Source organism: Manis javanica, chromosome 6 (assembly GCF_040802235.1).
Source record: "Manis javanica isolate MJ-LG chromosome 6, MJ_LKY, whole genome shotgun sequence".
Taxonomy (NCBI): Eukaryota; Metazoa; Chordata; class Mammalia; order Pholidota; family Manidae; genus Manis; species Manis javanica.
The window spans coordinates 94,885,567-94,957,655 of NC_133161.1; the positions used below are offsets into that span (position 1 = coordinate 94,885,567).

General features: G+C 40.9%; 1 protein-coding gene and 1 long non-coding RNA gene across 2 annotated transcripts in view; both read left to right on the plus strand.

The window, feature by feature from the left end:
• The window catches only part of SUGCT (succinyl-CoA:glutarate-CoA transferase), a 777,770-nt gene extending 774,466 nt beyond the window's left edge, over positions 1-3,304 (plus strand). Inside the window, exon 14 of the mRNA XM_073239072.1 lies at positions 3,258-3,304. Within this exon, the coding sequence (XP_073095173.1) occupies positions 3,258-3,289 (32 nt within the window). The 3' untranslated portion in view covers positions 3,290-3,304. The remainder of the gene's footprint in view (positions 1-3,257) is intronic.
• An 18,590-nt stretch (positions 3,305-21,894) lies between these two features.
• On the plus strand, positions 21,895-26,414 carry LOC140850099 (uncharacterized). Its single transcript, XR_012132851.1, has 3 exons — positions 21,895-22,015; positions 24,922-24,976; positions 25,842-26,414. It is a non-coding gene; the product is annotated as an uncharacterized lncRNA (long non-coding RNA).
• The last annotated feature ends 45,675 nt before the right edge of the window (positions 26,415-72,089 follow it).

The window sequence follows — 72,089 nt, forward strand, 5'->3', positions numbered from 1 at the left end:
TAAGAATCTGTTTTCCTTCCAACTAATAGAGACCATGAGACAAGGGGTCAGGCCAAGATTTCCTGTGAATCCAGTCATAATAGACAAACATGGTCAAAACGGTATATGTATGTTTAATAAACTTTTCCTTTATCAGAGAGATGAAACCACAGAAAACTAATAAAAGAGCAGTGTTTATAAAGTCATCTCCTTGTACTTTTTTAAAGAATAATTTAATTTTGACAAAATCTCAATTTAAAAGATATTCTCAGGTTGATTTCCAGGATGGGTGTGTGTCTCTCTTTATCTCTATAAGTTTAAGCAAGGATCCGACTGAAAGAAAGTTGCTCCTTCTCTGGTTCTACTCCGGCCTCAGCTTTCTGCAAGGGTAGAGAACCAGTGGTCCCAAGAAATATTCTATAGCTCAAAAATCAAAACTGTTAGAGCTGGAAAAGACTTCAGAAAGCTCAGAAAGCTTAATCCCCTCATGTTACAGAGGAGCATGCAAGCCCAGAAAGATAAAATTTTTTCCCTAAGTTCAGATCTCCCGAACTCAAGTCAAGGTCCTTTCTGTCATTCTGGAGCCTTGAGTGCCTGCAATGCCAGGGTGGGGCAGCAGTGGAGCTCGCTTCCTCTGAAGGGCTGCATAACTGAATCGAGGGGCTGAAGTAGATCTAAGGGACCACAGCCAGAACAAGTGTCACCTGAGGAATGGCTCTTAATACAGAGGGGGCAGGGGGCCCTGCGACACCATAGCTTTGCTCAGACTCCTGTCTGTTGAGCCAGAGGTTCAATCCCAGAACTTCCTTGGACACCTTTGGAAGCCCCTACAGCAAAACATAGGCCTCTTGATCCCAGGTTGCTTCTGATTCTGCAGGGTCCACCTTTTGCTTATATTGCCCCCAGTCTCAGAATGAATAAAAATGACCTCTTTCTTAGTTGGGTAATCCTTCCTCTAGCAATTCCTGGAGAAAGAAGAAGAGTTCTTTTGTCACACTCAAGGTGAGGGGTGGTACACTAGACTTTCAATGAGAACTGTTTTTAGCATCAAATGGCTTCTGTCTCTGCCTTCATTTCCAAATGTTGCCCCACATCGTTCTGCCAAAAGGAATGATCACTGTTGTGAAGGGACTCGAGGGTGTCACATGGCACCTCTGTATCCCCAATAAGGCTGGGATTGATGTGAGTCGTTTGGTGATCAGCCACAACGCTGTCAGCACTTGACGTATCTGGACAATGAAGATCATCTCAGGAAGGATGAACCTCTCCCCGGGCAATACCAGGTGGCCATAGCCCAAGCTTTGCTCAGCATATATAGTGCATACCATCCTTTGTGGCCAGCCAAACCATCCTTGGCCTCTCCGACAGTGGTGTGCCAGCAATCATTATGGCTTTATTATAGCTCCTTTCAGCAAGTCATGAATTTTTACAGCCAAATTACAAGTCTGTTTACAGTTAAGTGGCAGAAAGTACTTTTAAAGCAAGTACTGTAGATATTTTTACGACTGAGCTTGCACCATCAGAAACACACAGAGTATATGGGCAGGACCCAGAACGCCGGGGAGACTGTTCAGACTCCCACTAAATAGGGTAGATAAAGGGGCTTTGTATTTGTCTGATGGAGGCAGGACCCCATCAGGCCAAGGTTTGGATTCCATTGGGAAACCATGAAGTCTTTGTACATACACCAATGAGGGGCTGATCTTATAGTTTAAGGGGCATAATTGACTTGATTAACTATACTAATTAGGATAATTGCATTGCAATTTAAAAATATTATTTGCTGGTGTATGATTCTACTTACATGAAGTGCATAGAATAGTCAAATTCGTAGAGACAAAAAGTAGGATGGTGGTTGCCAGGGGCTGGGGCAAAGGGTAAATGGGGAGTTACTGCTTAAGGGGTACAGAGTTTTGGTTTGGGAAGATGAAAAGGTCTGGAGATAGATGATGGGGATGGCTGAATCAGAGTGCAAATGCCCAAAGCAATACACTTAAAAATGGTTTAAACGATAAATTTTATGCTATGTAAATTTTGCCACGATAAAAACATTATTTGGAAGCTGAAGACATGTTACTGTTTTCAGGTACAGGATGAAGATCTAGGGTGGGAGAAATCAGTATCTACATATATGGCAACCCCTTTCTTGAAGGACATATTTAACCTCATTTCTTATTCTTTGATCACACCCTGGATCCTATTCTTTGATAACACCAACATCCAGGGTTGGTATAAGATGATTAAAACATTTTACCTTTAACATGTTAGCTAGGTTTGCCTAAATAACAGTGGATGGTGGTATTTTTCATTTTACTAATTTTTATCTTACTTTTATGTCTTCAATCATTATTATTAAACCAAAACAGTAACCATAATTAAACTTGAACTTAAATTCTGTAATTTGTAATTAAACAAATGTAGTTAGAGTAGAATTGAGCCATGCTAAATGATATAGGGATAGAGATACAAATAGATAATAATAAAATCTAAGTAGACATATTTTTTAATAAAAAGAGAATGAATGTGGAATCATTGAATGTAAGCTTTTATGATTCTATGATATATATTTATTTTTTCAGCAGGCCTAATCCAAAAAACACAGGGTAAAACAAAAATATACAAATTAAAAAATATAAACAATTTAAAATTTAAGAAAACATGCAATATACATTATTCTGGAAACTAATTTGAAAACTACCAAAATTAAAATTGTAGACATATATATATATATATATATATATATTCTTACACACACACCCCAAAATGTTGAAAATTAAACAGAAAACAAATACAGAAAAATGTTAAGACCTTCAAAGCCGAGCATCCTTCCATATCTAACACTGACGCTGATACCTCCAGTGTAACTCTTCACGGGTGTCCCCCTGCTTGACACCTCCTTTTAGTGACTCACTGACATTCTGAATATAACGTGCTGCAAACTGAACTCTAGATTACTACCCTGCAAACCTGTTTCTCTGCTAGTCTGAGGTGTTTTTTCAGAGATACTTATACCCATCTATGGTAGCCTGAATAATGGCCTCCCAAAGATGTCCACATTCTTTTCCATGGAAGCGGTGGATGTGATCTTACATGGCAAAGGGGACCTGACAGATATTTCCTGGGCATGTGAGAAAACAGAGGGGAAATGGAGGGAGTTCAGTGACAGGTGAAGGACAAGAGCCAGAGAAAAAAAGAAAGACAAGGAGAAGGGGATAAATGAGCATCCGACTGGACTTCTTAGTTATATAACCTGATGCTTTCTTATTTTGCTTCTGCAGGTTTGAAATGGACTTCCCTGGTGGGACTCTAAAATAGAGAGGCAAGTATAAAGCAGGTACTGGGATACGGGGAGTTGAAAGTCACAGCCTGATCAGAGATACGATTAATGCAAGTGACAATAATACCACCCGCAGGTAGGAATTGTTAATCTTTTACATGTAGTAGTCAAGACCCAGATAAATTGTCATGTATTTCATTTTAGGATTTAGGCCGGTTATTTAACTATTGTGGTTCATTAGCTGTTTTTTTTCTGGCTTCCAACAAGAAAGAGTCCTAAGTTTCAGGCCAAGTTTTCTCATCTGAAAGCAAAAATGAGCCTATAAACTTTTTAAAGGGGTTCTTCTTGTCTGTGAAGTGCTATCTTATGAACAGCTATACAGTTTCAAAATAAAATAAATGAGTAAGAACTCCTACCATGTACTAACATTAAAGCTCAGCATAACAGGGAGGGATAACAAAGGGTAGAAAGAAGCTTTAAATCTTTATCAGTTAGCACTTTTTGTTTTTTTCCTAGCTTTATTGACATATAACTGACATATAACATTGCATACGTTTAAGGTGTGCAATGTATAGATTCAGTGCATGTACAATAATTACCACAATAAGGTTAGTTAACTCATCCATTACCTCATGCAATTACAATTCGTGCATGTGTGTGATGAGAACATTTAAGATCTACTCTCTGCAACTTTCAAGTGTATAATACAGTATTAACTCTAGTCACCAGTAGATTGCCAACTTACTCATCTTACAACTGGAAGGTCTTGCCTTTTGACCAACATTGCCCTACTTGCCCACCCCAGCACCTGGCAAAGAAAATTCCACTCTCTTTTTCTTTGAGTTGGGCTTTTTTTTTTTTTTAAGATTCCACATAGAAGTGAGATCATACAGCATTTGTTTTTCTCTTTCTGACCTATTTCACTTAGAAAAATGCCCTCAAAGTCCTGGATGATGGTATTTTTTTGTGTGATAAATTGTTTCATCATTTTCGATTAAAGACTTCAAGAAATGACAAATTCACAGTGTGAGAAGTTCTGGTGTTAAGAAACTTCCAACAGAATAGTCATTAACAAACATTTTCTGCGATGAAATCACTCAGAGATAGATGTTTGAGAACCTTGATAAACATGTACACCAAAAACATACACAATTAATAGGGAGTAAACATCTATGGAAATTCTGATGTCCTGTTCAGTTTGAGAACCAGGGTCTTCATCATGCCAGAACATCTACCACTCACTTGATTTGGTTAAAAATAAATCACTTTGCCTGTAGTAGGATATTAACAGATGCCTAAATCTGAATTTCTATAAACATTCTCCAAACACATATATAAATTTAAAAGGAATACAAATAAAATCATCCATAGCCCACACTTAACAGTACCCTATGAAGCTGAGATTACTACAGACTTCAAGTTGTATGTAAGAGGCAAAGAAGCACCCCAAAGTAGAGTGCTGGCTCTGGAGCCCACACTGTACCACATGCCATCAGAGAGGCCTCTGGAACAAACCTGATGAGCCATGCCTACCTACACAGGATGTTTATTATTGCTGTAGGGAACACAAACATTTCAAAATGAATAGAAAATGACAGGGAACACTTGAACACAGCTATGGTAAGAAGCAAACCTAAAAAGAAACCAAAAATTTCAGCTCTTGAGAAGTTTCTGCTCAAAATAAAATCACAAATCAGAAGAAAACTGTAATACCCCAACCTGACTTAAACATCTGTAAACGAGCATTTGTAGATATGAAGAAAAAACTCGTTGAAACAGACATTCAGAAACACAGAACAAGAAGAGACAAAATCAGGATGATGTGAAATGAGCAGGAACCAAGCTCAGGAAAGAAACTGAAGAAAAAGATAATATCAACTCAGAAAGAAAATTGAAATTATAAGGCACCCCAGAGAGAACAGATTCAACTGAAAATATAATTTAGTAAATCAAGCAAAGGAAGGAAAAGAGCCAGGGAAATGAAAATACAATAAAATAAAAAGAAAGAGATGTGACAAATACAGAACACAAGTAAAGAAGAGCTAGCAGTACATAGTCGAAGTTTCTGAAAAAGAAGAAGACATCATGGATGTGAACAAATAACAAAATTAGAATTCAAGAAAACTCTCCAGAAATAAAGGCCTGAATCTACAGGTGGAAAAAGCCTACCACATGTCTAAGAAATTATGGAATAGTCAACTCTGAGACATACACCAATAGAAACATTACACTGTAAAGATATATTAAAACATCCTCTGGGTCTTCAGGTAATTAAAAAATAAAGAAAATTAGATTTTGCATCAAACTCCTCAGCCATAAACAAGGCCATAGGGGAGAGCATCTTCAAGAAACTCAAGAATATGATCCAAGGATTATACCCAGCCAAGCTAACTTTCAGCAAGACTGAACATGCAAAAGACTGGGGAAACTGACTGCTGTGAACGTGGATATATCTAACTGTAGATGTAAGACTAAAATAAATGTGAGGACAAGGGTGGAAAAAGAGGACAATTTTTTATTATTCTGACCAAGTATAATAGCACAAATATAAAACTGGGAGAAAGAAAGGAGGAAAAGTTAAGCAAGTTGATTGCTGCAGAGACAATAAGTGGGAAACAGATTTTTATAAAAGGTATACAATTTACAGTTGGCAAATTAAATAACAAAATATTCCCAGAGAGGAAGCAATTCCTTCAAGCATTAGTGGTCTCGCAGAGATGCAGTATGATTCTCTTTAAGATAACGTATAATGTTGGACAGGATATGAGAAAGAAAGACATTGCTAAAACTAATTTTAAGAGTCTTCTCCATCATGAAGGTGCTGTTACCAGGAACCATGGACTTAGCTGGATGTTTCTTTTCCCATCATAGGATGGGTTTAAGTTCAGGCTGGGAAATTGGAAGTAAGGATCTATTTCTTAGAAGAATATTTTTCCTAAGTATATGTGTGTGTATGTGAGAGTGTGTGTGAGTGTGAGTGTGTGTATAGATTAGTGAGAGAAGGGACTTGGCTTTCTGACTTGTGATAGTGAGTTTGCCTTCCTTCCTGATTATACTGTGATTGAATAAATACTTTCTCAGCTCAGACATGTAGTATCTGCATACCTACTTACTGAAGAATGTGTTGCATTGCCAGACAGAAATAGCCCTCACTATAAGGGTTCATTGTTAATCTAGCTTTTACCTCCATGGGTTCTAAAATCCTTATTCTACTAATGAAACAGGGCCCATGAAGAACAGGTGTAATCATAGTGGTTTAATATGGCCCACACTTACTAAGTTATCATCCTGTGTCAGGGGTTAGGCTTGTAAAGCAGTGCCTAAATGTAGTTAACATGTAGCTCTTTTTGTTTTTATATGTGTTGCCTCATCTAATGCTCACAAAAAGACCCTATAAAGTAGGCTTTATTATTCTCCCATTTCACAGCTGAAAAAACTGAAACTGAGATTATGTATATTATATTGCTCAATGCCACATTGGCTGTTAGGTCTCAGAAAGAACTTCAATCCACATTTGCTTGACATCAAAGCCCGTTCTCTTAACCACAGTGTTATTTCTAGAAGGAATCTTTGACTCAACTGCATGATGATGAGTAGAGTGCATTGACAATGCCTGAGACACACTCATTTTACAGCTATATGCTGAGGCACAAATCTGACATCATCCTCACCAAAACTGAAATACAGAAAAACTAGAAGTTTGTTAAATTTTTTATCATATGAAGGAGAGTCAATCTTTACTTTTTAATTCTTAGTGCAAGTTGATAGGGGGTCTAATTTCATTACTTTATATTTTCAAAATATTCAAAAGTAAGTATTTTTTGGTAAAATATCACAAAGGTATCTTACTTATATGTCAGTAAGAAAAGAACACACTCAACCTCAACCTAATAGAAAAATAGGAAAGTTATCTCTAGAAAAGTCATCTAAAGAATATGGACCATAAATATATGAAAAAGTTTACTAGTAATCAAATAAATTCAAATTAAAATATTAATAAAATGCATTTTTTTCTCTCAATCTAATTTAGAGAGCATTTTGGACAATTATATCAAAAGCCTTAAACCCTTTTTACCCTTTGACACAGAATTTTTTCTTTGTCTAAGAAAGCATATTAGAACATAATGAAGAAATATACAAAATATTTGGAGAAGGATACATAGCTACCAGAATTTTCATAGTCATGTCTAGTAAGGGAATTGGTTAAGTAAATTTTGGGAAATCTCTACAATTAAATATCAAGTAGCTGTTAAAACACAATGGACTATTTGTAGTTATAGAAAACCACAATGAATTAATAGAGAAAGAAGGATTTACAACGAAATAAGGATTTAATGAGTTGTACACATACATGTGTACTTTTCTCTATATATGTTATATTTACTTTTTAAAAATTGCTATGGATGTATGGTTCCATTTTCTAAGACTATACATGGAAACATCCTACAGAGAAGAAAATCTTTCAGATGGCTTACCCTCAAACACCCACAGAATTATTCCTGGGTGATCATTTATTTGTTTTTTCCTTTACTCTTGAGTCTTTTTCTGAAAGGAACATACACTGCAAGCACAGTAAGAAAGTGTTAAGTAAAAGAAAGTGAGACCCCAACATGTGTCGTGGCAGAAATACAGCCCCAGCCGTTTCTGAAGTCAGCAGGTCCTGGCTGGGCCCCCTGGGCCCGAGCCCCGCGGAGGGCATGCCAAGGTCCAGGGAGGAGTGGGTCATTCGGGAGGAACACTGCCGCCTCTGGTCGGGTTTCCGAGTGTGACAGGTGCAAACAGCGCGTCCCCCTGCCTCTTTGACTTGCTGTGCTGCAGGGCGGCTGCGTGTGACCCCGGGCTCACTCAGCTCCTGCTCACGGCCGTGGGCCAGGGCTCCTTTGCTGAGTGTTGTATTTTATGACAGTAGGAGCTGGTCACCAGATGCGAGGAAACCAAGACGCCCAGCGTGCGCGCTGCTGATCTGACTGTGACCTTCGGGGAGGGGAGTCGCCAGAGGGAAAGCCGTCCTTAGCCATCATGGGGCTCTTCACTAACACCTTTGCTAGGCTCTTCTTTCTGGATAGCTCCATCTGGAATTCTGTTTTCTCATTGTTACCTGCGTCCAGATAGTTCAGTTTTGGCAAGGCCACTCATCTGGTTATTCTGGCACCTTCCAGACAGGCCGGCTCCAAGGTTGTGAGGCAGTCTGGGCTCCTGTGGCGGCTTTATCAGGGAGGTTTCAGAAGAGTGAATTCGCCTGTCCGGAATTTCTACAGAGGGGCGGCTTTTCGGGCCAATGTGTCTGAGTCTAAAAACAGCAGCTTGGTTTGACGGGGGTCCACCCAAGGGCATCTTCCAGGGATGTGCTCACATTACCCGCTAACTCCCTGACTTGGGATTCAGAAGGCTAACTCGCTGCTCACTGCCCCCTTTGGAAGCTGGTGAAAAGAGCGAGAACACAGAATTGGAAAAATTCAACCCAATTCACTGGCTTCTGCATTAACCTGAATGCAGGGCTTTGTTTTTGTTTGTGGGGTTCTCTATTTCTTTCTTTCTTTTTTTTGTTTGTTGTTCAACATGGAAAGTACTTTTCTCTGTAAAGAGCCCTTTGAATAGACAGAGCATCTTAGACAGGACGCTATCATAGGCTTAACCAGAAATGTATGTCAAGCTGTGGACAGAAGATTAAGACCACTGATGATGGATGTCAGGTCAGAATATGAGAAAGATGGCAAAATGCCCAGTCTGAGAAGATTAACTTTTAATGGAGGGTGGTAAGAATTATAAACATAGGTTGGTATTTACTATCAGCAGAACATAGTTAACTTAGCATGTGTAGCGTTTAGGAGACACTGAGATGCCTGCAAAATTATGGACCATTTTTATAATGAGAGATAACTTGACAGTTGATTTACGAACTGCTGTTGGAATGCAAACTGAGAGGGGACAGAATGGCATTTGGAAGTGATGGGAAGTAAGAATAGCTCTCTGAGCCACGTTTTGATGAAGGGAACTAGTGGCCTGACTGATGCTGTTGTCTGGTGAGTCAGCCGTTGCTGAATGTGGCTTCCTATGTGGCTTGCTGATCAGTGCTTACTGTTTATGGGAACCCCATGTTTTCCTCCCCAGAAAGCAGAAGGCATAATTTAATCTCTCCGTCCAATACCTGGTATAGCCCATGGCACCCAATAGTTCCCACCCACTCTTATGAATGTGACATCTTATTAGTGGCTAACTGCCACGTGGAAACCATGGCAGGTCCTGGGGACAGTCACAGTGACTTCACGGAGACATGTGCAGGATTGTGTTTGGTTGGCGGGCTTTTGGTTTTTGTTGTTGATGTTGTTTTGTAACAAAGGCTATGCTGACCCCAGATTGTGATTTAGGGAAAGAAGGAGGAGAGTCTGCTGATCAGGTGCTAAAAGGAAGCCTGGCTTTATCCATATGTATCACTGTGCCTCCTCGGGGCTCCAGCCCTTCCCCTGGGACCCGGCCAGCAGCATGACTTCCCTTTCTTCCTGAGCACCTCCTTCCAAGTAGTCCCCTGAAATCTTTTGCCTTAGGCAAAGGCCAGGAGGCAGAGGGGATAAACAACAAAGTAAAACATGGCACCATAACCCAACAAGCAATACAACCCACTGAAAATGTCCATGAGGTCTTAGGCTTCTTAAGGGTCATGATCACTTGTTTGAAAATAATCTTCAAAATTGAGGACCCTGAAAGTCAGCACTATTATTTTAAAATCCACTTGTGAGCAACTATAAAAATAATTGTAAGTGACTGTTAATAATACTTTTAAGTCCTTTATCTACCACTAATACAATAAGTTGAATACAAGAAGCGTTTATTGATAGCAATTACTAAGCAATAAATATTAGCCAAATCTCTGCCTACAGATTTCCTGGAAGACAGCAAATAAAAGGAAAGAATGCTCACCGAAATCAAGCAGACCTGACCTTGCACCAGCTACTCCTTTTAGCCCCTCTCTCCTTTCTTTCTTCCTCTTTCCATCCTTTATTCTTTTATTTAATAGATAATCATTAAAATCCCTAAAGGTGCCAGGCACTGGGCTGAAATCATGGTGAGGAACAAAATAGTTTCCTGCTTTCTTTGCAGGTTATCTACATTGGGCTGCTGACGAGGGACACTTCCTGTTGAGCACTAAGATAGATGACCAAAAATTACCCAACTAAGTTGAATGGCTGAATCCACATCTTTTTGTCTACAATACAAATCTTTGTGTAAATCAAGGTGTCTCAACTTTGGCATCATTGACATTTATGGCTAGATAGTTCTTCGCTGTAGGGGGCTGCCCTGTGTATGATAGGATGTTTGGCAGCATCCCTGGCCTCTTCTAGCTACATGCCAGGGGCATCACCCATTTTTAACAACCAAAAATGGCTCCACATATTGTCAGATGTCAAGAAAGATCATGGCTAGTTTAAGAACCGCTGGTATAAAGAACCATGAAATGACATTTTCTTAGAGTTGCTTCTCACATTTCTGTGTTCAGAGATGGACACTGTAGAAATCATGCTAGAACTCATTCATGTAGGAAGGAGGGTGTGGGTGTATGTGTAGATGTATATGTGTGTGCACACAGGTGCCAGCTAATTATATGTGGAGACAGATGGAAATGTCAACAATTTAACTTTAAGGTCTATTGATGTTTTGCCCTGAATACTCTTCCTCAAGGTCTTGTATTTCAAGAAACTATATTGGCTTTTATTTGACTTATTTACAGCAGTAGAATTTATTGAAGAATAAAGAATACATCAGTTTAATTTACTGTAACAACTTGCTTTTCTTTCCTTGAAGACTTAGGCCACATACATTGTTCTACAAAAGACTTAATTCAATGTTTACAATAGCTATCTTTCTTTTAGTTTTAGATTGGCCAAATTTATGATATGTTAGGCCTATATTTTATGTCTTATTTGCAAATTCTTGCCCCTTATGGGACCAGACTCATAATTTTACTAATTCAGATGATTTTGGAGGTTTATGATTGTAGTATCTCGCTTTCATGACATTTTGTTGGTTATATCTATGATTTATTTACTGCTGAGTCCTTGGTTAGGAACACAACTCCCAATTACCCAACCAATTATAACATTTGTTCTGTGGGAAAACTTCAGCAGCTGAAACTGTTGACTAATCAAAAAGAGCAGCTTAATATGAGACAAACTAAAACTAAAATTTTGTTTTGGTTGACAACTTCTAACATTCACAAGGCAAGAGCTAAGTAGCTCCATCTATCATGGGTTTATATTGTGCAGTTTCCCATGCTGAATGGAGCCATGCTTGTAATTTTTTTTTACTGTCCAGATGACCAATTGGTAATAATGGTTCTGAACAATGTCCAAATTAAAAAGAATTACTTTTTTACTACATGATACAGTAATCTGGGTTTTGAAACACTACACATTCAGGCAATTAGGCGTATCCAGAAAAAGCTGACTTCACCATACTGCAATGTGGAGTTCACAATTTAGTTTTCACAACAGAATGCTACTTAACTTGTATTCCATCAATATGTAATAATGCTACTCAGACAGTTACTGAACTGGTCATAGAGCACACCTCTGATCTGTTCCAGTCCTGCCAACCCCTACCATGTTCCTGACTGTCTAATGGTTAGAATTCAGGATGCACTGAATCTACCTATAAAGCACACACTACTGAGGGTGGGGCTGAATATGGAGAAACTCATCATCTGTCATGAGACCACAGGCACATTGATTTTATAACACACCCTGGTACAGAAATATTAGAGTGGAAAAAACAGTACATCTTAGAACTAAGCATGTCACACCAATCCCTATATCTCTATTAGTCCACCCAAAGAAAACATACAATCTAAATAAAAACAATGTCCTTGCTCTGTAAATACAACTTCAAGATAAGTTCCCTTGTTCCATATACTAACCAAATTTCTGTATTTAGAAAGAAGTTCTGGAGCATCTATTGCAAAAATGTCTTAATGAGCTATTTCCAAAATAATGCTGCATATCAGTCTCAAAGTTTAGTAACATGAGCATTTGTTACCTCACTCAGAGTTCCCCAGGCTCACTGCAGCTGATCTGCAATGGGTTCAATTAGGTGACTTTGCTTAAGGCTGTGGGTTGGGTTCAGGTCTGCTGCTATATGTGTGTTCATTCTGGAACCCAGGCAGAACAGGCAGCTCTGTCTGCAGCATGCTCTCCTCATGGTAGATATATACCAAAGCACAAGAGCCAACTCAGAATGTACAAACTCACTTAAGACCATATCATGTCACGTCCACTAACATTCCATTGACTGTAGAAAGTCATGTGGCTAAGCTGGGCATCCATGGGTGGGGAAAACAATTTCGCCCACACAGGAAAGGGAAATAAATACATATTTGCTTAGTAATAATCCAAACAATCACAAAAATTTACAGCATTTGAAAAAGAGACTAAAAGAGCTGTTAAATGGATGTTTTTTCAGTTCTATTTTTAGCTCATTCTTGAGTTAACCGAGGCAATATTGCTTCTTCTACATAACTAGTCTTTGCCTAGGGATTGTCCCTGCCCCCTCTTTCAGTCCCAACTGTCTGGGTAGGGTTCCATCCTTACGCCAAGAGTGCAGTGTATGACCTAAAGAGCAGGAAGCATCCCCTTTGTCACAGTGGTTAATGTATGTTGAACAAGGCTATTACTGCTGGAACAAGGACTCTCGCTTTTTTTAAAAAGTCACATGCAAAGTCATATCTACTTCTGGCCTCTCAAATTTTGTGAGCTAATTAATTTACATGCTCAATCCCTCTTATTTAGGGAACTTAAACACAGAAAGGATGTTGACTGACACATACATCATTCTTGTGCTTGTGGGGGTGTAGTAGTAGACTCTAAATTATGATAATACTAAACTGAGGAAGCAGAGTGAAAGGCCCTGAGAACTCTTTATTCACAGCTTCAAAGCTGGTGAGCCAAGTTATTCAGTAGGATAGCTGTATCCCAAACCTCACACCATGTGCTTGCTGATGCTGCTGCATTATAGAATTTGATAGGATCAATTTGGTAGCATATTGGAACATGAGAACCACTTTTGTGAACTTTTAAAAGCAATAATAAAGTTCCCACCAGTATTAGATAAGCATATGTTGAAGCTGGCTCTTCACTGAAATTGGAGAAGGAAAGTACAATTTTGGTGGAAGATACCCTTTTGTGTGAAACCTGTAGAGTAAGAAGTTCAGAACTGGATGATCTGGATCTTTACACAGCTGGAAAACCTTCTTCATTGTCAATTAAAAGTTAGTACAAACCAAAAAGGAAGGTCAGAACCAGGTCAGGAGATATGAGAATATGAGGCAAAAGTTTTTACATAATCATCGCCAACCACCTCCTGTTACACATTTCTTACATGGTGAAGGGGATGATTACCCATTTTGTTAAGGCACATGTGGTTGCTGCCTGAGTTCCAGATGAGGTTTTCTTATCCCAACCATTATTTCAAATTGCTCTCGGGTAGTGCAAAGGTGAAGGTTACTAAAGCAAGAACTTCAGGGATGTGTAGACCACCTGTCTTATTACTGAGAAGCAAGAATTCTCAGGCAGGATTCCAATTTAAAGGATCATGACACAAGATCCCTGCCTTTGGATACCAGCCTACAGTATACCAGCCTATGGCATCCAAAGGCAGATTTGGGACTAGATAAAGCCTAAAACATTTTTTAAGGGGCTGACCGAACAATGGTCTATGAATGTGCAGTCTCTAAGAAAGCCCTCTAACCCAAAGAGTGTTGTCTTTGGCTTGCTCATAAAAAAATGAGCTAAAAGTGGGATCATTTTCCACACAAGAGTACAGATCAGGAAGATTCTACCCAAGAGCAGAAAAGCTGGCCACAAAGGCAAAGGACAGGAATCATTCTCAGAGAGAAAAAGCAACTGAGAGAGGACTCATTCTGCTGTTAGGACAGAAATTCCTTTCGATTTCCTGCCCAGCTGTGTATTCATTCATTCAGCAAATACTAGGCACCTACTATGCCCCAGACAATGTTATAGAAATATGTTAGTGAATGAAACAGAAGTGTTCATGTGCAAAAAAGCAGCAACTTCTTGTGTTTCCCATCCCACCTGGGTTTTTCTGTTGTTTCTCTGCCATTGTGTATGAGAAACCTACTTGTAAAGATTGCACATCATTTTGTAATCCTAAACCTGATGGGTGCAGCCATCAAATGAGATTTTACTTTCTCTTTCTGGGGATTGAGAAAGTATGTTATATCTGGATGTAGACATTAAGTAAAGTAAAAACCCCATGTCTATATAGTAGTCCTAAGATTTCATAAGCATGTTGGACAGTTAAGAAGCATGTTGGTAAGGTGTCTAAACTTGCTTCAGTGGCAAAGCTGGGCCCAATCAGGAGTAGTATCAGCAGGTACCCTTTGCATTTTCCAGTCAGCATCTGCTGCACAGGCACCTGCTGGTTCCAGAGCTATAAGCTTCTGGGAGTGCTGATTGTATCTTTCCTGCCTCACAGAGGTCCCAGCAGCAAGGTGCAGTGCTTTGAGAGATTCTGTGTGTGTGTTTATCATGAGAAGGAAGGCTCTAGAATGGAGAAAAGGACAATCTCACAATATGAGATGGCAACCCCAGCCACTTATTTAGAACATTAAATTAAAATATTAGCATCTTTTTTACTCCAACCTAGAGAAATTATATATAATACTAATATTAATACAAATCATATTAGAGTCAGTTAATTTACAGATTCAAAGGAGACTCAAGGTATACCTATATTAGTTCAGATATATTGAAAAAGAGTCTTGTTATCACCTGGATTGTTTCCTCATAGTTATCCATACTTGTGAGAGAAGACACGTAGCTTGTATGCCATGGTCTGCAGAGGCAAGGGCTCCTGGATGAGTAAGGTTAGTGTTTCTCTGAATTGGGCCTGGTGAAATGATGGGGACATACCCCGAGGCTTCTGTAGAACTGACCAGGGAGAAGATGTCATCCCACCAGACCTCCCTGGTGGAGGAGGCACAAGCATTTCAGCCCTGGTGTCAGGAAACTCTTCAGCCTTTGACTGTGCCTTCTAAGACCTGGTTACTTCTGAAGAAAACACCTTCATTCTCCGTCAGTGGCTCTTGCGATCCAACTTAAGAGTTTACGCCTCAGGGGTCAGGCCCTTACTCATGGTGCAGTGTTCCCGGTCTCTGTCAAGAAGCCAGGGACAGAGCCCCTGGAAAAACTGAAATTACATGTGTGCTTGAAAGGACAACAGAACACTGGCTTTCCTCACTGAGTCTACAAGTTCACCATGACTGTCTTTTATTTGGAAAGAACCCACCAGGATATTTCATTTCATCTAAAAATCAACAGGAGTCAAGAAGAGGCCTAGTGAGCTTTGAGTTAATAAACAGAAAGGTGCCCTTGATCCTTGCCTCAAGTTGGAGTTAGCAACTTCTTGACAAAGGTGAGTAGAATTTACCTTGCAGCAAATGCCACAAGTAGCTGACTTGCCCCAGGCAAGTTTCTTCATAAGCCTCTACCTTTCCAGAACATCTATGCCCCAGTGGTATTGACTGCTCTTTGGCTGCCTAATACAGGCGGGGGCAATGTGAATAATTCAGTGGGAGATTAACCCTTGAGGAGTCTCTTAAGTGCCCAGCTCTTGGCTACTGGACAAACCCAGGACAGGCACTTTGGTGCAAGGCCATTCCATTCATGCTCTTGCCAAGGTGAGAAAGCTGAGCTGGGTTTGGAAAGTAAATGTCATGGCAAGCACATCCAAGATGCACTTGGAGCCTCTATATGATAGGAGTTTATGGAGACTCCTTAGGCTTTAAGTGTGAAGAAGAAGAAAGAGATAAGTAACATCTCATCCAGAATGTGCACCCCGTGGGGCTTTCATCTAGGAACTCATGACCCCTGGTCCCCTAGCTGGTTTCAAAAACATTGTAGTTGCTTGGCAAAAAGTGACTCCCAGAGGACATGATAGAATTGTCTGCTCTGTATGATGAAGATAGTACATGCAAGAGATATTTGGTTTGACAAATGCCTTTAAGAATCAGAAAATCAAGGTCATTAAGCAAATTTAACTAGAAATCTAACTGAGCCTGAATCTCTTTGAGTTCATCCTACTTGGAATTTGTTGAGCTTTTTGCATGTGTAAATTAATGTTTTTCATCAAATTTGGAAAATTTTCATATATTATATCTTCAAATATCCTTTCTGCCCATTTCTCTCTATCCTCTCTTTCTAAGACTTTCATCACACACATGTTGGTACTCACGGTGGGTTCCCACAGGTCTCTGAGGCACTGTTCATTTTTTCTTCTTTCTATGCCTCATATTTGTTATCTCAACTAACCTATCTTCAAGCTTGCTAATTTTTCCTTCTGCCAGCTCAAATCTGTTCCCTTCCAGTAAATGTTCCCTTTCAGTTACTGTACTTTTCAACTCCAGAATTTCTACTTGGTTCTTTTTATAATTTCTAACTTCAGTAGTATTCTATAATTGATGAGACCTCATCTCACACTTTCCTTTATTTCTTTAGACATGGTTTACATTAGTTGCAAGGACATATTTACTTTATCTGATTTAAAGTCTTTTTCTAGTAAGTCCAATGTCTAGGCATCCTGAGGCACAAGTTCTATTGACTTCTCTTGTTTAAGATGGCCTACACTTTATTTCTTCATATGTCTCATGATTTTTTATTGAAAAGTGGACTTATTAAATAATATATGGAGCACCTCTGGTAATGAGATTGTGCCCTCTCCACAGAATTTGTTATTGTTGCTGGTTTTTGTTTTTGTTCTTCATGTTGTTTGTTAATGACCATCCTAAACTAATTACATAAAGTCTTCATTCTTTGTCATGTGTGGCCACTGAATTCTCTGCTCAATTAGTTTAGCAGCTCACCAATTGTTGGAAAGAGAGTTCCTTAAATGCCTGTTTCACAGTCTTTGCCAGGGAGCTTTCTGTGTGTATGGAGGTCAATGCTCAAGTTGGCAGTTTACAACCTCTGCCTTAGCTCTGCTTATTGCTTGTGCAGAGTCTCAAGCTGTCAGCAGCTTTTTGATGAAATCATAAAGAATATCAGCAGGAACACTAGAGCTTTTATCCTATACAGCAGGACTGCCTCTTCTCCTTCAGTTGGTGAAGCCTCCATTGCCATTTTGAACACAGCCAAGAAATGACTAATGTTCTCTCATTCTGAGTTTGGCAAAACACAAGGCATCCTCTTAGGCTGGTTTGCTTCTACAAAGAAACCCCATGGATGTCTTGGAGGTTCTCCTTGTGTACTGTGTCATAGCACAAGCAGCTGAATGCCAAAAAGAAATTAAGTATTTACAGTTTAGTTACCTATTTGTTATAGTCATGCCATTTCTTCTATGCCAGAAAATACCAGCATAACTCTTTCTTTAGAAAATTGCCACCCATGTTCGTGTTCCAAGGTATTTGCAAGATGGATCACTAACGTAACATTTAACGGATGACTTTCTCCATCATTCCATGATTCACGACACTTGTACTGGAATGTAACCCACAGATAGATTTAGTGTCAAACCTGGCAATAATCCTACCCCCCAGAAACCTTTGATGCTACATTGCCCAACTGCCAAGGATGACCATTAGATTCTGAGCCCTTTATTAAGTGGAAAAAACAACTACCCACAAAAGGGCGTAGCACCTCATTTGCACTCTCTGCTTCAAAGTTGTTTCTCATGAGTCTGTGCAGTTTATTGGAAGTGGGGACTCGAAATATGTAGGATATTGTGTTCACATCAGTTTTTTGCTCCTACACAAGTTTATTCTTGCATCAGTCGCTGAACATAAGTGACATCAGTATTTGCAAAGAGAGTCCCTCTAGTGTCATTAGAAGGGTGCTCCATTTTGCTTCCTGGTCCAAACAATAACATTTGAAACCAGAGACTATCTTGCACAATGCATAAGCATTCCAGATACTGTAAATACTTTCAAATTCCCCCTGAATATAAAAGATGTTGGAAATTCAGAGGCTTGTGCTTTAGTGGCACTAAAAGAAATTTTTAAAGAGAAACATTACACATATATGTCACATCAACTTGGAAAAGTTTGGAGTGTCTTTTTTTCCATTTGTTCTTCTTCCAATCTTTCTCATGCCTCTAGATATTTTCTTTTTTTAACTGAAATCTTCAGTATTACATGTCACTTGTGTTTCTTTTAATATATCTTAGCATACCAGAACTCCTCTTTTCCAGAACTTTAATGCATCAGTCCACAAACATGTATATGTATTTCAGTGATTGTTCAACAGCAATTACAGACAGATCACTGCTGATATGACAACTCATCTGAGCAGGCAGATCTGAAAAGTATTATCTTGCCATGAAGATTTTCTAAGTTAAATGTTTATTCTTGGAAGATTCGGATACTGTCTTTAGAAGGGAATAAAATACTATGTACACACAAATCATATTAGGAGATAACACTATCATAATTGACTGAAACTGGATGTGAATTCTCCCCTTCCTCCACACTAGGTCACTTTAACTTGCACAGTGGATTCAAAATATTTATAAATACTTGAATAATCTTGAATGGTTTCAAACTGGAGCAAAGTTTATCAAGTTCAAGTTAACCACCCTTTGAAGGCTGAACTTCTTATCTGCACATGGCTGCTTTATAAGCAGAGGCTTCAAGGCAGAAATAGTTCATACACAGCATGCCCCCACCTGTGCCCTCCAAGAGAGGTGAGGGGGCGTGACCAAAGGCTCCCTCACTGAGGAGTCCATGATGTCTCCAGGACTCTTTCATTTGTTTCTTGCTTTTCTCCTTTCTTACCAGTCACCCCAACTCCGTGGCCTTTGCTTCTGCTCATTGGGCTTCACCACCTCTTTTATGGCTGAAGAGCAGGGGAAGGAGTCAGAAAACCCCAGTTCTTCTGTATTTACTTCAATGCAATCAAAGCCTAAGGTAGAACAGAGGTAAGGTGCTTTCTGTCCCCTTTCCTCAGGTGGACAGTTGGTGTCTCTAGATGTCTCAGACTGAGGGATATCCAGTTCAATAAACTCTCCTCCCCCAAAATCCCCAACCCCTGCTATGGGGATCCCATCAAAGACAAATCACAGGCAACAATAAGAACAAGAACAAGAGCAAACCTAAGAGAACAGTGAGCTCTGCCCAGGCAGGCAGTACACTTGAATTACTAGTAAGGAGTTCTATGTTGAGAAGTCCATCATCGATGCATGCAAACAGGATGTGATTCACTGGGAAATAGGTGGGTGATCTGGCCCTTCCTGGGCTGATCACACAATGGCTCCAGGTTGACTTTTGATAAGGAACACAACAGAGCTCCTTCCTTGCACTTTTAGATAGAAGGGTCATGGGTCAGCTCCCGGAAACTTTTCTACCCTGACTGGCCCCAGCCTGTTTGTGTTCAAGTCTAGGCATCACTGTTTTAGGCCAGTCTCCAGGTGGATCATCTGGAGATGAGTGTATTTCCAGCTCCCTCCCCATCTAATGATGGCAAAGAGGAAGCGGACCAAACCAAAGAGACTGCATTTTAAACATCACCTGCACCTTTCCCGGGAATTTCATGTAAACACAAAAACATTATTGCCTGTGCTTTCACAAGTTCTCTCCTCTGAAATATGCCACTGCAAAATGGACCTAATTATTATTTGAATTATTCCCACATGCATGCATTACATTAACTTTTTTTCAAGTATTTTGATTTTCGTACCCAGAAGTAAGAGACGTTTTTGGCAGATATAAGTGTAGAGTATTATTGGCTGCCTAAGTGGAGCCCATCACTGAGATCTTCAGCTCACTGAACAAGAACGTGTCTTATAACCCAAATCAGCTTCCTAATGAGACAGAGATGTTCTTTGCTAATATTCACCATCCCAATGCAACTAATGTGTTGTCTACTTGGATGTCAGACTCCAATTAGATAGCTTCTTAACATCATTTCCCCCCTCTGCTTTTAGGAACAAAAATAATCATCTCCAAAGACCTCAACAGCAGGATATGTTTTCATGCCTTACCTGGAGCCAATCTGTACTGAGAAGAATGTTTCTGTGCTGTTCTCTTTAAGGATAGCTGTGTTAAATTAAGAGGAATACTCCTTTCCAAACTTATTTGCATACAAAATTTAATAATGTTACAGGGCATGCTATGGAATCAATATGGGGGAATATTACTTACATAATCAAAATCCTTGTTATGCTTACACATATCAATATCCTGGTTATTCTGGTGATATACAGTTGTCAGTGTGTACATGTTCTCCTCATTCTTTCTGGCAGGCATATACAATATACATCTAGATAACCCAGAAGCTGTTCCAAATCATCAAGATAGCAGTTAAAAATAAGAGAAGCAATGTTTTTTGCTGTTTAATATTTTGGTCTTTTGGAAAGACATCAAATGCAGGTTTAGACTGACTTACTCAGCTAGCCTGGTAAGGGCCATCACCAGGTGGGATATCCTGGACTTAGCAAAGCAACTGCTTTTCCTTCACTGTAATCCTCAAATGTTGTCTCCCAGTCCATTGAATGTCAAATTGAAAAACAGTACTAGGAGTTTTCAAAAAGGTTTTCATATTCTACATAGTATTTCTTGTTGTCTTGAACATGTTGAATGTCTTACTACCCCTCTTCCAAGAAGGGCTTCTCTATTCATTTATGATCAGTGAGTCATCTATAAATTGGAAAACATTTCTCTTACTATGTTTGAATAAACATGGATCGTGCTGAATAAACACGGGAAGGTCTTTTGGATGGAAAGAAAGCCCCATTTAGGTAAAAAAAGATAGTATATAAAAGGAAAGAGAGAGAAACTTGCTAAAATTTTAACTTAATTTTAAACATCACGTACTGCATCCTAAAAACAGAAATATACCCAACCTTTGTGGGGACATCAGGGTTGACTGTACTCATCAGTGAAGGGGTAGGTTCTGAGTCTGGTGAGAGGTCAGGAAAGCGCAGTTCAGGCAAGTGCCTCAAATACCATAGGCACTTGGCTCCCTCTGGTTGGGAAGCAGTCATAGCACGTCACAAGGCTCACATGAAAAGCAGTCGGTGGTACACAGCACTGAATTGTCCACCAGAGCTGTTCCATTCTCAGTTTGTGTGATCCCCTGGGAATTGATCCCAGCTGTGCAGGCCCCAAGTATGTAGTCTTCTCTGTTTGCAGAAGGTGCATATTCAATTCTCTATATGGTGGAAATAGCTTCCTATGAGAAGTTGTGTCAGTATTTACCTCCCGGGCCTAACTCTATGGGGAACTGAGAGAGTCATCGACGAGGAGTCTAACAGCTGCTCACCTGTAGCTTGGCTGGGGCAGGCCCATAGGTTGTGGCTGAGCTTCTCTGTCTAGGATAATGGATTTGCTTTCCACTACCTCATTACACCCCTGGCCTTGTATGTTCCCACTGAAAAGATGATATTTAACCTTCTGTTATCTAGCCTCGAAAAAAGCGTTGTCTAAAAGATAGGCACTCTATTCAACTCCTGTACTCAAGCTGGATTGACAGAAAGCTTTGCATTTCACTTTGAAAACTGACTAAATTAGGTTGTCATGCTGTACCCTTGATTTCTGATGGGGGCTCTGTGTGGCATCCTTGCCAGAAGAACCCCAGTTGAGTACACTGTGTATTACATAACCCAGTGTTTCCTGTATGAGGCCCCATCAGCATGATTTCCTTGAAGAATTAGTACAAGAAAAATGCATTTGCTTCCCTGAGGAACTCATATATTTCTTCTTATCTGACACAGGTACACCTCAGAGATATTGTGGGTCCAGTTCCAGACCACTGCAATAAAGTGAGTATTGCAATACAGTGAGGCAAGTGAATTTCTTGGTTTCTCAGTGCATATAGAGGTTATGTTTACACTATACTATAGGCTATTAAGTGTACAATGCCTAAAAAAGTGCACACCTTAATTAAAAAATACTTAATTGCCAAAAATGTTAACCGTCATCTAAACTTTCAGTTAGTTGTAATCATGGATCACCATAATAAATATAATAATAAAGTTTGGAATATTGTAAGAATTACAAAAATGTGACACAGGCAAAAGTGATCAATACTGTTGGAAAATAGCACTGATAGACTAGCTTGGTATACAATTGCCATAAATCTTTGATTTGTAAAAAATGCAGTATCTGTGAAATGCAGTAAAGCAAAATGCAATAAAATGAGGCCTGCCTGTAATAAGAACTGTGTAACAGAGCACGTCTTCCTGCTCTTGCTTTGGCTGCCAGGGGCCTTAGAGCCAATTTAACTTTGTGTTTGGGATTATATAAGCTCATTGGCCTGTGTACTTACATTTTTTTATCATCCTCCTTTTATTTCTTTTTTCCCTTTTTCATTAATTCATTTGTTTCAGTCTTACCCTCATTGATTACTTTGAGCAGAAAGGCAGAGTATAAATAAATAAATAACAAAAAAATAGAACAGTGTTTGGTAATTTTGAAAATAAAAATTGTTTCACTTTAGCCTTACTATTGGCCAATTTCTAATGACAAATCTATGAATCATATTAATTGAGTTGCATGTGGTATTTCTTTTAAAGTATTATATATTCTCACTAAGATAAATGAAACAAAATGAAAAATACTGTTGTGTTCTGGTTCCTTAAGTTTCAGGAACCCGTCAATTCTACTGAAGGACAAATTAGATTCTTTTGAAAAAACTGATATAGAATCAATCTAAGAAGATACTATCACAGATTGAATCCTTCATTTAAAGTGGAAAATGAAAAATAAGTCATTTATATTAGCCAAACTTCACTAATTTGCAGATACTGTAACCAAAAGAAGACAGTGGGTTAAAAATCCAAAAATTCTAACAATTTAGTCATAGAAATGGCTGAGTTTCAATACCACAGGGCAGGGTGTTTTCTCCCATTGCCACTGTCTTCTACTCTGCCCATTGTTCTCTTACTCAAGACTCCCTTACCCCCATTTAAAAAAATTAATCATAGAATAGAGATCATGGTGGCTATTTGCATAGAACATCAAGGTTATGCAATAGGAAGTAGACAATATTATCAAAACAAAGTTTTATCATGTGTATTTGTGAGTAAAATTGCAATACTTTCAGAATCTCTTAATACATCTCCATATCAATAGGTGTTTCCAAGGGGTGGAAAGAAGTAGTCCATCTCCATATCAACAGGTGATTACTTGGGGAGCAAGCATATCTGGACTGGAGAGGTTGTCCCTTTTTGCAGCCCAGTAGCCAGAGACATGGGCGAGCAGAAGTGGACGACTTCTGCTCCTTGTAAGCAATAAGTGGGTTTCTCTTACTTTATTTCTCCCTTTGACCGATTTCAGTTTCAAAGGTAATTTGCCCTGGGCTGGAAAAATATCCCCCCTTCCCCCCTCTAGGGTTACCGCATTTTAATTCCAGAGAAGCTACAGAGACTTGACAGCCCTTTGACAGGTGGTGAAACCACATGGGAAAACTGGTTGGAAGTCAGGTTCTGGAAGGAGGGAAGCAGGATACAAAGACTATGAAGGAAGGTTAGGAGAGAGAGAGGGCTCAAGGGAAGGATTCTGCACTGATGGAAAAGTGGCAAGCAAACCAATAAACCAGCAAACCTGTTTTGCATCACTAGTGATCATATGATAGCAATATTTTCTTTCTGGTAATAGATTGTTCTCTTTTGCCCCTTCAGAAGTTAAGGACTTTATTAAGGGGTGATTAAAAGTTTAACTTAAACTAAAGCAATAGACTGCCATGTTGAAAAAGATTCATGGTTTGGTTGAAAAAGCTTTGGATAGAAACCCTGGAGAAGAAACATATGAAACTTCTAGAAGCTCTTTCAACTGGTCCAGAGATGATTAACTTAGCTCCATGACTGTTATCCAGAAAGATGTACTTGTGGATCCATCAGACCTTGTATATCTTCTCTTTTTCCATCTTTTGGGAAATGTGATGCTTACCAGCACATGATTCTAGATGTGCCGAGCACATTCCTCCCTGAGCTCAATATCTGTAAAGTACAACTTAGCTGCTACTTCCATGATCTGTGTTGTTGCGCAGATGGGGTGAGAACTGACAGGCCCTGTGTTCTTCTCGCTCCCATTGCAGAATCCTTGCTGACCAATGGCTACAGCCTCTGCTCTGGCCAGAGCACAATCTCACCAGTGTGGAAAAGGGGCTGCCAGGCTCCCAGAGACAGGGCTATTATCTTTGTCACAACTGGAAAAGAGCAAGTTGAGATTGGATCACGGAGTGTTATTTTAAGTCACCAAGTTCATGTGTATGTAAGGAGAGAATCACAGAATCTCCATTTAATGACTAAGACAAGCACAGAACCCTCAGCAGAGTGTATTTCATAGGAAACGGATAACCAGATCCTCCCAAACCCAAACAATTAAAATAAAATAACCTCCTCCCATTTCCCAATCTCACATGCTCCCACCCTCAATCAAAATGAAGTTGATGATGTACTTGTCTGAATTCTGGCTGTGTAGCTTTGACTGTCCTCTCCTGAATTGTGGGAATTTCCAGAAATGAAGCACAATGATCTTGCAGATAGAAGCCCATGCAGTAACCACAGAAAGCCTCTCCCCTGCTGTTTCCTCCCTAATATACAGCCTAAGCCTGACATCGAATGAAAGAAAACTGGACACGATTCATAGTTCTAATATGTGGAGTATAATTTTAATTGTAGATGATATTTCACAGGTCTCTACCCATTTTCTTTTCTTCTTTCAGAAATCTAAGGAAATTTCCAAATGAAAAACGTTCTATGAACAATGGACCTGATAAGGTTTGGAACACTTTCTTTTTGTCTGTATCTTTGAGTCTTATTTATGTACTTTTGTAAAACTAGAAAGAATGAAATAGGATGAGACTATCTAGATACCTCTGAAATCTTTATGAAATAAATCTTTTTATACAAGTCATTTACAACACCCATAGACTAGGTCACAAACAGCCATCCTCTTCATCTGCCCATAACTTTAAATTGAACAGTGGAACCATGTTTGCCGAATTCGCTGAGAGGAGAATTGCTTCAAGCTCAGCTTCATTTTATTGTCAGGGCTACACTCAAGCCCGGGGTGGGCACAATAAATCATGATCAGTTGGCTATGCTGTGTCTGTATATGTAATTTGGCCGGTGGCTCTGGTTCTGGAGAGCTGAGAAACGGATGCAGTATCGTGTCCGTACATTATTCGCTTCCAACCTTGATATGACCATCTCAGAGGTGGCAGTCAGCACCTGAGGCTAGAAAAGACATCAAATAACAGAACAAAGTTCTCTTGGGTCTGTGGGAAAAGAAGTCAGGCTGATTATCAGACAGAAAGTCTGGGATGGCTAAGAATATGGCAAGAATGCAGGGCTCCATGTGTGAGCTGAGGTGGAGTAAACATAAGCAAGCAAGCTCCCTGAAGCCAAGCTTCAAGCTACAAGAAGGCTGCTTCCTATGGGAAGACAGGAGCTGCAAGCCAGGAGCAGGCTCTTCCCAGAGTCCCGCCCTCACCCAATAGACCTAGGGCAGTTTAAAGGTCTCCTAATCGGTCCCTGTGGCGTGAATGTCCAGAGGACTTCCCTGGAGCCATATAGATCCTGGGCAAGTCCCAGAGACCCACCCAGTCCCTTCCTGAGCCCCTCAGTTTTGCTTTCATTCCAGCTGCTGCTCTAATCAACTACATGAGGCCGACTCAAGGTGCTGTGGGTGTCAGGAGGAAGAAAGAACCTTCAGTGGTGGCTTATTCTGATTCTGACTTAGGAGCTAGCTCTGTGAAATCCCCTGCTACTGATTGTTCCAGAGCTCTTCTTGGAAAAAATTCTCATGTTAAAAATGGCTTATCAAGTCCTATCATGTCATATGGTCTGCCTCTCAAATGGTCCATCTCTGGGATGGCTAAGGATATGGCAAGAATGCAGGGCTCCATGTCTGAGCTGAGGTGGAGTAAACATAAGCAAGCAAGCTCCCTGAAGCCAAGCTTCAAGCTACAAGCGTCCGGAAACGCTATGTTATGCCCTGCTGAGGAAAATGGATCATGCTGAAGAAATAAAGAGTATTTCAAACTTGCATTGGTCCATCTTTTCGAATCCTATCCCAAGTGATACATTTGAAATGGAATATAGAAACCTGATGTCCAGTTTCAGACCCACATCCCTTGGATCTGACATTATGTCTAAAGGCTTTGTTTGTTTTGTTTCCTACATCTGCTTCGACTTGCCTGAGTTAACATTTATTTCTGTCCTTGAATGTTTTTTATTAATAAATTATAGAAAATGCTTAAAGTATCTTAGTATGCTCATTTCCCTAAGATAATCTTATGAAACCTATTATGCTGTTACAGTGCTAGTTTTTCCCTTTGGCTTTTCTTCCCAGGATGTTGACATTCTCAAGGTGTTCTCTGTTCTGTGGCAGCAGAGAGGGCGCTGCCCTGTGTCAGACAGAAACAAGCATTTCTAAAGTACATTCTCTACAGGGAGGAATCACCCACTGTACTCCTTCTGGACAGCAAAATATTGACAGCAACACATTCAAAATCTTTCAGAAAGGGTTCCTAACTTGGAACTTTTTAAGTCAAGATTTGCTGAGTATGACTCAACTGAGACTGATACAGGACTAGATGTGCCAGATGCAGGGCTAGATGCTGATAACATAAATATAAGTAAGATGTGGCTTCTTCCCTCAAAGAGTTCACAAGCCAATAGGAAAGAAAAGTATGAAACAAAAGCAAAGGGTGGTAATTTGCAGATGATCTAGTTGGGACATCAAGAAAGGAATTCACCCTGGGGAGGCAGTTATGACACACTTCATAGAGGAGCTCAACTGAAATGAGCATTTGCCTGATCAGGCTGGGCATTCTATAACGAAGAGGCAAGAAATCAGAAGACTTGAGTCTTCCCTTCTTACGGAGAGCAGTGAAAAGACCAGAAGGAAGGGTGCTGAGTCCAGGATGGGTGCATTATGGTGAGCCTTACCTACCTGGCCATTTTGTTGGTATCTGGAAGGCACTGAGGCATTTGAAGTGAAAGACTGAACATGCTTTGATTTTTTAAAATAAAACTCACGTGATGGCAGAGTTACAGATGGGCTATAGAAATCCAAAGGAAATGAAAACAGGATATTGAAGAGATGTCTACACCCCCATGTTCACTGCAGCATTGTTCGTAAGAGCCAGAACAGATTGTCTTGATACCTATTAAAATATTAGGCATATTTAGCACCCCTGATTCTAAAAAGTGGGTTCCAATACTCATCTTCAGATGTTCTAAGAGGACAGAGTCTAATAAAGGACTTTGCCATTACTTCTCTTTTAGGTTCTGTGGGTCATTATCTGAATCACACAAAGAGCTGTGTCCTATTAGGGACCTTATTTCTATTTTCACTTTTCCTCTAAATTTGTTTATCACTTATTCAGTTTGTTTCAACTACAAGTATTTTATTACATTTTTCTTCTAGCAGTTCTTCTTTTTCAATTAATATTACTACTTTGTTATACAAGTAATTCATGTTCACTAAAGAAAAGAGGAGATCATACAAATGAGAAAATAAATAAATAAAACTTGTTCCTAAGACCACCACCTAGAGAAAGCTCCAAGTAACATTTCTTTTGTATAAAACTATCCAGAAATGTTATGCATATATGCTTGTGAAATATCTATGCATTTACAGAACTGTGGATCTTCTATACACATTTCTTTATTACCTGCTTTTTTCACTCAAGAATGCATTGTTAATGTTATTTCCATGACAATAAATATACATTTTGAAGTCATTTAAAATGTCACCCCCATACTTTTTGTATATGTGTGCCATAATTAATCAATTCTTCGTGAAGGCCACTTAGCTTCATTGTTTTTATTAAACAATGCTGTCTTAAGTGTCAGGTTTGAGACTTGATTTTATCCTACTTGCCAGCTCAGAAGTAAGCCTGCTACTGTGTTGTGGATGCTGGCAGAAGACCCAGAACGCTTTGGTCAGAGATAAGGGACTTTCCTACCTACAACACAATAGGCAGTCTTAGCATCAGGATGTACATTGGTTCCGCACACCCCCACAGCAGTGATTCCATGGGCACACATGGATGCTGTGAGCACAGTGGGGTTGCACTGCAGCTGAGGAATACTGATTATAGGGCATCTGCTTCAATGTAAGCAGTAAGCAAGCTGCTCTTTGCGCAAGAAGGACACATTACCTCATCCTTGAAGGTCAAGATTGCTGGCTTTAAGCACAAACCTGAGAAATGGCCTGGGTAGTGTGGTAAGGATGTTGTGTTCTTGGCATACCCAGAAAGATGTGTAGGAGCACAAGAGAATCATGAAGGACTGTCTCTCAACAATAAGGATCATGCCTATATATTTTTAAATATCCTTAGAGTAAACTCAAGGGAATGAAATTGCTCAGCCAAGGAGTTTGCACTGCTATATGCTTTCTGCATGTGTGACCAAATTATCTTCTAGAAACACTCTTACAAGTTTGCAAGTCCTGGAAAATGACTATTGTTGTTCACTTTCTAGCCAACAAAGGACTTCTCTCACCTGAGTACTCAAGCCCAAGTTAGTGTTTTCACTTTTCTAGGGATTTGTCTTCTTTGTATTAACAGGGAGGGTATTCTAGCGGAGCCATTTTTTGACTGTGTCGATCTGAAAATAGATCACTTGTCCCAGGATGGTGGGAACAGGATGCAAAGCTATGCAGCAGCATCTCTCCCCCCTCTTCAGCAGGCCAGTGTCTTCCTATTTATGAGGCCCAGGCCCCTGTTTTTGCATTTGATCTAACACTGTGGACAGGTGGTGTGTTGTGTCTATGTGCTTGTAGGTGAATCTTAATGACATTTCAAGACATTAAAAAAACAAAGTAATTCTTTGGTTTGCTTTTGTCAAATAATAAAATTATTTGACATAAGTCTCATTGAAAACAGATGTGGAAATATGCAATTACAACATTTTTACTGTCCTTCCCTGGGGGCTCTGGGCTTACGCCGATCTGAATTTTGATGTTGAAAGTTTCAGTGTCTCTCTCTTTCAGGTGTGTTGTCTGTAATATATAGGAAAACTTCAGGGGAGGACCCTTGAGCAGTAGCTAACACTGCTGAAGACTGAACCATCAGAGAGCTAAATAAGCAGGAAAGGTTTGTTCTTGGATTAAGGCCTCCCATGCGATAAGGACTCTGGGGCACATGTCCTGGCAGTGATTGGGACCAGTGTTTTTGGGTATGGGAAATGCTCTTTTTATCATAAACTCTTCCTATGACTTTTGCATATTCATTTCTTTTTGGTTTCCTCTTCTGTTAAATGAGAAAGCAATCATCTGACCCTGATCTTAATTATGGAATCACTTGGTAAGTCCTTGCTTTTGTGTTGTGTGTGACACCCAAGTACACATTCTAGGGCAGGATTCTGTATTCCACCTCAAGCCTCCACTCCTTTACCCCCAAGCAGTGGCTCTAGAAGGTTTCCTGGCATTAGAAGCAGATCAATTTATGCAGATTATCTGTTGGCCAGATAAAGATATGTCCTTGATGTGAATGAGCTGGATATTCTCCAGAGAGAAACCCTCCAGGGGTTTATTTTGTCCCCAAACCAGGGAAGTGCATGCTTTTCTACTGTAATGTTTAAAGGAAAAGGCCATAGTGCCTAAAGAGCCACATTCAAAGAAAAGAGGCCCTAACTTTTTTCCTGACCACGTGGTAATCTTCATAGAGTATCTCTAGGCAGATAGAATCAATCATTGTTATAGACAGAAATTTTTTGTTCCCCTCATCTTCAAAATTCATATATTGAAGTGCTAGTCCCCAGGGTGACTGTATTTGGGGATAGGGCCCAAGAAGATGTGATAAATGTTATATGAGCTCATCAGAGTGCGGCTCTGGTCTGATGGTGTTGGTGCCTTTATAAGAAGAGAAAGAGACAAGAGAGCTCCCTCTTATCACCATGTGAGGACTTAGGAAGAAGGCAGCTGTAGGATGCCAGAGAGAGAGTTCTCAGGAGACCTTAATCTGGGACTTCAAACCTTCAAAGCTGTCAGAAAATACATTTTGGTTGTTGAAACCATACAGTCTGTGGTATTTTGTTATAGCAGCTTGGGCAGACAACACAGTTATGTAAACACTACAGAAACAGCCACTTTGACTGGGCAGAAGAGAAACCAATCACATTTGAGGTGACTCATCAAATGTGTGCAACAGTGGCATTTCACCCTGACTGGTCTCAAACTAATCGTCTCCAATCCCTTCTTGGGAAAGCACAAATGTCAGCTGAGCAACAAAAAAAGCAGCGTACGTGGGCTCAAATGTTTCTTAGCTATACTGAACTATTTTTCCAATTTTCTGTGAAACTTATGCAGATCCCAACTAACCAGATGTTCATCAGCTTTATAGGAAGTACTTTCTGAATCATCTACCTCATGACCCATACTGAAATTTTCTGGAAGTTAAATTATGTTTACCATGGAATTTGTGCCCCTGGCATTACTAATGGCAGTTGATAAACTTGTTGCATAATGAACAAATGAATGAATAAATGAATAATAAATGGATTTTGAACTGACTGTAGTGTATGGTCAATTTTCCAAATCATTCCACATTTTTCCTATCTTTGCAATAACCTATTTTACCCGAGGGTTTCAATGCCCCTCCCTTGAAATTGCCTAAAGAAGCCTGACCAAGATACTTTCATGCAGTTCTGGTCTGTGAAGGATGGGAGATTTAGAGGTGGGCATTTCAAGGACCATCGTTCTTACATGTTCAGTGTGTTCTTCCAGATCTCCATACATGGATGGCTTCCTTGACTCCAACGTCATAGCTGAGTGTTCAGATCATTTAGGTCTATTTCATATGCTAAAAAGAGTGCAAAATTCTCTGAGTTTTAGCTCAAGAAGCTGCCTCTTCTATTTGCAAATATCAAAATATTCAACTCACAGGGGCCTCTATCAGTAGTTGTATTTTCCTTTCTATATATATATGTTACAAGGTCTAGAGATTGGCTGTCCAGGGCTGATATCCTGACTCAATGATATCTCAGCTCCATAGTCTTTTTTTATTATTATTATTTTTTAAAAATGTTCTCCAGATGCCTTCTGCCTTTCCAGGTATAACATCTGCTTTCCAGTCAGCAAGAAATGGGAAGAACACATCTCTTCCTTTTTCTTTTGGAACTCATAATTGAGCCCTAAGAGTTGTGCTTACATTTCCTTGGCCAGAACTACATCCTTAGATGCAGGGGTGAGCAGAAGGCGAGGAAGAACTTGGTTGAGAATGTATTTCGTATGAACCAGCGTCCTGGATCTTCCATGCTATCATAAGTATGGAGAAGATTTTGGAGAATTCTAAACAAGGCTCAGAGAGGTAGAAATAAGAGTATCTTCTGAGAGTGTAGCAGCAAGAGATTATGGACATGCCTCTCACAGCCCTGCTTCAACTAAGCTCCATGGAAGCCCAAGTCCGTGTGACCTTGGTCCAATGTGAATGGCCAACCCAGGGGCAGGTGTCTGCTAGCTGAGTGTCAGGGCTGGATGGCTCATATGTGGGGTTCGCCCAGTGTACTGACGGCCATTCTTAAAGAAGGAGGGTCATTTTGAGCCAAGGAGCAGTGAGGTGGGACTGCCTAACCTTGAAGGGGCAGGTGGGAATGGTGGGCAGCTCCTACTAAGACTGTCTCCGGCTGCCCTTAGTAGCCTGTAGATGTAGCTTTTGAGACCTTAGAAACACACTGCTCTGGTCTAAGCATCCAAAGATGGGCTTAAAGCTCAGCTCTGGGTTATGACTTTAGGCAAATCATCCCTTAGAGTTCCATTACCTCATCTGTGAAGAATAGAAATATCCATGAATTAAGTGAGAAAATGGAATAAGCAAGCACTCTCTGACAGGCCTCAAGTTTTATGTGCATAGAAAGTGTTGCTATGATTTTTTGAGCAGTACCACACTGTGACTACCTCTCCTGGTCATTGATATGTTTCATGACACTAAATTTGATCTCATGAACACAGGCCATTAATATTTACAAGAAGAATCTTCTTTCCTAAGATCCATCCTTTGGTTTATCCAGGTGTTGTCACCTCTTACCAGTCATGTTCTCCTTCATGAGTGGTTGGGAAGAGCTGTGTATGTGTGTGGGGCATGTGTCTGCTGGAACCACAAGCTGTGTCTCATGACCTTCTCTGCAGTGGATATGAACTTGAAGGCAAAACCTGATTTCTGCTGCTTACTGGAAATCACACAGAACCCAAGGAGTTAAAGCAGCATTTAAATGAGCTGTTCACTGAAGCCTCTAACAGGCTGTCCAATGAGATGGCCACTTGACTACATTACATGCAATGAGGTAATGATCCCACATGCATCCCTTCTCCTTGGCAGAAGGTAGATAAAATATAAATAAATGATCAGGTTACAGAATGAACTTTGAATGACCAAGTTTGGTTCAAATGAAGGCCTTCTCTTGCCCCAAAGTTCCCTGATGATAAATCTTTAAGCAACAGGTTGATCCCTCTCAGAAAAGATTGTCTAGCCATGTTTTCACCTTCTGCACTTGTCAGGATGGAGTGAGTGTGAGTTGGAGGCCACGACATAAATGTGACTGCAGACCAACGACCTCGAATGCATTTCCTCTTTTCAAAGGTCTTTTGGACGATGCTCTGGCTGCTTTTGGGACAGAAAAGGGAACTGGTTGCAATGTCAGTAACAATAGCAAATGCAATAGACCATCTGCAAAAGGGAGTTGCTGATCTGACTTCCAGAGTATGCTAGCTACAAGGTTAAAGGGACAGGACAGAGCGTCTAGTACTAGGAAGAATGGCAATGTCATTGTCAGTTTCTGCATCCTCTTTTTTCCCTTGGAGTAGATTATTTAAAGTCTGACTTGCGTTTTCACAAATTCATAAAGCAACTTGCATGTGCTATCTCATTTTACTCAGATCTATGTGCTTTCTGTGGGCAAGGGAATATGAAAGAATGAGGGCTTCAGCATTTCTCAAGGGATTCTTCACTCACAAGCAGATGGGGTCAATGGGGAAAGAGTGTGCATATGAACTTTACAAGCTTCTGTTCTGATCAGAAACAGAAACTACTCCTTCCCACATGGATACCATTTATGATAAAGACATCGGACAAGGTGATTCTCCTTTGTTTGTTTCTCTGGTTCCTCTGATATTCGCTTTGCCCTCCGAATTTAGTGGGGCCAAACTGTGTTAAGTGACCAGTGCATCCCTACTCAAGCAGATACTGAACAGTGCACCAAGTCTGGCTCTTAAAGGAGGTTTTAGCATTAGATCTGGCTGATGTCCTTATGTGATCAGAAGGCTGCTCCTGTGACCAGTAAACTCAGCTTTTCTGGGCCTGAGGCTGGTGTTTTCTGGGCACCACTGGCTTGTTGGTCTGTACTCTCATGGGTCCTGGGTAGCTCCTATTCTGTCTTTATGTGAATTACAAAATGCTCTCTGCTCTTGGGGAACCACCTAGAAAGCATCCCTCTGTGGTCCAGGGCAAGCTGGTCTTCCATGCCCAGATGTACCTCTCTACCTGGCTGTGGGTCTGGTTGGTGGCACAAGTGTCACAAAGATGTCAGCTGCAGGGCTAGTCAGGCAGTGCTTGTTCTCCAGACCCCTTGAACTCTTGAATCTTGTAACTGCAGTGTCCTGGCAAAGACAGGAAAGCTCATCTCTTGCCATGGAGACTTTCAGCTCATTCACTCAATAAATACTTACTGAAGCCCTCCCAAATTCCAGGCATGTGAAAGGTGCTGGGGCATTGAGGAGACATCATGACAGACATGGTCCCAGTGCTCGTGGGTCTCATAGTCTAGGCCAAATACTTTCAGAATGTACTAGTGCTAAGGAAGTTATGGCTGGAGTGTTGAGAGAAAATAGCAGCAAAACTGGGAATGAGGTAGGTTGGAGTAGCAGTGAGACCAGAAGGCTAAGACTAAGCCAAGGTTGAGTGGTTGAGTGGTCCAATGTGAAAGAAATCCTGCATATGTCAAGGCTGCCATGCTGCCAGGTAGAAAAGAACAGACACACTCCAGGAACCAACAGAAAATTGGTGTGGAAGGAACGAAGCTAGAATAGGAGAGAAGGCATACGATGAGGTCATTGAATGTGCATGAGACCAGTCACCGCAGGCCAGATGGAGGCTTTCCAACTGTATTCTTCATGCAGAGGAAGGGGAGAGAAAGGCCTTGAGCAGGACAATGATATGATTTGGTTTAGGATTTATAATGGTTGTATGTTAACACCCTGGTTGCCATAAAGTGTGTTATCTGCCTTGTACAGCTCCATGATAAACCTCCCTAAGGATAAAACTTGCTCTCTAGAGATGTTTTTGGGGAAAATAAATCTATTAACAGTGTATAATAGTTGGTCAAAGGAAAAGTCCCCAAATTAGACTTCTGGGTTCAAATCTCAATCATACTATTTCCTAGTATGTGTGTTAGTCAGCTTGGGCTGCCATATTAAACTACCATAGACTGGGTGACAATTTATGGCAAACAACAGAAATTTATTTCTTACAGTTCTGGAGCCTGGAAGTCTGAGATCAGGGTGACAGGATAGTCACATTCTGGTGAGGCCCCTTCCTGGGTCATAGATGGCTGCTGTCTTGATGTGTCCTCACATGGATAAGAGAGCAAGAAAGAACAAGGGAGAGAGAGAGAGAGAGAACACCGTGTTTCTTACTATAGGGAAACTAATCCTATCATGGGGCCCCATCTTCATGACTTCATCTAACCTTGATGACCTCCCAAAGGCCCCACCTCCAAACACTGTCACATTGGGCATTAAGGCTTTAGCATATCAATTTGGGAAACACAAGCATTCAGTCCGTAGTGTTCTAGCCCTGGCCCTTCAGAGTTATGTCAATCTCACATGCAAATTACTGTCATCCCATCCAAGTATTAACTTGTTTCAGCATCAACTTTAAAGTCTAACTGTCAGGTAATCCAGTCCAGGGAGGTCTCTCTGTGTGCTTGGTGAGACCTCAGCCTGGGAGAGGGTTCTTGACTCATTGAGAAAGAATTCATGAACAATTTGGATGAGTGTAGGTAAGGAAGAAATTCATTGGAGCGAGTAGTCAGTAGTCATGCAGGCAGTAGAGAACAAGAACAGAAAGAGGAAAGGAAAGTTCACTGACTTCCTGCTCGGCATAGGGAAAATCCTCTGCCAGTGCCTAGAGCCAGGGTCACCTGGTGTCCAGTGTTGACTTGAATCTGCGTGGCATGGGACTAAGCCCCTACCACCTCAGGATCTGGGGGAGCTGGAAAGCACCAGATGGTGAGATTATGTTCTGAGAACTTCCCAAAGCAAAGAAATGAGATTTTCAGGCTGGCTACTAAAGAACATGATTGTACAGCTGTGTCCCTTCCTGGTCTCCCAGGTGACAGGAACTTGCAAGCCCAATTCAGAGATCTCAGTAGCCTTTTTCCTATTTGTCTAAAGTAGAGCAAAGAGAGAAAATTTGTGCTTAAGTATAGAAAATTGAGTGAAGTAGCGAAGTAAACAAGATGCTTACCACCTGGAAAGGGGTCTCTTATTAACCTCCCAAGGGGCCTGGAAGAGTGCTAGACAGAATGCTAAGTAAGTTGAGCAGCAAGAAGCCTTTATTTAAGGCAAAGTATGTGCTCAAAGAAACTCAAATGCACTCAAAGGAGTACAGGCAGCCTTAGAAGAGAGGTGTACTTAACCACTTTTGGGTTTTTAAGGATTTCCAGATTGGGGTAAAGGGCCAAGAGAGTATAGGCTGATGTATGGTCTCATTATGTTTATCTCCTGTGATAGACACATTAATATAATCAGTCCTCTAGATATTCTGTAAGATACACTTAACACAAGGAATTTATTGGTCCTATTCTTCTCCAAGATAGTGTTTACCCTAAAGCAGTGGAAACATACCAACTGCTTGTCCTGCCTTAGGATAAGGTCAGTTGTTGGCTAATCACCATAAAATGTTAGGAATCTTACCTAACTCCCTGGTTTTTAAAATGGAATCTTCGCTTTAAGATGGAGTCCCTCCTAGTCTTACAATTTATATCTAGGCATTTTTCATCATTTTCAGGGAAAATTAATCATGATGCTTGTCCCATGTCCCCACTCTACCTCATAATGCCCAAAGTCTCATCTAAACATCGTCTAAATAAGTATGGGTGAGACTCTAGGTAGGATTCATCTCCACTGTGAATGTGTAGAATCAGACAAGTTACGTGCTCCCAAAACACACTGGACAGGCAGAAGCTAGAAATTCCCATTCCCAATGAAGAAAGGGGTGATGGTTCCCAAACAAGTAAAAATCTGGCAAGGCATGTTTTGTTAGATCTTAAGGTTTAAGAATAATCCTCTTTGGTTTCAAGTTCTCCCATCCAGGCCCACTGGGGTGGCTGTGGCACCCCCACAGCTCAGTGGGGTGGCCCTGCCTATGCAGCTCTTTGCAAAGGCCCTCGTGGTTGCAATTCTGACCTTTGAAACTGAGGTAGAGGCAGCCTTGCCCCCAGGGCCTGTGCACTCTGGGCCTGCTGTGGGAGTGGCAGCTGTGATCTCTGAACTGCCTTTGGAGTACTTCTTCCCCTTTCTTGAAAGATAACAGAAGTTTGCTGCTGAATAGCTCTACAGTCCCATCCTGTGAAATCCAAGAAGTCAAACAGCCTTCCTTCATTCTGTCCTTTCTTGTCTGTCTCCTGTAGTTCACACAGGCAATACCTTCCCTGGTATAATGCCATCTCTATTCCTGGTTTCTGTTGAGATGGTGATTAAGTTCATGAGTCAAACTCATGATCTCCTATCAGATTGTTTCTGCCACCTTCTTAGTGTTCTCTTTAGAATAAGCTTTTTCATTTGTCTCAGTATGACTGAAAATTTTTCAGACATTCAAGTTGTTTCTTTTTTGTTTAACAATTATTTATTCAACTTTATCTTCTCTTTTCTTACTTTAAGCAGACAGGAGGAATGAAATCACTCCAACACTTTGCTTAGAAAGCTCCTTAGCTAAATATCTAGATTCAACACTTGCAAGTTATACCTTCCACAAAACATTAGATCATGAACACAATTTCATCAAAATCTTTCCCAGTTTATCAAGATCAACTTTTCTCCATTTTTCAATAACATACTTTCATTTCTGAGACCATACCAGAATCACACTTAATGTCTGTATTTCTAGCATGCACGTCAAAACTCTTCCGGCTTCTACATATTCCCCAATATTCAAAGCCTCTTTACATGTTATATACTTCTTATAGTAACATCTCACGTCTTAGTGTGAAAATCTAAGTCAGCTGAGATTGCCCTAACAAAACACTGAATAGGTTAGACAACAGAAATTCATTTTCTCATAGTCCTGGAGGCTGAAAGTCCCAAGGGCTGCAGTCAGCAATACGGAGACCCAGGAGAGGAGAGCTGATGGTGGAAAGTGCAGTCTGAGTGCGGGGCCCGAGAACCAGTAAAGTTGAAGGCGTAAATTCCAGTCCAAGGCCAGGAGAAGCCAATTCAGCTCAAGCAGTTAGGCAGGTGAAGTTCCCTCTTACTAGCCTTGTTCTATTCAGCTCAGTTGACTGGATGAGGTCTGCCTACATTAGGAAGGGAAATCTGCTTTACCCAGTCTACCAATTCAAAGGTTAATCTAATCTGAAAACACCCTTGTAGATACACCCAGAATAATGTCTGACCAAATGTCCGGGTGCCTTACAGCCCAGTTAAATAGACACAAAATTAACTATCACAATATGTGAAGTCTGAGATTACCCTTTCTGTTTATCTATTTCTTCATCTGTAAAAAGGGGATAATAGTAAGGCCAACCTCACAGGGTTGCTTAGAGGAGCAAACTTTTTAATGCAATAAAGCACTTAGTGTTGTCTGGCCCACAGTGAAGTCTCAATACATGATGGCCCGTTGGTATTATCACTGGGTTGTACACATCACCAGATAACAAGTCTACCTTGAAAATTAGAATTTGCATAAAGGAGTTCAATTCACCCCTGATTATTCATAATGCTATAATGTCAGATGTCTTAGTCTCAAGCCAGGTCTAAATCCTTAGACTCAATCCTAGGACAATATGACCTGGCATTGTACCAATCAAAATTAAACAACCTTGCTGGACTCTTCTGTCATATAGTGAGTGATGTGGTAGCATCATTAGAAGCAACTTTGTACCAGTTAAAAATACGCATCTCAGTCTGCACACAAAAAAAATTTGGCAGCACCAATTAAGCAAGAGGCCCAAGGACCTGCATTTTTAACAAGAACCTCAAACAATTCTGATGTACACTAAATGTTGAGAACAAGTGCCATGATAGAACTCTGCATAGCCTACTGATTCATTATTTTTCTCCTTTCATTTTATTAAACTTATTTGTATGTGCCCCATTTAAGTTTCTGTTAATATTTTATCCCTTTTGTGTTCCTCTAATTGTATATCATATTCCTTTATAGGGTGGCACTCAGGGCAGTTTTCTGCTTTCGTTGATGCTTTTGGCCCAAAGCCTCTTCATCCCGGCTTGTTTACAGCTACTGAATGCGTCATACCTTTGCTACCTTCAACCGTAACTAACAGTCCTGCCCACTCTTTCCTTGAGTTAATTCTGTATTGCATCACCTTCTCCTTCCAGTCCCCCTGGTGATTTAAAGAGCTGTTTTTATTGTTCCTAGAGCCAACAGATCTGTCATGTATTTCCTTGCAGTTTAAAAAAAATCAGAGAGTCACTGGTTCCTTAGCACAAAGTCATGCCTGCGGTAAGAACCATTTCTTGGTAACTGGCTCTCACTTAGTGAGACTGGATTTCTGTGCTTGTGCTGTCCACCTCTCTCTTGCTGCACTTGAGGCCAGGTCCTTAAACTCAGAGTAGACAGGGATGCCTCTCAGCCTAGCTTTGTGATTTTAATTGCTTAATCTTGTGAGTTAAAGTAAACTTTCTGGTTCATCCAGCATTTCCCATTTTTGTACACTGCTCGTTCTCTGTGAACACAGAAAATCAAGCTGTGGCTATAACACAGGAAGTGATAAAGCTCAAAGTGTGTTAACAATGGACTATGAATGGATTGATTGGAAAGGACTTCTCTGCCTCTGTAGGATTATGTCTATAATGTATGTCTTACTAGTCAGAAATAGTAGAAATCAAGTTTATTTAACCTAAACAAGTAAGGAATTTGCTGGAGGATATCAGAGAGCTCCCAGAAATGCCAGGCTGTGCAGCTGGGTCCTCTTGCAGAATGAAAGCAGGGCAGAAGGCTGGTAAGGGGCTGGGCTGTCATTTTCAGATTTAGAGCCCCAGGTAGACGTTCTGAGTGGCTGAGTCTGACCAGGGGTCCACTCTCCTGCAGACAACTTCCACTGTGAAGGGCGAGCCTGCCTCCTCTTTCCCAGGGTTCCTCCCCAATATTAAGTTTTGGGTGTTGTGTAGCTTCAGATGACAAAAGTCCACCCCAAACATGATTCACATCCCCCTATTCCCATTGTAATAATGATGTCCTTCAGTTGTTCAGTGCTCCTACTTTTTCAGACTTTGGGCCTCTAGCTCCAGATGTCAAATCTCTAATCCTTTACCATAATTCTCTAAAAAATATAGTGCTATACATTCTTTACAGTAGAAGAAACTGAGCCTTCAAAAGGATAAATAAGTTGCCTGTGAGCATAGAGATAAGCAATGAACCAGGCTTATCTGTCCCAGAACTGATGTCCTGTCCACTCTATCACGCATCTACCTCTATGTGTTAACCTGAATTACTCCCTGTATCCCAAATAAATTACCCAAACAGGATGTGTTTCTGTTATTAAATCCACAATGAATAAGGCTTTTTCCAGCCATCTGTGTCATTCCATGTTTCTGTAAGTACATTGTAAAAGCTGCCATTTTAGAGTGACATTGGGGGTTACAGTGGAGCAGATTTGGACAATGCTGGTGGCACCATTACTTCTATGGTGTGTGAGGCTGTTTGTTTTGATTTTAGGAAGCCTTCCCTGTAAGATCATGCCTCCCCCGTCAAGTCAGGTCCTTGCAATCTGTTTAGAAACTAAACGCAGACCTGCATCCTTGAGAAAGTGGCTGCCAAGCATACAATTCCTGCTGTCTGCTTGGTGACATAGTAATCACTCTTCATTCTTCTAAATGAATACATCTCTAGCAGAGACCAAAGGAACTTTTTCAGAGAAGAATGTGTGTGTTCACCTTTTTTGTGGTGACAAGGTGAGGGGTGGTTATTCAAGTAATCACTTCTGATACTCTCTCTCTTGGGCATATGCAGTTTTAACTAAAAACTAAAAACTACTTGGACACTTCTGCAGAACCATGTCACTGGCTTTGGTCTGGAACTGGTCTGAAATTGCAACTAGCATCAGGGCATAAAGTATATAAACTCTGAGCATGTTCCTTTTTCAGGAGGAGCATGCTTTATTCAACTGTGATGTAAATGGACATTCAGGAGAACCTGATCTGGGTTAGAGATTGTATCAGTGTTGAGATCTACTTGCAAAAAAGACAAAGACCTCAGCATGGGGAGAGGCAGACCTTAAAACAAATTACAAAAATGCAGAGTGGTAGAAATGTCATGTTATGAATGCCTGGAGAATGTACTAGAGGATCACAGAGAAGGGAATTACTAAATGTTTTGGGGTAAATTTGGAAAAAGAAATCCCAGAAGGAGTCTTATTTGAGTGGAGTTACAATGAAAACAATTTTACCTGAAAGATAAGGGGGAGGGTGTTTGAAGTCTAAAGGACAAAAGCCTGCAAGTTTCAGGACATCGGAAGTTCAGGGTGATTGTGAGTTCCATGGGGCCTGGGGGAGTAATAAAAGAGTAAAAGGAGAATTTTAAAAGGAGCCAAAATAGGCCATGATATGAACAGTCATATATCTCATACAAAGGTGTTTGGATTATGTTAATAGGGAATCACTGAAGGTTTCAAATGGGAGAGTAACGTGATCAGATTGTATTTTAAAACAATCATTCTGTTGACAGAAGGATGGATTAGAGCAAAAGGGGAAATGAGCCCCTCAGATAATAAAATTAGGTACAATTTTACCATTTGGGTAAGAATTTATGAAAGTGTGGGAACTCATTGTTTTTTCATGATTTCGTTAAAAATACGAAAGCCATGAAGATCTGATATGAAAATTTCATTATGAAATAATTACAGTGTTTATTTTCTTTTACTGGCCTGAAACCTTAAAGAAACAAAAAAAGACAGTAGGCCAAGACAGTATACCTTGACTTTTTATAACACAAATTTTATATAGCATGAGTCAAATTTTGTCCTCTAATCCATAAAATGATTACCAACAAAATCCTCAATTATGGTGAGTTAATAAGTTATTAAAGAACACTGTTTCTTATTTGAAAGCTTTCACACTAGCTGTCTGGCCACTGAAAATGCTTATTTAACATTCGATGCTATATTTAAGAACCAGTTTCAAACATCTATCATGTACCATTGAGCTAAATCAGAAGATGTGAATGTGCACCGCTTCGAGACATGTCAAAATGAGTAAGTGTTTTAGTAAGCTGTTCTATTTCTAATACAAGCCAGTGAAAAAGCAATGACTGAGTCTCCAGTGTTAAGATGGGAAAATATGCAAACCATCTCGGCTTACTCCACTCATCACCATGGTTTCATCATCTATTACACAGTAAAACAAACATAGCCACTGACTATAACCCTTAATGAGCATATGTGACTCTGATAATATTTATCTGGTTTATTTGTTTGAGGCCGACTGAAATGAAAAGAAAACAGTGCAGTATTGGGTCATTAGTCTCTTCTGACGTGTGCTATAACTCTAAGGAAAACATTAGTAGCCTATATTTAGCAAGTACCTTCATCCGCTGAAGTGATAATGGCCTAAGGAATAATCCCTTGGAGAGAAAACAGAAATTCCCAGAATTAAAATCTCTTGCTCATCTGTTCTATGGTCACGGAAATCTATCAGCACTGTCATTTCTCATCAACACTGAGAAAAGTTTTACTTCAGACCATTATGCAATTCTCCCCAATTAGAGCACCTTTTTCTCCATCTCTGCTAAGTCAGGGTCCTCCTAGCCAAAATAAATGAAAAATGTCACCTCTTCCAGGAAGCCTCTCTTTACTTGCAAACCTTACCATTTATACCTTATATTATTTTTCACTTGAATAATGTTTATTCCATGTTCTTTCCTTTACTGAAAAATGCTATTAAAATTCTCATACAGAAGTGACTGAATAGGTATATGGGGAGGTGGCAGACAGATAAAGAAGGTACAGCCTCTTTTTCGGGGGTACAAACCCAATAGGAGAGATAGGGCAGATAAACAGGATCCAAAATCCTCATCATTTCTTCTCTGCATTTAAGAGGGGTGTGGCCCCTGGCCACCAATCCTGAGGAGCCACCATTGGTGGGCAAGAGTGCATGGACATGATGAGGTGGCCACTGTCTAGGTTGGCAAGGAGGGAGGAGAGGAGGGAATTGTCAGGAGGCATCAGTAATTCAAACCAGGTTCTGTGGAATAAAATGTATGTATGTTAAAATGTGGGGCCTTCTATTACCTGTGTTTTTAATGAGTACATAATGATTTTATAGTTCATAAGATTAGTGTTATTACTTAAGTGAGATACTGAGAAAAGACGTACTGTATTGTCCAGTTTATGAGCTCTCCATAAAAGGTGCTTGTTGAAACTGTTGCTATTATTTGATGGTTCTGGGAGGGTGTGTCCCCAACCCTTCCCACATGGGAGAATCACTGTATTAAAATATGAAATGTCCCTCAAAGGGAGCACAGTATTTGCTGGGAGGTCAGAAGAAAAGGAATATTGTATGACTTTTGAGGAGGAGATCAGAGAAGGCTTCATGGAAGAGAGGCCACTACAGCTGGCTTGGGAGGGTCAGTCATGATTTGAAGAAGCAGTGACGGAGGAGACAGGTCATCCAATATGGGCCAAATGAGACACGAAGGGGACTTACACATTGCTTTCTTGCATTCCAACATGGATTCCAGGCATTTGTTGGCTATTCCCACCAGAAATGGTGAGCTTCTTAGAACAGGAACATGATTTTTATTATCTTATTTATTATCCCCACAGGAAACCATTAGAAATAAAATAAATACTTTTGTTGATGATCTGGGGCCTAGGCGGAAGTCATTCTTATAACTGAGGTTGACTGATATGCTGTGAAAACTTTCTCTTGGAAAGAGAAAAGGAAGGAGGAGGCTCAAAATGGCAGCATATGAAGGTTCGGAACTCTCTCCCAAAGACGCAACAATCTACAACTACACATGGAACAATTTCCTCTGAAAAGGTCCAGAAAACTAGATGAACAGCACTTCTGCAACAAAGGCTAACATGGCCACACCGAGACAGGGAGGGGAGGCAGAGACAAATCCCCGCCCCAGATACGGCAACTCACAATTGAGAGAGGTCTCAAAAATACAAAAATTTACCATGAGGAGTAGGGAGTTTGTGCCCCATATCGGGCGTCTTGGGTCCAGCCAGGGGGAATGAGCCCCAGAACATCAGTAGCAGGACTTATATCCCGGAGAGCCGTAGAACTGTAGGGAATGGAGAGCCCACCCTTCAAGTACTCTTGCACAGACTCCGTCCAGGGCCCAGAATGATGTTCATGTTATGGGAAAGATAGAGACAAAGAACCAGAGGAATGGGGAGAGAGAGAGAGAGAGTGAAGGAGACAGAGGGGGCAGGATTAGAAGCAGTCGGGTCCTCGGGATCCTCTTAAATTTAGGCTCTTGGGTGAGGCCTGAGCATCTGTGTTTCTAACTAGCCCCCACCTCCCAGTGATACTGACCTGTGGGTTTGTGGACCACTTGGGTAGCAAGGTGCTAGATCACAAACGAAGATGGACCTTATCACCCTTAGTTTTGTTTCCAGCCTCCCTACTACCCACTAAGTGAAAATCCTGGGTGTGTTCAGTGTTCTGCATGCTGTTTGCTCACTACATAGAGGAGAAGGCTTACTTACGGCAGGTGGAGGGGATGCTCCATCACCTCTGCTTATTGTGCACAGCTTAACTGGAGAATCCTTAACAGACGGAGCTGAGCTTCTAAGTCAGAAAGCACTGGTAGAACTGTAGCCAATGCCTGGGCAGAGGGCTTCCAGGGAGGGCAGGTGAGAAATAAAACATTCTTGGTGTCACCAGTTCTCACCATTGTTCATGTCCACATCTCACAGCACAGGAAACAGCTTCATCAGCAGTTTCCTTCATGAGCCCTGGGAGACCAAATTACTCCTTGGGTAGAAGGTAGGTAAGAAGGTGACGTATTTCCTGTTGGCAAGAATTTTACATGTGGCGATTCAGTCCCAGGGTTCTGCACATTTGAGATGCATTGAAGAGTGATAGATTTGGAGTTAGGAGAACTGCATGTCACTTAGAGCTCTGAGGTTATCTGCTCAGGTCCCTGGAGAAGCTACCCACCTCCCCAAGACTGAGATTTCTCATTTGTAAAATGAAATTATCATATGGCACAAGCATCTAACAACCCTATTATGAGGAACACGTGAGAAAATAAATGAAAGAACTTTGAAAAACAAAACATTACACCATTGTAAAGGATTACAGGGACAAGAGCCCTAAGGCCTCTTAGCTACCCAACTGCCCAACTGTAAAATTGTGTCTAAGTTGCTAAAACCCGATTAGGTGGGACCTAACTATACCGGAGGAGGGGCAAAGCCGAGAGAAAGGCATCCTTGCTGCTCAGGAAACCTATCGTGTGCCTTGCGGTTTCACATGGTGTGTCCACTTCTGCCCCAAGGTGGGGATGATGGTCAGGACAGGGCCAGCCTAAGCAAGACTCAAACTGTGGGTGAGTGGCCCCCTGGAGGTGTGCAGCATGCATTCAACTTGAAGGTAGGAAGATTTCGTTTTTAACAAAGCACATTTGAGTAAGAGGATGGTGTCCAGTTTCTTCCATACTGTTGATCCTAGAATGAGAATTCCCCCAAATCCAATGTAAGGAGGGAATAGAACAAATAAAGGATTCATGCCCCTCTCACAGAGAGTCACACCCACTCTGGAAACTTGCCAGCCTCCTAATATTATTATTTTCTGACTCCTTGATCTGAATGAACAAATCCCATGCCTTTACCCTGAATAGATTAAAGCACAGGCTCTGCACAGTTTCCTTGATGTTTTTGGAAAAAGCAGGAATAATTGAGAAACCAGCTGGAATCTAGACCAGGGTGTGGGATCTGGCCAGAGGAGGGCAGAGAAGGTAGGACTAGTCTTCAACTCTTCTTGAGGTTAAGTGCACATAGTCCAACAATCAGAAGAGGTTCCCTTACACTTCATCAACAATGTGATTCTATAGGGAATGAAACTGAGGATCTCAAAAGTGAAGGGTTTACCAGTTCATCTATAGGGCTGGAATGGAAAAGATGAAAAAGTCAAAAAATCAACTTTGTTTGCCTAAAGAATGACTTTCATTTAGCCATTGGAAATGTTATCCTCTAGGTGTATCTTTCCCTGATTGCCATTAGGCAATTTAACACCCACCCCAAGACACACACACACATTGCATCCGCCCCCCTCACCTCTGCCTCCTCTTCTATCCCAGCATTTAGCATCCTACATATTTACCATTCTTTGTTGTGTTTTTACTTTTCTCTCTTCCATCACTATAATGAAAGTTTCATTAAAGTATGATTCCTCTGTTTACTATTATATTCCCAAGCACCTAGCATGGCCTGAAAATAATATCTCAATAAATAATAGTAAATATCTCTGAATGAATGATACCCTGGTATCAGTGTCCCTGAACACTTCCTTCCCCTTAGAGTTTTGATTACTGTTGTGCATCATCACCATCATCATCATCACTGTAACCATCATGTAAAATAGTTTGCATTTCTGTTCATGGAGGATTAGAAAAACCTATGGCCCTCTGTGGCAACAGCCTCTAGGCGATATATCCACTGGGCATGAAAGGACCAAAAATCACCGTTCAAAGTAAACATTTTTCAACCTCCTTCAGGCAAGTGGCTTCCTTTATGAGACCACTTCTCAGGGTATGTTTCTCTCCAGGGTGTCATGAAAAGCAACTATGGTTAGTTAGATGAAAGGAAAGTCATCAAATCTCTTTCCTGGTGATACCATAAATCAGGGCAAATGGTGTGCCAATATTTTAACGTCCTGACTTGCATAGTGATTTTGAAGTGGCAAGAAACATATTTCTCTAGTGTGAGCAATTTTAGCACAGGTAGGAAAATGTCTTAGGGAAATGTCTGACATATAGTTAACACTTAAAACGCTTGGAATGAATGTGTGGATGAAATCCCTTGAATGCTTCCTTTCTCCTTCCAATGTTGGTGGCTTGAAATATGGGGATTTGTGGTAGAATTAGCTATGTCCATACTTTTTTTCTCTGAAACCCAGATGTCTCTATGTAGCCTCTGTCTTCCTGTACATAAAACATTCCCCATACATCTGGAGGCTGGGAGAAAGGATCCCTCCAGTCTACACATGAAATTTGTGACACTCAGCTTCTGCACCTGTGGGTTGAGCAATCTGGAATATATTTGTGTTTCCTGGTCACACATGGAGCAGTGAGACTTGACCTTTAGTAAGCAGCAGTTTGTTGAGAGGCTGTTCTTAGTTCTTTTTAAATCATATACACATTGTGAGAGAGCCGTACACCTTTGCCTACCAAAGGCTGAAGGAATGTGCCTTGAGGTGAAGTCTAGACAGAATTCCGAGGTAGGGGAGTCAGTGGGATGCGGAAACCACCACAGGGCCCATGCTGACTTTCTGTCCTGAAATTTTACACTTTTGTGTTTCTGGATTTTCGCCAGTGTGGGGGGCCTTTTGTGCCAAGAATGACCAGAGCAAGTGCGTTGGAGTTTCCACTGGAGGTTCCTTCAGCTCCTCATTTAGAGTGTGTTGCTGTTCCTGAGGCGCCCCAAGACTTACCAGGATGGTTTACTGAGGGAAGGAGCAAGCTAGTCTCTGTCATGTCTCAGTTTACAGCCACCTGTAATCAATCATCAGATGGATGGGGATTTACAAAAACAATTGAATTAGGAAAGTACTAATCCCAAGTGTCAATGTGATGAGTAAAATACACAATGAAAGTGAAGGGAACAGGCAAGATCTTTCTGCAGCCATCCTGTCCAGCTAACAACTCATGGCTGTGCCATCCCTGAGCCACACAATTGGCACCCTGTCAAAACCTGGCACCCCAAACTGGTTCATGGTCTTTACCTTAAAGTCTCTGTTTCCACCCATTTCAAACTCCATGTCTGGAGGGCAACATTCTCCCAGTGTCTGACTTTTCTTATTTAGGGTCTACTCTTTCTCTCATCCCACACAACCAATCAGTCCTGAAGTCCTGCTGTGTTTACTTCCTGCCCTTTCGTATCCACCCCGACTACCATGGCTCTCATGCCGGTGTTTCCTTCTCTCACCTGGCCACAGCAGTAATCTCTTGCTCACCCTCCTGAGCCATGTTCTCATTCTCTGCTCCAGCCTCACCCTCAGCTCCATTCCCCACATGCAGCCAGCACCGTGGATCTACTGTATGGATCTGACCTTGCTCTTTGCTGCCTAATAGTCCAATCTCTGACCACACCAGACAGTGTATGTGCCACCTAACACTGCCCTCCACACACACCCCTGCTGTATCATGACTCTGTTCTTTGCCCCTTGCTTTGCCACCTCCTGTGCATTCCTAACACACGTCACCAACATTCATTTCTCAAGCCTTAGATGAGGTCCTATGTTTTCGAACTCTCCTCAAATTCATTACCTTGGGACAAAATCATTTCTGACTCTGCTCAAACTTTCCATGTATTTTTGAAATGATCTGATGGTATCTCTTTCCTAAACTCTTAGGTCTTAGAGAGTTGGGTTTTACCTATAATGCCCGGCCTGTGACATTTGGAGCACAAAGGGCACTCGAGACATCTTTGCTGAGCAGGAATTAGCTTCACTTTTCTCCTCAAATCAGTTTTCTTGGCATTGATCCTTTGCCTTGGCTGATTTTCCTGTCTCGGCAATGGTGTAGACTGGTGACTTGGCCAATTCCCATGACCAGCCACTCCTAGGGGTCTCTCCGTGGTCCTGGGATCCAGCCTTGGGATCTTTATAGTTCTAAGAAGTTTTTTCAATGAGGATTTAATTCCTGAATGATTAAAACTAGGTCTGTTGAGTTGAGTATATAATTACTATTAAATTAAAAACTTGTCCCAGAATAAGGACAGAGAGGAATGTAGTGTTACATGGAAGAGGCCACAGCTGTACAGCAGCCTATAGGTACAAAGGACTGGCTGTCTTATTTGCGAACATCAGTTGACCTAGTATATAGGTGGTACTACATCGGCATTTTTTTTTTTTTTTTGAATCCTGGCTGCATATCAGCATCACTTAAGGAGATTTTTAGAAAAGCTGATGCCCACTACAATTCCAAAGATTCTGATTTGATGGGTCTGGGTAGAGCCTAAGTATTGGTGCCTTACAGAAATCCCTCCAACGATTTTTTTGAGCATCCAGGATTGCGAAGGATTGGTCTATAAGAGGGGTTGTCCCCTTAGTTTCTTCTCAGCCAGAGCAAGTCTTTTGCACTGTGCCCCTAAGGACTGTGGACTTCACAGAAGCTTAAGAGGTCTCTTCAGCACAGCTTCAAATGATACTTCAACCTGGAATTCCACTAAGAGAGGAATTTGTTGAAAAGAAAACACAAACTGCCAAAGGACTGCAAATGTTTTTATAATAGTTAAGCGCTGATGGGCACTTACACATCCAATGTAAATATATACACAATACATACCCAAATATATATACAATATATATACCCAATGCAAATATAACATACTATGCACATACCTCCACAGGATGCTGGGGTAACAGGTACTGCTTACTGTCACCTGCTGCAGTGACACTTTTCTCTGACTTGGGGAGAGTCTGGAGATAGGCCTTGAGCCAGTGGCAGGCTGCTCTGGGGCCAGCAGCTGCCTGAAAGGCTGACTCTCTCATTGCTCACCGTGTGTCTTCCTCTTCCTTACTTCCTCCCTCCTTCTTGCCCGTCCTCCCTCCTGGCCTCTCGCTCTCTCTCTCTCCGCCCCGCCCCCTTTCTCTTTCTTTTTCAAGTACTTTTCTTGTTTTCCCAAAGGAGATTTTCCAAATGAGGAGATTAAAGGGTCTACCAACCCTTGCCATGACAACTTAAGTTTTTTAAAAATGCTCATTTTCAGCTATTTCATGCCTGCTATACTGGAACTACAAGTTTAAAAACCCTGTGCTTACATTTCTTTTGACTCTTGAAGAACATCCACCTTGAAGAGGTAGGCTTGCAGAAGATAACCAAAGGTGGTTGATGTTTGCTTCATATTAATCTAGGAGATGGGAGGTTACGTGACTTTATGATTGTGAAGTAACTGGAATAGTGTCTTGCAACTAGTCAGCCATATAGAAGTGTTTGTTAAAAAAAAAACACAACTAAATACATTGGAAAGCTGCTACTTTCTGCTTCTGGAAGCCCTTTGCCCAAACTCATCTCTAGTGAACAAGGCTCCAGTGGCTGGCCATAGGGTGACTTTCACGGGTGCCTTTCTAGCACTTTTCTTTCACTGACCCTTTCCTCCATAAAAAACATTAAAAATTACATTTTATAACTGCTTTAGTCATATGACAATGAGTATAATACAAGTAGGATTCATTACTATACGTTCATTATTTTTATGTTAACGTTTTTCTTCTGGTTTTAAGAGAAACTTATTACAACATTGTCATGGGCCCTTGAAAGTATCATGGGCCTGGTAAATAAGCCTTTTGCAGTAGATCCACAGCAAAGGCCTTCACTTTGCCAGATCTTTCCCTTTCTGTGACAAGATGGGTGCATTCTGTTCTGTTTGTGAGACTTGGGAGCAGGCAGATTTTTATAGAAGCTTCAGTCTAATTCAAAGTAATTCAACAAGTTCTCATTAAATATCACTATGTTCATGCATGTGTAGCATTTATTATTATACTTTATACATACACATGTGCACACACACCCACTTGGTCTCTGACTTAAAGGGTTTGCAATCTGGCTGATAAGTCTATAATTTGTCCATATCCCAAATATTTTCCTGCAAAGAGCCAGACATTAAATGGAATTCTAGTCCTAGGCTATTTCACTACAATTCTTTGAGTTTAAGTAACTAAGTTAGACTCTAACTCAAGTTAAAAAATGAATTTTTTGGAAAGATAATGGAGAACTCATGTAATTAAGAAAAAGCCTCACAGTCATTTTTCTTAAAGATGCTAGGCTATATTGTGTTTTGTAAGCCAAGGTGAGGAATTTGGATTTAATTCTAATGTGAAAGGAGGCCATCAGACGGATTAAAAGGGGAGAAGTAGCATGATCTGATTTGTATGTTCAGCCCATGGCTCGAGCTGCCAAGTGGTGAGTGGGCTGCTGACGTGTGGGATGGGGTCAGGATAGTAAGCAAGGAGCTAGACGAGAAATGATGGGGCTCCTGCCAGTGGGAAATATCCATGTGGAGGGAATGGATGGAGGGGAAAAATATTTTTAAGGTTACAGAAGGGAAGAGGCATCAAAGGCCCTCAAAGGCCCTCAGCCTTTTGACAGAACCACTAGGTGAACAGTCATGCTACTTACTGAGAAGAAGAGAAGCTGGAAAGGAACATGTTTGAGGATGGTACGAAAATTACCTCTGTGGGACATACCTGTCGTATCCACAGGGAAATGGCAGATCAGGAAGCAGGCATCTGAGTCCGGGGTTACAGGGCAAGGTCAGGACTGGCGGTATCTCTTTCAACTTTAATGTTGGTGAATTTAAAGTGGTGGGTCTGGATGACATTTCTAAGCTAGAGATGCAGAGGGAGGAGGGAAGAGGGCTAGGGTGTCGCTCTCGGGTGGGCACTGAGAGGAGGCAGGCAAGGGGCGGGGAAAGCGGCGAGGGCTGCGTCCCGGCAACTCAGAACGGATGAGTTAAATACTGCGGAGAGTAAAGGGACGAGGGAGAGGCTGCCAGTAGGCTTGGTGGCATGGAGGTCATGGGTGAGGTGACCTTGCCAAAGGCTGACTTGAGGGTATGGTGGAAATGGAGGTCTTATGGAAATGCGTTGTTTTTTCCCCATTCCACCTAGAACTATGGGAAGCAGAGGAGAGTGGGTAACTGGAGGGGTGTAGCATCAAAGCAAGAATATTTTAAGGTTGATGTCTGTCTGCTGATGGCAGTGATCCAGTAGTAAAGGAGAATTTGATGATTTAGCAAAGACAGGAGCCAAGTCTTTGGACCGACAAGAGGGCATGAGAGCCAGGTGTGTGATGGGGACAGTCACCCTTTGATGGGAATGGGAACTCCTCTAATCAGAGGCCAGAGGCCAGAGAACTGACAGGTCAGCAGATATGGTGGAGGAGAAATGACAGAGCCCCCAGAAGTTTCTTGTTTTGTCAGTAATGAGGTGTGGTCCTCAGCTGAAGGTGAGAGTGTGGTTATGGTGGAGAAGACAAGACCGGAGACAGAAGGGTAGGAATATAGTTTGGGGAGTCCACAGGTGGACCTGGGAGGGAAATACACGTAGGACTGCCTGGCACTGCTGAGTGTCCATTTGAGATTATGCACATGACATTCATAAGACCAACAAGACTGTGGAGTTTTTGTTTAGCTATGTTTAGCTATACTGGGGCAGGAGCATGGCTACTATTATTAATAATAATACTAGCTGGCCTATATTGAATGTTTACTCTGCATCAGACACTTTTTAAAGCTTGACAAGTGCTTACTTTATGATGTAGGCACTATTATTATAGGTAAGGAAACTGAGGCAAAAGGAGATTAATTTGTTCGAGGTCCCACAGCAAGTAAGGGCTGCAGTTCTTTAAAGATCCTAGCAATTAGACCCGAAAGACCATAGTTTGCACCTCATAGTGTTATTGATGGGAAAAACAAGCATAGTAATCCGTCCACAGGAAATAAATTTTAGCTAACACAAATAACATTCAGAGAATGATATTATCTGTTCCATAGAATTTTTGTAAAGTTTTAAAAAGGTGACATGTGTGAATCCTGAGTCTAGCATCTGGAATTGATAAATGTTGGCACACTTCTCTGTCCTTGCTTCAACCGAGGTAAATAATCTTGACATCCAGGTCCTCAGCCATTTGATTGCTGCGAACCATGTGGCCATGTGAAGCCACTAGGTGGCGCCACCCAGGGGGCAAGCCTGTTTCATTTACATTCAGATCTTTAACTCGGACTACAGGGGGGTAAGCAGAAGCTAGAGCTTGACAACCAAAAGAGGAGTTGTTTATTATATAGATGGATAGAAAGGGATAGCATTCTACTTAAAGCATATATTTGGCCAAACAAATAAAGATTTTGCCTATACAAAGAGACTGTTCTTTGATAGGCAGGCAGAAAGGGCCAGTGCAAATTTCTTGTACTTTCAAGCTGGACAGACAGCTTGCTCGAAACCACACTAACCTCCAAAATTGTTAAATCCTTGGATCAGGCAAAATTTCAAAAAATGGCATGGATAAGTACATCTTTCCTTTGCGTGCTTCCAGCACAGGTCACTGAGATGCAGAGCTGTAACCCAGTAAGGTTGGTGGCTCCTGCCCCCACCTTCAGCCCAGCCCAGCCTATAATATGATAGCTGTCTCTCTAGTTGCCAACTCCATCCACGGTCAACACATGAAAACACCTAGTGTTCCAAGGAACACTGCCTCATAAGGAGACTATTCCAGGTATCCTCTTTGTGCAACACCTACATTCCAGTCATTTCTCTCTGATGGCAAGTTAGCTACAGAAACAGCATGGCGTGCTTTTCTTATCTTTATTTCCCTCTGAGCAGTGACATTATGTGATGGAAATCTCTGCCTGTGTATTGTGTCATCATCAACAGCTCTATGACTGAATGGTATTCTGAAAAAGGCATAGATACAATTTAAACATAAGTAAAATAAAAACCCACCTTGCCACATTATCATGGCCTTCGGGCACATTTTCCAAGTTCCACCCTCCCCATCTCTGGCCATCTTCATGTCTTTGTATTGTTTCCTGGATCATCCCACCAAGGCCATATCTTCTTGTAGCCAGTGCATCTGAGCTCCCCAAACACAGATTCCCATGAAAACTGAACAACAGAGGAGGGAGAGGCAGGGGTGTTAAATGTCTCATTAGGCCTTCTGTCTGATTCTCATTAGATCTCCTGGCTGCTTCTCATTAGGCCCACTGCCTCAACTTCTTTCAGGCCCTGAGTATGTAGGCCAGAGCTTATTGTCATGGTTCATTGAGAAGATCCGTTTCATTTATTCATAAATTGAATGTGGCTTCTGAAAAGTCCTAGGAAATTTCTTTTGACAAAGTTAAGTCAGGCTTATTGTTGTTTGCTATTTTTCAGGCATTCCTAATCCGGGTAGGCAGAAGAAATAATTTAAAGACCCAGCACGAAAACTTCAAATCTTGCTGCAGGACTGAGACACTGGGAGGGAATTGTTGCAGGCAAGAGGCCAGCCTGATGTGAAGATATCAGCAATGGGTGACATCCTAGTCAAGTCACAAATGCCACTGGGTCAGAAATTAACCATTGTGGATACAACAAGATGTCCAGTGGGCAGGGTATGGGAACAGGAGGGCTGTTGGCACACATCCATGAGCTGCAACTTCTGTCCTCCCTGGCCTCTGGGAACATTTGGTTGATGTGTGGAATTAAGAGCCAGATAATAACACAAAAACTCCCCAAAAGGTTGAATACTCCATAAATTATGTGTGCAGTGCAACACCCTTGTGAAAAGAAATTATTTATTTCTCAGCATTCTTCTCACTAAAATAAGTGCCTGATCCCTTCCACTGGGAAGAAATCTCCCAAGATATGGTAGGCAAATAATGGAACTTAGAGATGGCATGCTGTCGATGACACCAGGGACATGGCCCTAAATTATAGCACAAAATGCATATGTCCACATGAGGACAGATACTGATGGACATTCGGTAATAAATAAATAAATGCCTACTTTCTATGTTCTCTCTTTTCTCGTTTTCTGTCCTGATGTTTGCATTTCTCATTGGGTGAACATGTTGTGGACCCAAGGTGTTTTGGAGAGTCATCTCGTGCCTCAAATCAGAGAAGTGAGACTCACAAGGGATTTACCTTTGTTTTTCCTGGACAGTAAAGTTCAAAGGAGATTTGCTGACATTTAGAAAGCAAATGTTTTCCCCTCAACTGAAGGTGTGATCTGGGATTGATACAGAATGACAGAGGAGAGTCAGACAGCCCAAGAGACACATTTGTGAAATTAGGTAAGAATATAAGATCCGATACCTTTTCTCTGCCCCAATGCCCCACACAGAGGGGAGAGAGAAGACGTCTCCATGGGAAACCTTCTCTGTCAGGAAGTGAGGCGGGCATCCCCAGAGGAAGGGGGTGACTCGTGCAGGAGGGAGCGGGTGTGGCCCTCTCAGATGTGCTCCAGCTGCTCCCTGTGCAGAAAGGCAGCGTCACTTCTCTGTGGGTTTTGTCCGACTTTGCAATGTCCCATTTTTGAGACAGAACTGGAATAATGTTTTTATCCTGTGTTGTTGTATTAAGGATTTCTGTCTCAGTACATGACCATATCAATTAAGCTATGTATTTTTAAGGTTATCACATTTCTATCAGGCTCTGTGATAAGTCTTAAGAGGACTTACATGGAGATAGAAAACATAACCTGCTAGTATGAAAGGGCATGGCCAGTACAAACACACTGCCACGAAAGTTGTTTTCTCCACCCCAATACTGACATCCTCAGTGAGCTACCTTCATCCTTTGGAAAGTACCCTCACTTCGGAGGATGCAATCTCTGAGCATTCCAGGAAATAAACATCCCAGACTGCAATGCTCATTCGCAACATTTCCAAACACAAAAAGGTTTTCTCTTAATTGACTCACACTGTTTTATGAAGCCCTTCTAAGATGGCAGGTCTCTGTGCATTAATATTTGAAAGAGACATTCTTATTGGTGCTTGTGGGCCATGACTGTGAGGATGACATAAAAATTTTGGCTCCAAAGCTCTTTCCCAAAAAGCCCAGTTCAGAGACAGGCTAGAACAATGGGGCTGAACATGATCTTGGCCTTTCAAGGGTTTTATCCTGTCCAAAGCTCCAGTGCAAGAACCTGATCTCCCAGAAAGTTGTTTTTTTTTTTTATTGCCAGCCATAGAGAATCACTGACAAAACTAATTAAAGAATTTGAATCTCATTCTGTCTTTCCTTAGCTGACCCTCAACCAGGGGCTGGACTCCAAAGACACTCTGAGCCAACAAGATATAGAATGTGAGGCCCTCACCAGGTGAAAGAGGGCTGCACGCTGTCATTCCCCTCTTTGAAAGAGCCACTTGAGCGCAAAATACCTCACCTTTTTTTTCTTTTTTATAATGGAAAAAGCATTGGGTTGCCATCAGAAATAATGAAGTTTGAAGTTCCTGAAAGTTATTCATTTATTGGACTCGACTTTCCACCCTTCCCTTGATTCCAGGAGCCAGGTCAAGACAGTGAGTTCTTAGGGAAAATTAAGCACTTTTGCAAAGGTGCTTAGAGAAATATGCTTGTTTCAGGTTTCAGACTCTCAAGGGGATGATGGCCATTGATTTCCAGGCTTAAGACAATGATAAAGATTTCCAGATAAGAATGGACTTTATGTGGAATCTGGCCAGTCTACCTGAGAGGACTCATGCCGTAAAATACTTGGTCCTGTCCTGGATATTCCCCCTTCTTGTTCCTTATTTTTTCCCCTTTATTTTAAGATTGCATAGTTTGGCAGTCATAGTAATGATCACACGGAATGGCATTTATTGATTGAATATCTTGGCTGATTGAAGAATAACTATTTTAAGATTGTGAAATGATTTCTGAAAACTATATAATTATCCACTAAAGTGAAGGGACCTATTACACCATACTTCTTTATTAGTTACTTATACAGCAGACATAAATTTAAAGAAGAGGGGCCTCAGGGAAGGTCCTGGAAGAATTTTTCATTTTATTGATATGGAAAAATACTAGGCTTAGAGATTCACAATATATTTTTAAAATTAAAGAGCAGAAACTCAAATGCTGTTTGGTTTTAAAACATATTTCCTTTCCATTTTAGCTTTGGCAACAACAAAAACAAAGCTTTTGGTGCAAGAGTCATTGCAGGAAAATAATCTGCCTTCTCAAGTTGTACACTGACCCAATTTACTGTTACCCGTCTGTGGGTCTACACGATCCTGTTTGATCAATCGAGATTGCCCTTGTTGAACTGGTTTTTCTAAAAGCATTTTATAGCAAGTCAAGGCCTCCCTTATCCAGAGTAAAGCTAAGTATATATGCAAGAGTGGCCAAATATAAATAGGGTAGACTGAAGCATGTGTTCCAAATGGGAACTCATGTGTTCCTCTCTGAGTTTGGCTAGAGTATTGTTCCTGCCGTGAGTACGCCTTAGGATATCACCCAGGGAACCGGATGCGATGCTTTGGCATGTCACTTAATCCCCTCACCCTGGAGACCTCATCTTCAATGCCAGATAGATTCTCTTGCAAATGACCAAATACTTGACTTTGAACTTTTGGTGAAAGATTTAATGTGGGGTGATCAATGAGTGAAACTACATTATGCAATCTTAGAAATATGCAAAAAGTAAGAAAAAGAGATGGGAAATTAACATTCTTGGATTATTTGACCATGAAAGCATGAAAATTGCTTTAAGTAAAGGCTTCTATGACAATGGAATCTTGAAGGAATTGCAACTGAGATTCAAAGAAAAATGAAATAGTTGTTAAGTGTCTTCATTCAGTTGTGCTATGTAGAATCCACTATTTTCTCTTCCCTTAACAAAGTCTTGGGTTTATTCCATAACTTCCTGGTCACATTTGGTAATTAAAACTTAGTGTGGCTTAATTTAAAACCTTAATTGCATATCCAATTTACAGCTAGAGCTGTGACTCTGGCTGCTTGAAAACAGGGTGAGGGGCAAGATTTGGCTCCGGATCAATGCTCTTCTCTCCCTTCTCTAGACCCAGCTCCCTGGGGAGCCTGAAAGAGGGCTAGTGGACTCAAATAAATCCCTCCTCCTTAAAGGTCACCTGCCCTTGGGAGGGAGGTATCTTTGGGTATTGTTCTAATTCTTTCTAGTTCTACTACTAGTGGATTCCACCATAGGTAGTGTATGTGTGTTTCTAACCTTTCCCTGTCGTGCTTAAGGCAGCTTTGTCTGCATCAAGCCTGCGTGGACGTCCCAGGTCTTGACTTGGTAGCTACTGGAGGAATCCCATGACTTCAGTGCCTTCACTGATGTCCAGGCTTCTTCAGGTGCAGCCAATGAGAGGCTGGCATCCTCTCCCACATCATTCAAGCATGGAACAAGACCAGGTGGGCTTGGGGATCACCCTTTCCTTCCCAGGTATTTCTGCCACAGTCATTCCGCATTCTGATAATCATGACTTCAGAAATTTCTAGGCTGAAAGAGGGCCATAGATTGCTCATTTCTGTATGACTGTGTGACACTTTAGGGTTTATTCCAGGCTCCTCAAAACCTTTGGCACGCACTCTTCTCTGGAGACATCTCGAGGCAGGGGTCTGCCTGATTTGGAATCACAGGAGGCCTCCACTGGAGAATGAGATGCTGATCTTTTATTGCAGTTACCCCACTTATTACAAATGACTCCCCTGGAGCCCCCTCCCTGTGTTTCAGGAGGGAAAACACAGTCTTCCCTACCTCTTGGTTAGGGGTATCCAAGGCTGGTGCATGCACTGCGATTCCCATAAAGTCCTTGCTAAGCATCTCTCTTGCCATCTTCCCTAGACAGTGGAGGGCCCGGTAGGATGGTGTCTGCTGGCAGTCACCCTGAGGGGTGGGTAGTGCCTAAGGCATAGTAGCTTCTTGATGGGTCTTGTCAAAATATGATATTATCTTTGTTTCTAGTGTTTTGAGATATCCTAGACCAGCAAAATAGGATGTGAGTTAAAAGTGACTTATTTGGAAAAATGTGGTTCTAAAAAATGTTATTTATATGGTAAGTGATGGGCAATTGAATACAAGATTACATTTCACATAGCCTATTTTAATTATTCATTCTTAAAATGATTTTTATACCTAGGGCTCAAAGAATGAGCTTTTTCTTCATGAAAATTAGAGGAAGGAGATTTATCTGAGCTTACTTCCCAAACCATAGGCACAGTGTCACTGGAGAGGCACAGTCTGAATTGTGGAGCATTTGTTGAATCGTATGCCCAACTTGCTTAGAATCCTCTTGTGAATTTGGCTACTAACTTGGAGCTTAAAAAGGTTTGGGTCCATGCATGTATCCATTCTTCCTTCCATCCACCCTTCTCTCCACCATTTCAACCATCCATCTATCTCAGTGTCCTTATAGTTATCACTTAATGTTTTATATCAGTGTTTTATCAAGCAGCACAAAGGTCAGTTGCACCAGCTCACCTGGGATATACATTTTAAACAAGTGTCCCAGATGAGTCCGAGTAAGTTTGAGAAACGAATGGGACATCAAAGTTTGTGAAACTTCTTGGCTGTACTGAAGACTACAGAGGACTTCTTCTCACCATGACATCAATGGCCAGTCTCTCAGAGATATTTTCCCAGGCGTGACTGGCCTCATGAAGAAGCTTCCCTTTGAGACACATTCAACATGTTTTATTCACATGCAAACTTTGATGTGTATATATAAATGAAGGGAGTCTAAAAGTGTCTGCTCAGTATGTGAAAAGTTCTTACAAGTGCATTCAGAGAGATTTCAAAATTAAGCTGATCCCCTGACCTATAGCTGCACACCATGCAATAGTAAATGCTTTCCACTACCTGAAATTATTTGTTTATTCCTCATTATCCATCTTCCCAAACCTGTGTGTAAATTCTTTGATATTAAGGACATTGCTTATTTTGTTCACTGTAATCCCCAGCCCCTGGATTAGTGCCCAAAACATAAGAAGCATGAGTTAGCATTGGTTAATAACTCAGTGAACTAAATAAACATACAAGTGAAACACAAATTTTTCCAAAATAATGGGAAAGCATTGAAGTGAACCAGGGACCACGGTGGATTGAAGAATGGATGGTGTTAATGCTGGACATATTCCCAGAGGTATAGATCTTGAGGTGGAATCCAAAAGCTTCTCTGAAATGAAGAGAAAATGGAAGGTAGGCATTTGCTGCTCCTCTGTAGACCAGTTTAGGCAGAAACCTTGAGGCAGAAGTTGAGAAAAGTATTCTTCTAAAAAAGAGGCCCAGCCTCGCCTGGAACAAAGGGACCCTGGAGAGAAGTGGCAAATGAGAAGGGCCCAGGGTGGGGTGGATGCAGGACAGTGGAATCAATGGTCAGAAGTGTGTATTTGGTCCAGATGGTAATAGGAAGCCACTGCAGGGCCATGTTTACACATTTTCAAAATCCAATTAGGATACCACATGTTTTTATGGTCTAATCACTCATTTTGGACCCATTAAATAAATGAGTCGAAAGAGAAAAACAAAGGGAAAAAAATAAAGTGATGTGTCATTTGATAGCATTAGGAAATCATGGGATAAATGTGTGAAATTGGAATGTTTGACCTGGACCCAAATTAACCCAAATATGGTCTTGATGACTGAGTCTCAAAATGAACCAGGCCCACCCTGATGTTTGACAATGTGAATGGCTAACAAAATACAAAAGAAATGACAGTGGACACGGGGCATCTCTCTCCCCTCGGATGGGTGAGACAGTCACTGACCAAGGGCCGAAGGCTCAGCCTGCTGGCTTCTCATGCTCAAGGCCAAGCTCTGGATTCTGAGCATTCTCTAAGCACACCGGTTGATGCACATGAGGAGGAAGCAGCTGTTTCACTAGAACTCCCTCTGGAGAGGAAGGAAGTCCAGCCATCCAGATGGGATCAGGCAAAGGGAGGAGGACAGGATAGAGAGCAAGGCCTGGGAAGAGAGGGAGACCAACAGGCCCGGCTTTGGGGTGGCACCGCTGCCCATCCTTCCCTCCACCCTTTCCACCAATGAGAATATGTGACATGGAGCGTAGTGGCCCAGGGAACTGAGAAGAGGAAGAGGAACGCTGCTTTCTTTGGGGAAAGTAAGAATCGTCATTCTCTGTGCTAGGATGATTTTATTTTTTACAATCCTGTGACTCAAAGTGTGTTTCCCCACCTGGGACATTCACAACCCCTGGGGGCTTGTTAGAAATGCAGAAACTCAGACCTCACCCCAGACTTGCTAAAGAAGAATCCACACTTGAACCATATTTCCCAAGTGACTCATAAGCACACTGAAGTTTTTGAAGCACTATTAGAGGGTTTGGAGTAACCTAGATAATATAAAATTAGAGGCAAAGAGAGGGAGAGAACTGCCATGTCATGGGACAGAAAACAGGGTGAATAGCACCCCCGCCCCTACCAGTGGACCTGGACAGGTTACAAGGATTGCTACAGACCCACCCACATATATCCAGCCATGGACAAGGAGACGCAGATGTACGGGTGTGTATACAAAAAGAAGTTGCTGGAATGCCTCCGTGGGAGAACTGCTGCTGTTTCAGCCCCACGTCAGCTTGTTTTCTTCTTTACAATGTGACTTTGGAGCTACTGTCTTTCCCTGAATTACACCCTGCTCCTTTCATCAATTATATTTTATGTTCTTTCCCGGTTTCACTTCATATCCTGCTCTTGTATCTTTCCTGAGTGAAGCCCCAGGTCAATCAGTAACTGAGGTAGCCAAATCGAGACAGTTAGAACTGTAGTCATTTGACATTCAGCTGGAAAAATAATGATTCTTAGTTTCTCAAGTGTGGAAATTTCCCAGAACCAGTCCCTTCCCAGGGTCCAGGCCATTGCCCACATGGTTAGTTCCAGTGAACTGAAGTATTCACATACTCCTCCTGTGGGTCCAGACTTGATGAGTCCGCAGCCTGCTGTGCTTCCTCCCATCACCTCTCAAATTCCTTGTGGCCCTTTTCTGTAGTATGTCAGTCTCTGCACAGGGCAGTGCCTTCTAGCGGTGGAGGACAGGGTTCCTATCTGATAGATGTGGGCTCAACCCAGCTAGCCCCACCATGCTGTGATCCCGGTCAAGTTTCTCAGTTTCCAGGAGCTGTGGTCTCTTTATCTGTAAAATAGGAAAAGTATTACCAGCTGCATAGAAATTTGTTATTATTAAAGAGACAAAGTTACCTAAAGTTGTCAGCACAGCAGCTATTCAGAGCAAGTGATCAATAAATGATAAATGGCAGCTGTCTGGATCCTTTAATAGTAAGTCCATTATGCAATACTGACTTACAATAAATGTTGTATCAGAAGGCCTCATTTATATTGCAATTACTTCCATATCTTCTACACAGGGCTGCCCTAAGATTCATGTAAGTTTTAGATGAGGAGCCTGCCACCCATTCACTCAATTGTGCTAATCTCATACCCAGGGAAACTAAAAAAGAAAAATTAAAATAAAGCAGAAGCAGCGAACTCAGGAAATATATCAAGATAAACTATTGATGTTCTTTCTGACTTTCAGGATCTGTAGAGATTCTAAATGAAAGGCAAAGGAGTTTGACCTTTGCAAAGGATTTCCACATTCAGAACTCTTGTAAATTTCTGTAAGTGACTTACATGGCCAGCACAATAATACCATCCATGGCACTGTTGATAATCCAAGAAAAGAACCTCTGATAAAATCTCATATTGTTGTTTTCTAAAGTAAGTGATTACTTATACGTTTTCAGAAAGCTTTGTCCCACGCAATCTACCATGCTGTTTCAGAACAATGATAAATACAAATGGCATTTCACTTCAAACTTTGGAAATAATACATGATTTCTTCTCCTTTGACTTACCAATCACTTATCACAGATCATTTACATAGCACTAGATGGCTTGGTAAACTAATCGCCAGACTCTCTCATGTGGTACTATGTTCTTCTAAGTACATCATGTGAAATTAGCTTGATGATTTCAGTTCCTTCTCTTGGGATCCATTACCCAACTCATAGACAAACCAAAAACAATTTGGCAGAACCTGCCAGCCAGCATCCAGAACCCGGGGACATTTGTGTCTTGATGCTGGACTCACTGATAGACACTGAGTCAGTTCTGACATCTGAGGAGGTAGCTTTGACTGAGAACATAGATAAACATATAGCAGTTTTAAAAAGTGGTGCATGTGTGTGGACAAATGTTCTGACAGAATTTCAAGTAGCTACTTCAGAAAATTTTGATAAGTTAAACATTTTTTTCAACTTTACTTTTTTTTCACTCATTTATCTTCCTAATTTCTCAGAGCAATATTTCTGGTACCACATGAACTTCCAAAACTTTGCTACTCTTCCATCAAAAGGTGAAGTCTAAATGCCCCCTCTGTGAGGGGCTGCATAGGTCTCTGTAGCTGCCTCCAGTGAATAAAACTGGATGTGAGCTTGCATGACTTCCTAGGTTAGGCCACAGAGTACAGATTCCCTCTCTTGATCTCTCTCCACACAAGCCTTGCAAACCCTGAACTGACATGTTGGAAGCCCAGCTTCCTTGAAGCTGTCTGCTGAAGCACCATGGGGTCAGTCCACACCCTAGGGCCTAGCCTGAGAAGGCCAGGGTGCCCGGGCCCCAGCTGTTTGAGTCCTCCCAGCCCAGGCTGCAAACACTTGTGGCTGAGGGAGCTTACGGAAGGTTACAGGCCTCGCCCTCACACTGCCCTAACTCATGCCAGGTGGAGCCCAGGGGAGCTGGCCTTCAGGCCACCCCGGCTGATGTGGAGTGAGCCCAGTGAGCAGAGATGAACTGCCCCCAGTAACCCTGCCTGAAGTACAGATTTGTGAGCAAAATACATGTTGTGATTGTTTTAAGTTAACTGCATTTTTGGGTGGTTTATTTCACAGCAACAGATAACTGGAACATACATCATGTGAAGTTAACTTGATTTTTTCTTTGGGGAATTTTTAAATCGGGGAACCAAAATCCAACTCAAAGACAAACCCAGATGTTTGTCAGAATCCACCAGCTTCTATTACCACAGGAGGACAGCTATAGGTTAATTTGGCTTCTGAGAAAGAGGTTTTGCCTGGAGAAGCAGATAAGATTTTTGAAAGTGTAATGTATCATGCCAATGCCAATTCTGGTTTCACATGAGAGGAAACCATTGGGCAAACTGGATGAAGCACATATGAACCCTCTCTACTATCTCTGCAACTTCATGTGAATCTTATTCCGAAAGACATCTTAAACTGGCTATATATGAGTACATCTTTCTGTGTGTGTGTGTGTGTGTGTGTGTGTGTGTGTGTGTGTGTGTGTGTGTGTGTGTGTGTATGTGTGTGAGGAATGGACTGATTTGGTATGGCAAATGTTCTGATGAAACTTCCAGTGACTCCTTAATAGAAGTTTAGGCATTACATATTTGAGTTAGTTTGTTTTAATGAAAAGAAGCACCAAATTTAGATATTTTTATTAGTTCATTCACACACCCCAACCCCAGCATTCTCATGTTTAACTTAAGAAATGAGAAGGGAGCTTTTATTTTAATCTTTTTAGTCACTTAGCCCAATTTTCATACAGGAAAACCATAGTAAATGCAGATAAAAGGGATCAAAAACTGTAAAAGAATGCCAGCCTCCTCCAGTGGGTTCCAGGTTCTGCCAGGGTGTGGAGACGACTTGAGTGTGACTGCCAGGCTGAAGCTGGTCATCACTAAAGGGGAAAGTGCCAAACCTAACATTAACCCTAGGAATCAGTTTGAATGGATTACTAAAGATGGTTTTTTAAACAAGGAAAAATGGAACTAGGGAGAATTGCACAGCAACACAGGATCCCTATGAACATTTTTACTAAACTTTCTGAATTTGCAGACATAATACATTAGGGTCTGACATAGCATTTACAGCATCTATGTGAACAGGTTGGAGAGGTGGAGAATGACCAACTAGCTGTATAATGATTAGTCCATGGATAGCCTATGCTGGCAATCCATTCATTGCCTGATAAAGTACTTATAATTGTGATGTTTTTCAAACAGAAAGAGAAGCATTGTGGCAGCCAGAACTTTTTCAATTAAAGGAGATCTACAACTGTAGGCAAGAGACTTTGATGCAAATGCCCTGACACTAAGAAGGCTTTTTCTCCTCAACGGTCCCTGAAGAAGCCAGGGGCAAAAAGAGGGACAATGAACAGGTGGAGCTCAAATAAGAGTTCTCATCTCAGAAAGAAGACTGGAGCTAGGAGTGAAGTGAATAAAGACATTTTATTTTGCACAGGTTTGATGGGGTATGTGTGTGTGTGTGTGCGTGTGTGCACATGGCAATTTAAACAGCCAGTTCAGCAAAAGAAATTCATATAGAGTATTACTGAAGTGGTTGTGAGCAGAGGTGTTCCAAATTGGCTGACAATTACCTCTTGTAACACTTTTAAAATGTGGATTCCTAGGCCCTGCTCTAGATCATGTGAATCAGAATCTCTGAAGATAGAGCCTTGGCTTCTATATTTTAAGTATCCCCTGGATGATTCTTAATACCACCCAGGCTTGGAGAATGAGGTGTAAATAAATAGATATGTTGGGTTTCCATCCTTCAAATACATGGTATTTTCAAGTATATGGTATCAGGGCCATTTCTATTCGATGCTTTGTTTTCGTTTTTCTTTTTCCCTTTCTTGCCTGTTATCCATTAACTTCTTGTGGAGCTAGTGATTTTTCAAACACATTTTAGGTAATGTAACACTCAAACATGATAAGCTAAATAATTTTTGGTTTCCTTCACACATTCATAGAGAAGAAAAGAAGGAACATATCTTTTTCCCAGTCTTATTTTCAAAAATTAGGTACTTGTCTTGCAATTAGAAAAAAAAAGTTTTGGTCCTCTTTTCTACTTGTGTCTTTGAGTAAGTTATCCTACATGAGCCTTGGTTAACACACAAACGTAGGCTAATGAATAATCTCCCTAGTTTGGGGAGTATGCTGGGTGGGTTAAGTGACAAATTTATCCTGTGTAATTATCTCTTTTCCTTGTTGGGCTGGGAATTTTCTTTTGTTATTTGAGTTTGGATTTTATTCTTTAAAAAAATTGGATAAAATGGAGGAAACACTAGGTTATTTATGGAAAACTATCTACGGTGTACACAGAGGTACAATTTTGTGAAGGAAGAGACTGAAGTCCTGTTGGCATCTCAGAAGCAGTTTTCAAAGAGCTTACTTTAATTTTCTTTGATCTTAAGAATACCTAAGAGCCTTCTTCATCCTTGATCTTGGAAGCCAAACAGCACTTTAAATGTCCCATATTGGCAATTTTATACTCTACACTCAGGGTACATCTGCAGACATACTTCAAAATGGTGCAAAATCTGGGTGACCAGCAGCTCAGTACTGACTCAACAGGCTAAGCTTGATGACTTTCATTACATAGAGAGCTCCTGTCTTGGACAAGAAGCAGTGCCACTGGTTCCTGTTAGTCAACCAATGAGGCCCCAGGAAGGAAAGTGAGTTAGGAGGAAAAGAGGAGAGGTGGCAGCTGGGGATTTATGACAGCACAGCCACATGCCTTAGTCCCAGTTCTTTGGGCTGACATTTATCCATCATTTACGATGTGCTAAGGACCGTGGCAAGCACGTTACATGCATTTGCTTATCTAATGTTCATGGTAACCCATGATACAGGCCCTCCTATGATCACCAGAGTACAAATGAGAGTGGTTTGGAAATTTATTCTTGGTTAGGAAGTGGTAATTACATGATTCAAATTCAGGCAATCAGACTCCAGAGTCCAGCCTCTCTCTACTGTATTATCTGGGTATCATCTCTGTTGATCTGAGTTTTTGTATTAAACTGAAAATGTGATAGCTCTCTGTTGTTCTCCTCCCAACCCTCCCTCCTTTTCTCTATTAGTCTGTCCTGGTAAAGGAAAGTCTGCTTTCATGACCCAAGTACCTTTTCCAGGAGGAGGCAGGACACTAGCACATTCCATCCTAAGCCTGTATTTCTGATCAACATGGAGGATAAGGCCTTTGCGTACACAAGGCAATATCTCTCCACCTCTCCAAGCATGGTTACCTGGGAAAAGTTCTCATTTATGAGCAGCATCTGCTTTACAACCAGCTGGGTCTGTTTGCACCGATAGCCACCACTGTCTGCTGCCATCTACCACTGGGAGACCTGCTCTCTACATAGCTACCCTCCACCACTGTACCCCTGGGGAAACACTAAACACTGTGACACTGTGAAAGTCATAGAGTAGTTGCCAGACTGGAACCCAAGGACAAGACCCACCACTACACTTAGTGTTGTTTCTAGGGCACAAATGTTCTCACATCCCAAGAATCCACAAAGATGCATCTTGTAAAGGTTTGTTATACTTGGGAAAGGCCTCATGAGAAAACATCTTCCTTTGTGAAGTCACTACAGTTTAATTTTTGCCCCATAGATTTCTTAGCCTCTTAGGGAAGTAAATGTTTGAAATTTATTATTTATTTTTATTGTTCTGTAAGTACATTCAGGGTGGACACATGTTAACTAATCTAAGAGAATGATGCACATATAAAACAACAAAGATATATACTGTTCCATATTTTAAAGTGTAATAGCCAGCAGGACAGCACATTACATCTAAGATCGGCTTGCCAAGGTGGAGACCGCAGATTCCTGCCTCCCTAACTCATCAGGTTCTGATTCATTTTTTTCTCTTTTGTTTTTCCTTCAAACTCAAATTTGCTTTTTTCTAATTACAAAAGCACACTAGAAAAATCCAAGAATCTTACATTAGTAAAAAAAAAAGTGAGGAGAAAAATAATGATCTCTTATAATCCCACTACCTAGCAATAACCATGGTTAACATCTTCCAGACATTTTAATATGTCTGCTTATATGTATAAGCCAGATGTCAACTGGGTCTCTCTGCTCCCTATTATCTAGATAAGATGCCTTGATCCTTCATTTCATTCCTCCCCTCAAGATTTTGGCAACTTCCCAGGATCTCACATTCTAATGATCACCTGTGACTCTGACTTCCTGCTTCTTCTGAATTCATTCTCCCCTTCTCAGTTTACAGCTGTTGCTTTATTTTGCTTTGGCCAAAGAACCCAATGTGGAAATCAGGTTCATTCCTTGATACAACAGGAATAAAAATCATCCATACGAGGATTTTTCATGTGTTGCCCACCTCACTTCAGGATGTGAAGACAATTACACCAGAGCAGTAGACATTCTTTTACTTAGAATTCTTTCATTTTTAAGCTATGTTCCCCAGCCATGCACATTCTCCTTTTTTCCTGTTCTGTGTTTGCTTTCTCTTTCTCTCTTTCTTAACAGAACAAATCATATTTACTTTTTTTTTCCTCTGGCAGAGAAATTCAGATGTTAAAGACCTTGCCCACAAACTTAACTTTACAAGTTACCTTTTCAAACAAAGTTTTCCCCAAAGCTTTGGGGCTGGAGTTATTGGATGAGGGCCATTCATAGTCCCATATGTGGCAGGGAATTTCCATTGAGATACAGAGATGCTATCGTGGTGAAGACAAAGAGAGTTAGTTGAAAAGAAGACATTCCAAGTGGTAAGAATGTCAAAGGAGCTATTAAAAAAATTAGTTTCATAGTTCATAGCCCCCTCCCTCACATCAAGGATATAAAAGGGACAATAATGGAGATTATGAAAGGTTTTAAAAGATTTCACTGAATAGAGTACCTAGAGGGCTGTAAGAATCCCCATGCCAACCAGAAAGAGATGGGGAATAGGATGCTGACAATTTCACATCAAGTTCTTGGTTAACCAAGAAAGAAGCTTCAAGGACCACATGTTCTCCTCAGTTTGGAAGACACTATAGACTGATATCTCACAACTGCTTGGAAAATTTAAAAGCCAGGATGGGCTAGATGCACTAGCCGGGGCCTGCCTGCCCTCAGGGCATAGGCAGGTTAATGTTTCTTACTCACCAGATGTAGCCCCACAGTCAGAAAAAGCTGGTCAGACCAACTTCAGTGCAGCTCAAGAAGATTTCCTGGGGCCCCTGGGCCTTACAGAGTCTCTGTCTAGTGGGCTGCTGTGAGAAGCGTGGCTAATTGGAGAAACAAAGTCATGGGAAATGCAATCAAATGAGTCTGGGGGAGATGGCCATTCAGGCTGGAAAAGAGAGCTTCAGCTTCCAGCCAGATCCCAGGAACATGGAGCATCTCCTTACAGACTCTGTCAGGAAACTTTCCTGCTCCTTACCTCCCTCCTCCCCAACAGGACCCCTGAAAGAGTCAGAAGTCACAATTCGCTAAATGGGAACATGGGGCAACAAACAGTGAGGAAACAGAGTGGGCACCTCCAGCCCTTCCAGACTTCTGACTGCAGATGGTCAAATTACATAAAGAGATGACAGCTCTAATTTAAAAGAGATTAAAGTTTTAAGTTTTGAGAATTACCTACTATGAATTATTTAAAAAAATAAAACAAAACCCATAGCTCCTTTAGCTTCCATCTAAAGGAATTCCCCCTACCTGCTAAAGTCCTGAGAAGCAGTGGAAAACAAAAGCAAAGATGCTAACTGATGAATTTCCCTGTGTTGCAGTTAACTATTCTGAAAGATTATTTTGCAATTATTAATTATTACAAATAATTGTCAACAATTGTTAACAATTCTTTAACCAATGTCCTTGAATTTTGGTTATTTTCTATTTTTCCCTATAAACAACAATGATAAGATTAGTTCATATACCCATAAGTATTCCTTTGGGACAATTGTGAGGTTGCTCGACCACAGTTTAGATTTGATTAAAACTTTAGTGATGAATTGCCAAATTCATACCAATTTACATATCATCCTCACATGCCCTTGCCATAGATATAATGGAACCTTCAGTTCTGCCACCTTAAAGTGTCTGTGCTCTCTTGACCCTGATCCTTTGTGGGTTGATTTATAAAGTAACTCTCAAAGGGTGACTTTATTTCCCACTTCTTGAGGGTGTGCTTCACCTTTTCCTTGTTCCCATATTTAGGAAAGTATTTTGGAAATCCAACCTGTTCACATATTAGCAGCTGACTTTATATTGTTTTTGTAGTTTTTATGGATACAGGATAGAACCAAAAATGCACCCTAACTTGTATATCCTTGAGAAATTTCCTACACTTGGTGGGGGGAAACAAATTCAGCAGATCAAATTTTCTAAATTCATATATTCCTTCTGAGAAAGATGTGACTGCTTCTTCTGACCTCACAGCCTCACTAAAATGGAATTCAGGCTGACTCAGTAAATACAACTTCTGCCTGAGGGGTGTTATCAGCAACAGCTCTAGTCTTGAACATTACAAGGAATTGGACTGCCATGGGCTTTCTGGGGCTTTGACTAAGGAAAACACACACAGTTAAAAAAATAAATCCTTAAGAAATATTTCAAAATGGGACCTCAATGAGCAGTCATCTTCTCTGTCTATGTTTGGCGATGAAGTACCTTCTCCAGGAATGAAATATAATTCCAAGCTGGCTGTCACTTGTCATTTTTTTGGTGTTCAATATTCACCAACATAAAGCTCCTATTTTGCCAACTCCCAGCCCTTAATTTTCATTCTCATTCATTTTACCATTTCTCTTGGAGTGAAAATAACACTCAATTGTCAGGGGGGGTTGAATGGATTGTAAATAACAAATGTTATCTTACTCCCTGGAACATATCTCATGCTATGTTATGGATTTACCAGGTCCCACAAAATATCAATGTATGAGCCCTAAAGGAAAAAAATCTACATACTAGTATTTGAAAAATTCCTAAATTCCAGAAGGGTGAATGAACAGATGGATACTTTTGGGACATGTGTGAGTGTCATTTTTGTTTTATATTTCCTTGCAAATTTCTGCAAGAGAATGCATTTTATACCAAGTATGGTAGCTGAAGTGAAAGATAATATTCAACTAAACTTGAAAACAAGAAATGAGAAGTAAATAATTTAACAAAAATGCAGTTCCCTATATTAATTTTGAAAAGTTTCATTATTAAAATACACATTTAAGACAATGTGGCCATGGAATAAGACACAAAAGGTAAATAGTGACAGAATATTTTTCTTACTTGAAGGTATAGATGCCGTTCTAATACATTCATATATCTACTTACAGGTTTTATTCATTAAGAAAATTCAATGTTTTAATAAACTTCCATTAAATAATTATAGATTGGCAATCCCACCCTCATTCCCCACCCTGACTCTGAGTAGTGATTTTTTATATAGAAAGTATTGACTGGTTCTAGCAATGAGGAATACTGCACCTCTGCCATAACATGAAAATTCTGGATAAGTTATAACAACAGAGCAGTTTATAAAACATATCTGAGGAGAAAAACAAGCAAAGGGAATCCCCTGTTGCTGGAACTGAAGAGTGAACTCCTGGACACTGCAGAGTTAATGTGGCAGCCGCCTGTTATGGTCAGGGGGCAGTTCAGACTCAGACAGGTGTCCTACAGTTGATGGGCTGAAGTACTAATGTTCATACACTGACAGGAAACGTGGACTTTGACCCTGTGAGGCATGGTGCTTAGACTGAGACTGGCACCGAACCCTAGAAGGTCTCCCACTCTGTGAAAAGACCCTCAGCAAAACCACCAGGCCCAATCTGGCCAGCTCAGGAAACCGACTCTGCCCAGGGCCCAGGGAGGAGTAGAAAGGGGAATGAGGTCCTCCCCTGCCACAAGCACAGAGTGACAACCAGTAGCACCAGCTAAGTGGAAGCTCAGCTCAGAAAGTGGCATGAAATCTGTTCTCAGGTGAAAGGCTTGAGAAAACAAAACTCATTCAGAATTAGAGGGACTGAAAGAGAAAAAAGAGGCTCCCTTTATTTTTATTTCCCTCAGATATGTTTTAAAAACTGTCCTATTGTTATAGTTTATTCAGTACTTCTGTATGTCTTTAGTTGGAGGTGAGTCTTCAATTGCTTTCTTTCACATGCTGCTACAATCAGAGAATGAGTTACTTTCTAAGAAAAATCACCATTCAGAAGAAAATGCCAGTCTGAAAAATGTCAAGATGAGAGTGCAATAAAAACATTGCAAACGATCTAAGCATGGATCCCATACAAGAGAAAGTCAGCAGATACAATCAATAGGAAGATGAATGCTTCCTTCCCAAGAACTAGAAGTAATAGTACAATCTGAAAGAAACTAGAAAAACAAGACTCTCTAAAATTATTAGATGTTTTATCTAAAAGAAATAAAAACAGAGAAAGGCATGACACTGTGTATCAAGAACAAATGATTAAACCAAGAGAACTAAAATTAAGCCTCCCTTCAGAAAGAAAAAAAAAACATAACTAAGAATTCAGAAGATAGACCAAATCTCATATTAAACACAGAAGAAAAAATCAACAAACACAAACATAAAGCCTGGGAAATTACCTAGAGTGCAGCACAGTGACAAATATAATCAACTGAAATGTGAGAAAGATGTTAAGCTATAAGCAGGATAGAGTTAGGCAGTCTAAAATATATTAAATTAAATCTTCAGACACATAAGAGTAAAAAGAGAGAGGCTATATAGACTATAGGACCAGTTTTGCACAGGCTGCAGTGGTATGTGCCACACTGGGGGGAAATGCTGACATCCAGTGCATGATACAGGGAGTGTTTCCTTTTCTCTGCTACATCTTTAAGCTGTTGAAATGTTAGAACTGTTTATTACCACAGCATAACATAGCCCATCCTCACTGACATATGCAAGAGAAATCCAAAAAATGGAAAGAAATAGGTTTTGAAAGTAAATGGATAAGAAAAGAGATATATGAGAGCATTAATCAAAAGAAAACCAGCATATTAATGTTCATGTTAGGCAAAATAGTCTTTAAGACAACAAAGAATTAAGGGAAAAAAAGACATTCTTATGTTAGAATAAAATAAAAGGGACAATCTGCTAGGAAGAAACTTCCTGAATCTTTAAACAGAAAACATCATAGCCTAAAATATATGAAGTCAAAATGGACAACAGAATTACAAGGAGAGATGGACAAATCCATAGTAATAAGTGAATTTCTGCAATGCCACCTCCCTTTGCCAGGCCATGGTGGATGG